This window comes from Miscanthus floridulus, chromosome 7 (genome assembly GCF_019320115.1).
Source record: "Miscanthus floridulus cultivar M001 chromosome 7, ASM1932011v1, whole genome shotgun sequence".
In the NCBI taxonomy this organism is placed as follows: Eukaryota; Viridiplantae; Streptophyta; class Magnoliopsida; order Poales; family Poaceae; genus Miscanthus; species Miscanthus floridulus.
In genome coordinates this window covers 65483299-65555387 of record NC_089586.1, presented here as the reverse complement: position 1 = coordinate 65555387, position 72089 = coordinate 65483299, and the positions used below count along the sequence as shown (strand labels likewise).

Genomic DNA, 72089 nt, shown 5'->3' with positions numbered 1-72089 from the left:
GCTGTTCATAAAAAAAAACCTAAAATTTTAGCACATCACATGATGCTTACTTTCACTATATGATTTATCGTATGTCTCTCTCTATATTAACGGCCGCGTCTCGAACACGCTCCAGCCAGGTATGGAACAACGTAATGCGGTATGCTTTGGTTTTTTTTTTTTGAAACTGTATGCTTTGTTTTCACAATAAAAAGAGGGGGGGGGGGGGGGGGGGCACCGTTTGTTGAAATTCTAAAATAAGTTTGTGCGCATTTTCTTTCATTATTCATAAAAAATTGGGGACCTGAATGTAATTATATATATTCCCTCTATTATCTTTTATAATGCGCACACATATACCAAGATTTAAATTTCAAAATCTTTAACTAATAATTTAACTAACACTTTTATTTATTATAACACAAATTTAATATGATTAGATTTGTAACTAAATCCACGATCCAATTATTATAAAATTATAAGTATAAATAAAATAAATAGATGATCAAAGTATAATTTAGTAGACCGTGTCATGTCATGCTATGACTTATACTCCCTCCATCCTATAATATAGTGCATTCAGATATTTGATATTTGTCCTCAAATATAAGGGACCCGGGAAAAAAAAGATAATATTTACTAAATAAAAAATACTTATTTAGTAATTGCCATATTTTTGTACAAGGAACTGAGAGTCCGCGCTTGAATCATGAGGAATAAAATTAGATTTCAATAGATTAGAAAGTCAAGTGAAGAGTATATACACCTATTACACCATCTTATTTTATCTAAGTAAGAATGACTATGCGTTATATCAGAGCAGAAGGAAACCGAGGGTAACTGAAAACGTGAAACGAAAGGAAGATCAGGGGTGGGAGAGAATATCTCCCGGCTGATTTAAACACCGACCGTTGTCCTCCGCCTCCTCTTCTTTTCCTCTTTTTCGCCGCCTACCCCCAACGCGGACACAATACATACGCCTCCCCTGGTCGCTTCCTTGCGACCTCACCGGCTGGGTGCTGCTGCTGCCTGCCTGGAGTAGGAAGCCCTCCGGGCTAAGCAAACCCAAGAGCACGATCGGATCGATGGCGCCGGCGCCGGCGCCCCGCGCTTCCAGCTTCTTCTCGGTGCTCCTCGTCCTCCTCTTCGCGCTGTCGGTGGAGCGCGCGGCCGCCACCGGCGTCTTCCAGGTGCGCCGCAAGTTCCCGCGCCACGGAGGCGGGGGTGTGGCGGGGCACCTCGCGGCGCTGCGGAGGCACGACGTCGGCCGCCACGGTCGGCTCCTTGGCGCCGTCGACTTGCCCCTCGGCGGCGTCGGGCTCCCCACCGCGACCGGGTAGGTGATCTATCAGCCTCGCCGGCGCGCGTGCGTTTCTGGCTGCAGCTTCCGGCCCCATAGGCCTTTAGTATTCTTTTCTTGGCGTGTCTGACTGGGGGTCTGCGCAGCGCAGCCTGTACTACACGCAGATTGAGATCGGCTCGCCGCCCAAGGGCTACTACGTGCAGGTGGACACAGGCAGCGATATCCTCTGGGTCAACTGCAGTCCGCTGCGACGGCTGCCCCACCAGAAGCGGCCTCGGGGTAATGCTCCATCGCCATGGCCATGCCAGGCTTGCTTGTCCCTTCGATTCCCCCTCCTCCATTTAATTCCTTTGATGATTTTTTTTTTTTTTTTGTGGGGTGGGGGGAGATTGGATTGCTTGTCTGCTTGGTGATGATGATTTTTTTCGTGAAGAATCGTCCTTCCCTGCGTGTCGGTTTGGTTGTAGATAGAACTGACGCAGTACGACCCCGCCGGGAGCGGGACCACGGTGGGGTGCGACCAGGAGTTCTGCGTCGCCAACAGCCCGAGCGGCGTGCCCCTCGACGTCGTCGCCGTGCCAGTTCAGGATCGCCTACGGAGATGGGAGCTCTACCACCGGCTTCTACGTCTCAGATTCCGTGCAGTACAACCAGGTGTCCGGCAACGGCCAGACCACCCCGTCCAACGCCAGCATCACGTTTGGGTGAGCCTTTGCCTGGAGCAAGTGCACCTGGACTGGGGACCACTAATTTGTACTCGTCCGTTGATTCTGCCGCTCTTTTCGTTCTGCAGGTGTGGTGCTCAGCTTGGTGGGGATTTGGGATCCTCGAGCCAGGCCCTTGATGGGATTCTTGGGTTCGGCCAGGCGGATTCGTCGATGCTATCGCAGCTGGCTGCTGCTCGTAAAGTGAGAAAGATCTTTGCTCACTGCTTGGACACTGTGCGTGGTGGTGGCATCTTCGCTATTGGGAATGTGTTACAGCCGAAAGTGAAGACGACGCCGTTGGTGCAAAACGTGTATGTGGTGGTCTCTGCTCTGTTTCCCCTGTTTCCATCGTCATGATATCTATTTTCTCTGTCTCATAATGTTCCTTCAGCTGTTCTCTTGGCAGTCTTGTTAGCTGCTAGTTTGTTTGTTTGATAAATTCAGTGGTCTTCCCTGCCATGGCTTATCAGCCGCAATTCTGCTGCGTCCTGTTCATACTTCTCTATACATGGAAGAGCTGATTCCATCAATTTATTTGTATGGTGATGCGGGTCAAAGTGTGGAGTGTGGAATGGCATTTCTTTCTTTGAAAACAAACAAAAAATGGTCAAGCCTTCAATATTAGCTAGTGGAGTAGGCTCTATTAATCTATCTGATAGTTAAGCGAGTTGACCGACCCAACATCCAAAGCTTTGACAGTATTCCATAGACATAAAAGCTTTGACTGTTTCCTAATCATGATTCGTTGAAATTTGATCTTGAAGCATGGACTGTTTCCAGCCAAAATATATTTTCTTAAAAAAATTGAAAGAAATGTATTGAATATAGAAGCTTTGACAAGTATTTCATAGGCATAAAAGTTTTGACTCTTTTCTTGGCATGATTCATTAAAATTTGATCTTGAAGCATGAATTGTTTGTCTTAAGTTGGTTTACGCTCATTAGTTTCATCTGTTTAATGTAATATTGGCCCTGTTCGGCTTACCTCATATTCGGCTTGTTCGGCTTCTTTTTTAAGCCGGAACAGTGTTTTTCTCTCCAACAATTCAGCCGGAACAGTGTTTTCAGCTAGTTTCAGCCAAGTTTCAGACCAGCGAACGGGGCCATTAAGATATTCCTACATACTAGTATAACTGAGTGTCCCAACTCCCAAGTCCTTGTCTTTACAGCTTTTAATGCCAATGCCTTGGTTTACTCTTTATGTGCGCCCCTTGATTTATACAGTAAAGCTACCGGTCTCTTCAATTACTTCCCCGCATGCATCCATGTTTAGTTCACCCACAATCCAAACTTTGGCACTATATAAAAAGAAGATTCCCCGTCACATCATATTTACGGTATATGCATGGAGTACTAAATGTTGACGAAATCAAAAACTAATTGCATAGTTTGGTTGTACTTTGCGAGACGAACGTTTTAAGCCTAATTAGTCAACGATTGGACAATTATTACCAAATACAAACGAAAACGCTACAGTAACTTTCGCCGGCGCCAATTCGGGCCAACTAAACATGGCCCTGGTTTATAGTAGGACAAACAGGGTCTGACTACAACATACATCGGTTGATATACCCATTCTTATGAATGATGTTCACTGTAATTTCTGGAACCTTATTCTATTGAAATTTACCACAGGACACACTACAATGTCAATCTGCAAGGAATATCTGTAGCTGGTGCTACGCTTCAGCTTCCATCAAGTACTTTTGATTCGGGTGACAGTAAGGCACTATCATTGACAGCGGGACAACACTGGCATATCTTCCGAGGGAAGCTTATAGGACTTTGTTGACTGCGGTATGGGAACTTCTGTAAGAAACGATCTTTGTAGTGAAGAATGTGCCCACCATATGATGCTTTTCTTGACCATTTTTAGGTATTTGATAAGTACCAAGATTTGGCCTTACATAATTATCAAGACTTCGTCTGTTTCCAGTTTTCTGGAAGGTACATTCGATGGTGGTTCTTACACTCTCATGTTTTTGATACATGGATACATTATATTGCTACATGCATTTGTACATTTAGCCGGAACAGTATTTTTCTCTCACAACAATTTAGCCGGAACAGTGTTTTTCAGCCAGTTTCAGCCAAAGTTCAGACCAGCGAACGGAGCCTTATAATCAGGGATCATCTCATGCATGGACTTTTTTTGACAAATTATTGTTTGTGTATATTTCGAACTCCTTCACCCCATTCTTTTTGCAGTATAGATGATGGATTTCCTGTAGTCACCTTTAGTTTTGAGGGAGACCTTACACTGAATGTTTACCCACATGATTACCTTTTCCAGAACGGGGTAAGATATCATCTCTTCTCCCTGCTCTTTCTGAGTAATATAAGCAACAAAGTGTGTCAAGCCAAATGTTTAAGTGACAATAATCTGCTTTTCTATGTTTTGTTTTTCAAAAGCTTAATGAATTCCATCATAGAAGGACATAGAATAAAGAAACATTGTTGTTTATTAAATTTCTTCGTATACTAAAAGGAGCAGAAAAAGAAATTGAAAATATTTGATGCAAGCCGCCTTCTGGTGGAATGGAATCTTGAAAACCACTTAGAAAAACATACTTAGAAGTTTTCAAAACATTCGAAACTTGGTGTGTTCATAGGGCATCCAAAGATTGGACATGCCACAAAAGTTGAGATGCAAATTCCGTTGTGAAAAATTCATAAGCCGGATAGATCCAATCTATTCTTGAAATAGACAACTCGCACACACTCCCTTTCAAAAAAAAATCAATACACCAACCACTACAAGTTAGATTTATTAGATTTGTTGCTAAAATATCGGTATTAAGCCCGAAACTCCCAGCGAATGGCCAGTGAGCTAAAAAAACGAAAGAATGGGTTACATTTTTCATATGCTCTCCTCTTATAGATAGGACGAACAAAGAAGAAAGTTTTTCGATTACTTACTTCGCTCGTCCTTTTTTTGATCGGTTTTTTTCCGAAAAGTCTTTAGTGCTCATTTCGGCCAACTCTCCATTATCTTTCTTTGGTTGAGTGGCATGTACTTCCACAGTGCCCGTTTTTCCAATTATGAAGCATGGCTAAGCGATCCTACTCACATTGGACCCAGTGCTCAGGTAGTTTGGCCAATAGTAGGACAAAAATACAAATTTCAGGTACATGTGCACTAGAAGACAAAATTGCCCATGCTTCACCTAAATTTAGACTGGGGGTGACTTGAAATCATAGTTGTGGATTGCCGTATTGCTCCTATGTCTTAAACCCGAAAAGCCTGGTTTTGGATTTCTATTTATATCTGATCTTTATCTTTGTCATCTAATCTGTAGTAGGTTTGGTATTGACTTGTTCTAGCCCTGCTCATTCTTATGAATCAAATTTTGCCAAGATAAATTTTGACAAAATGGTACTATAGAAGCTAAAAGGCAAGTTTTATAGGACTGACGATTAGACCTGCTATGTTGTATGGTGCAGAATATTGGCCTACGAAAAGACAACATGTTCAACAGATAAGTGTCGCGGAAATACGTATGTTGCGTTGGACTTGCGGTCATACAAGAAGGGATCGAGTTCGGAACAATGATATACGTGATAGATTAGGGGTAGCACCAATTGAAGAAAAGCTTGTCCAACACCGGTTGAGATGATTTGGACATGTCTAACGGAGACCTCCAGAGGCACCGGTGCGTAGTGAAATCCTAAGCCAGGATAGTAACGTGAAGAGAGACAGAGGAAGATCGAAGTTGACTTAGGTAGAGGCAATAAAAGGAGACTTGAAAGGATGGAATATACCCAAAGACTTAGCCTTAGATAGGAGTGCTTGGAAGACAGCTATTCACGTGCCTGAATCTTGATTGCTTCTGCTGTGTTTCAACCGTAGCCTACCCCAACTTGTTTGGGACTTAAAGGCTTTGTTGTTGTTGTTGTATATATTTGTTTTAGTATTTAGTATCTTAAGTGTGGACAACCATTTGTTCAATCATCGTGTGAGACAAGTTACCATTATTATGAGGTTTTATGTTCAATACTCTAAATGTATTATTTTTGTTTTCTAGAATGATTTATACTGTATGGGATTCCTGGATAGTGGAGTACAGACCAAAGATGGGAAAGATATGGTTCTCTTAGGAGGTATGATCAAGCAATTTTATTATTGATCTACTTGTTTCTTCTATATGTTGCTTGACTTGCTTCTAAAGTTCACAAACTCTGTTGCAGATCTGGTCCTCTCAAATAAACTAGTCGTTTATGACTTGGAAAAACAAGTTATTGGATGGACAGACTACAACTGTAAGTTTCAAATTCATCGTAATTGTCCTTTCACCCGCAGAAATCTGAGCTTATAGTATAGTCTAACCTTGTTTGTGTAGTTCATAGTGGGATATTTTTGCAACGGGAATATACTTAAACTCGTTGTGTTCTACACATGTGCTATCTTGGGTTAAATGCCGAACTTGTTTCTTTTGGTTTCAGGCTCCTCGAGCATTAAAATTGAGGATGACAATACTGGCTCAGTGTACACTGTCGACGCACAAAATATCTCGGCTGGGTGGAGATTTCAATGGCACAAGTCCTTGATTCTGTTGTTAGTAACAACAATCTGGAGCTATTTGATGTTGTAGCCTAACCCTGGAATCTAGGACTAAAACATGGAAAAATGTATTATCTGTAACAAAAATAGCTGAGTTCAGAAGTTCAACAAAGAGTGCAAAATATTATACAGACTAGTGGAAGGCATGCGCCCTTGCGCGCGGGTAGCTATAGGGCAGTTTATACATAAAGGATTGCACAATAGCATAGGGTGAAGCCATATTTAATTTCATAAGACACATCAGGCTGACAATGCACTTCGAAGTTGGCATCATAAGAAGCAGTTGTAGGTTTCATGAGCAGCATGTCCTAATTTGCATATAAAATCACGGGCTGTATTAAGCACGGACCAAATGTAAACAAGATGGAACAAGGTGGGCCTGTATGTTTTCAGATCATGGTCATCATCGCGATCAAATGATAGACAAGTAACACGGGGCATGATGGATTAAAGCAATACCTGAGTACCTGAGTAAAAGATCCGTACTTGCATTTACGATACAAATGCAGGTCTCAGGTATTTTCAAAGTTACGTTCCTGTACAACTATTATGTCTTAGAATCATGAATCGAATGAGTTCTTACAGTTTAATCTCACTACAAATCCAACCTATTGGTGCTTGATCAAACACCTTGGACACAATAATGATGAGATCTATGAGCTGGAGATCACACCTGCTGGGCAGCACCTATTCTGGTACGAAACAGAAGCATAGAATGGGGGATTAGAGGAGGAAGTAAATCTCTAGAGTAAATTTGATGCTCTTAAGCATTGTCTCTTGGGTATCTAAAAAGCAGGGAATCTAAGAAACAATCATTCTCTGATAACCTACACCACACTCCCTTCAATAAAACCATTCTTTGGAATTGCACTTTGTAAAAATAATAATAATTTTACAGGCTTCCTCAAGCAGAAATAATACGACAATTGAGAAGAGTGGTAGTAGATCTATGTATAGGAAACTAAACAGCGATGCAAGGTGGACATAATAAGATTGGAAACTAAGTATTTACTCATTTCATCAAACGCCCATAGCTATACCACACTATTGGCATTGACTCACTTATATTGTCATAAATACCACAGCAAAGTGCAGTGCAGTGCTTGGGTTTTTTATGGTGACACCTAATGCCTCCATGTAGACATTTTATTGAACACCTTGAGGGCCGTTCACTAAACATACGACTTGCAGATCAATGCATATCAGTAGGAATGAAATGCATTTAGCGCAGGAGGGGTGAACCACAGATGAAGAATCAATATTGTAATGAGTGGAAATGCGCGCAAATAAGTGTACAAAAAAATATTAAGGATCAATGGTGCAATTCAACTGTAATTGACATATTCAGCATATGAAACAGAGATCAACTCAGAAATTATCTACCTGCATCTGTAATGAGCCAAATCCACCTTCTGAATCTAGAATACTTATCAAACCTTCTTATCCACCCATGATAGACGCAATAAGGGACTCCACATAAGAGATAGAATCTCTGGCAATTTTGTTAACCTACATTAGAGACAAAGATAGATTCACTAATTAATATGGCAAACACGGAAGAGAAGTGCAACTCTATAGACTTCCATATTTCAGGTTTACTGTGGTAAGATGCTGATGATAAAAGTAGAGTTTTTTAAGGCTTCCATGTTTGGAGAGTTGGCTCTCAAGCTCATCCACACATCTGCAGAATATGTTAACTGTAGTCAGATTGAAATGATTCTTAAAGAATTTTGATTCAAATTCAAGTATTTGAGTTCTTGCCAAAAGCACAATAACAGAGAACAAGAGCTACGCAGATGGATGCACGATAAACAACTACTTTAGTTACTCTACTTTATCAACTGTATTTGTAGCAGTGTAAAATATAGGGATAAGGGACATGCAACTAATGGCACGAAGATGGTATGAAACAAGGTGTAGTTTTAGGAGCATCAAATAGGATTATTTATTTATATTGGGCCAATTATGCTAAGCACTAATGAAAAGGAGGAAAGCATAAAAGATTTCATGAGCTTCTGAACAAAAAGCACAAGGACTACTTTAACCTTGACTTCATCATATGCTCCACCTGTAGATGTTATTAGCATAATAATTGCGATTGCTGAAACTACCATGTACCTTTTCATTCGCAATTACAAGGTTGACATTAATTCTGCCATGAAACCCAAACATATATTGTGGCATGTCTAACATGAGGATGCAGTTTGGGGAGATGGAACGGTATCTTGAAAATCCACCAAGATAGCACGTTGAGTAAATATAGGAGTATATAATAGTGAGAATTCATGAGCAAGTGGTAATCCGTAATTTCTGAAATAACAAAATTGAAATAAGTGTACCAAAACAAATAAGCCATCCAGGTGACCTATTGTTTTATCCATCATAATATGATATTTTAATATTTTTTAGATAACTATGCACATATGGTATGAAATTAGCACAATAGTGTAGTACAGCAAAGAAAGGTGTACTGATATATTTTTGTTTTTTCTATGAAATCAACATAACCAACATAACTACCTGAATGTAAATAGGGTGTTTCTCGGTACATCAAAACCTGAAAATTACAAAGAACTTCATACTATTTGTATTTTTTGTATCGATATATAGGGTTGCATGCCCAATAGATCTGTTGGTGCAATAACCTAGTGAACAATGGACAATAACAAAATATACAGTTTGAATCTTTCTCATGGAAAACAGGAAGAGTGCCAGGTTTCTCAAAAGAACTTTTGTGATATAATGTTGGGAGGACTATTATTTTGAACAATAAAATCACTTCTGTGCAACAAAAAATTGTAATGGCCTATCAACACACACTATAGTTTGCAAGAAGTACTTGCAGTTATGAACTGTTTTGTGTGGCTTCATACACTAAACAGAGTAGAAGTTGAAGATTTGTAGAAAAAAGGTTTATTTCCAAACTGTCTGATTCTGAAGTATCTAGCATGAGCACCAGGCAGCATCCTATTCACCACAAGAGAAATAGGAAGGCTGATCTATATAAGAAAGTTTGGGACGAATTAGCAACTCTAGAGCTATGGTTGGCAAGTACATGTAAAGGGTACATAATTGACAAATAATTTTGCTCGATATATTAGCAATTGCAAAAGTAGCCTGTAAGTAATATCTGTGACATTTTGCATGAGGGTTAAAACGGAAATGCACCATCCACTCACTTTTGAATCATGGAAGACAGCATCCACATCATCCAATGGTATGTCATATTTCTGGTCAAACTCCAGGTGCTTGTAGGCCTTTCTGAACCAGCCATCGTCTAGTATTCCAGGGATTGTTATTCTCTGTCACTATTTCAGGGGAAAAAAAGAGCAGCAATCAATTAGGCCTGATGAATCCGACCAAACTATATGCATCGAGCCATTAAAAAAACAAGGCACCCAACGCTATAGTCAACATTAGCCTGAAGAAAGTTAGGGTCCGACGGAAATGAGCAAATAGGTGGCGCCATAAAGTAATCAGCAAAATAGGCCCCGCTCATATCGGTATTCATAAGAGTGTGCTGTTAATTTCTACCCATACTGTGAGTCCATAACTCTATGTATATCTATTATAACACACAAAGCTCATAATCCAAGATAGCAAATAATGAACCAACACTAAATCCATCATCCCTGCAATGTAGGAACTATACCAAATAGCTAGAGCATCAGGCGACGAATCCGACAACACAAATAGGGATAAAGTATCATGAGATACCTGATCGTGAACAACCAATCCCAATAAACAGATCGTGTCGAACAGAGATCGAAAGCATAGGACTTTATCAGAAACATAAGCAGATCATGTCCAATATAACACGTAGCAATTATTAGGCAGGTAAGAACCATCTATACAGCGGCTCTTGCAAAGGTAATGTAACCATCAGTGAGGCAGAAGACTTTAAGTATTGAAGCGAGATACAAAGCAACAGTATGAACAATAGAGACTTTAAGTATAGCAGTGAGATATAAAGCAACACTATCGATAATAGTAAATCCTAGAACGCTAATCATGCAGAACCTAGATCCACACAACAAAGATAGAGAGAGCGAGGGCAGGAGAGAGAGAGAGAGAGAGAGAGAGAGAGAGAGAGAGAGAGAGAGAGGAGATGGGAGTTTACCCCGTCATCGACGCAGTCTCCAGAAGGACATCGACCTGGTGGCCGCCGGTACTGTTGCCGGCGGGAGCGTTAAAAGAGTCAAGGTTGCCATGGCCTGAGCTGTGATGGTTATTTTTTTCTAATGCATGAGTGCCATGTAAAAAAAATATCATTTTCCCTATGGGAATGAGGTAAAAAATTTAAGCAACAAAGTGAAACTCGGTGGCCTGCCATCCAGTCTGAGTTCCATACGATACTTTTTGGAACAGGAGAGGCTCAACCATTAGCTCCAAGCAAGCGATCTTTACATAACTTCTAGGGACAGAGGTACAGCAAAACGAAATAACTAATGTGGTCCACAGGTGGGCTTCATGTATTTGGTGAATATTAATATGTTGGCTGCTCTGTGTAGATGCTTACTTGTAGATGGGAAAATACTACCAAGAAGTGAAAGAAGAGAGAAAGATCTGTGAACACCCATGGCAGGTTTAGAGAGGAGCAAGTATGAGACTGGTCCAACACGCACTAGGACTGTATCATTGCAAAGCTGCATGAGGGGGAAAAAAAAGGTGTGCAGCCATTATTTTTCATAAAAGAAATTAGCGTGCCCCTTCCTTTACATGTTGAAAATCACCAACATATAAGAAAAAAAGAGCACTGCAGGGGATCCTATCATATTGCTATTAAACTTACGCAGTCATAACCAGCATAACTACAAAGAAATGAAAGCAGCATTAGTTGACGGGCAAATAATTTTGCAGGACAGCCAAATTAGCATTAGTATGCACAAAAAAAAATTAACAGCCATGTAACAAAGGTTCTGAACATGCTGAATCGTATCCCAGAAGGATGCATGAATACACGAACCTCTTGTCAACTGGCCATGCTTCTTAGAGCGCACCAAATCAAGAACCTGCAACAAACAAATCGAGGTACATCTAAAAAAATACACAGGCATAAAATCGAAATACAGCCATAGGAGGACCTCAGCTAGCTGCACACGCCACAGTGAGAGAAAGGAGCTAGGGGCGGGTTCGGCGTGCGAGAGAGAGAGAGAGAGAGGAGTCGGGGGCGGGGTTCGGCGCTAGGAGCTCCCGACCTAGGGTTTCCTGTAGCACATGAACGCCCGCGGGCTAGAGGAGGATGCTGCGCCGGGGGGCAGCCACCGGCAGGGCCCGGTCACGTTGCGCCGTGGGCGGAGACAGCCACCGCCGCCGGCGACGCGCGTTGGCGTGGCAGAGGCCGGGGAGCGGCGGCGCGGCCTGGCAACGCGGTGAGCCAGCGGCACTTGCCCGGCCGGCACGCCGTGGGGAGGTGGAGGAGGAGGACGAGGGCGACCGCAGCCGCGCCGCGCTGCTGGCGCCGTTGGCCGTCCTGGCCGCGCGTCGGGAGAGATCGGGAGAGGGAGGGAGCGGACGAGAGAGAGCGAGGAAGGGGGATCGGGAGAGGGAGGGAGCGGACGAGAGAGAGCGAGGAAGGGGAAGGAGAAGCAGAAGTCTTGGGAAGGGAAATCCGAAGCTGGGTATTATATTCGTTTCGCTGGACTTCTGAGAAGAAGCCGTATAAGGTAAATAAGAGTGCGAAGAATTCGAAGAAGCTGGAGAGGACGACGGGAAGCTGCTCCGGAAGAGAATCAGCTTCAATGAGATCTAGGCCATCGATTCGAAAATCCGACGGAGGAAAAAAATTCGAGCGACGTGGCCGGTGTCTCCTTCTTGGAGTCCTTGCGGGCTTGTCTAGGTAAATTGTCCTTTGTGATTTAGACGTAAATTATAGCAACTCATCGAGCTACCAAAATGACTTACGTTGGTTGATGTCAGGTTGTTTTGCACTTTTGCGTTTCATCAGGTGTAACGTGTTATTGTGCAATCTAGAGTCTGTTCGGAAGGGATTTGTATTGCGTAAATGTAGTTGTTCACTCATAAAAACTCAGCTTTGTTTCTTTCAGAATCTTTCGTCTTTTCTAATACAGAAACAAGAAATTAACTTTAAAATAATGTTTGAATGGTGGGTCTACGGCCAGACCACCTAATTCAGTTGGAGTCTTCGGCCAGACCACTCAAGTCAGTTGGAGTCTTCAGCCAGAAAGTAATGTAATTATTTTTCCTTACTTCCGGAAAATGTCTACTTAACCTGCCTAATTATTTAATTATTGGAGATTATCTACTTCACCTCCTCGACTATAAAATCATATATTCTACTATAAAGTACTCAAAATCATCGAAATAACACTCATAAAGCGAACTCGCTAACGTGGAGTCAGCAAACAGTAGTACAAAGTGTATATATATATATCCCTGAGCTGATTATATAACCTCCTCAACTATAAAATCCGATATTGTAGCCCTTAAAGCATCTAATAATATTCAAACAACTCCCGAATGATTTTCTTACCATATTCCTTCACAATCCTGGATGATCTCACTAATGATTTTATTACCATAGCCCTTGAAGCATATGTTATATCTCTCTCCCTACTCTTTTTAGGTTTTTTTAAAAACCTACTCTTTTTAGGCTTACTCACCGTCCGATGCTCCTAGTCCACCTTCGGCACTCCTCAATAGCATTGAGTTCATGCATTGCCCTTGCGCCCTCATCATCGTGCCCCTCCCTCATCCTCCATCCCTCTCGCATTCTCCTCATATGGTTACCTCAAAACTAAAGGACTGAACATGTGACCAGAGGAAGGGTGCTGATGAATGATTATCAACAGAATTGCGCTTTGGCTGGTCCTTGAGAAGAATTTTTATTGGCGCTCATTCAACCCCGTCCCTCTGGATGACGAGGGTGTAGGCACGGTGCATAAGCTCAATGCCTTCGAGGAGTATCGTGAGGTGGAGTAGGAGATAGGACACTACTACATAAGCGATTTCTCCAGGCGGTCAAATTTGGTTTCTAGAGATGGGTAGGGAGCCCGCCTCCTAATTAACGCATGTGTAAATCGATATTTTCGGAGGCGATCAAGTGTCCGCCTCCAAAAATATATTAAAAACAAAGGAAACCTCGTTGAGCCCATCGGCAGGGCCCACCAAGCCCATCGTTGAGGCATCGCCGTCCACCCGCCAGCTCCTCGCACTATGACGGAGGTGCTGGATCCGCCCTGCGTGCGGCCACCATGGTGAAAGGTCCCTAGCTTGGTTTTGGTAATTGTCGGGTTCATAAATCCGGGGTCCCTCGCGAACCGGCTTCCCAACAAAGGCTCGGCCCAAGCAGACAACCCGTAACTCATGGGTCGGCCCAAGTATCTGAACAATAGGCCAGAAGGACGATTCAATCACCGACCAGAAGGTCTGGCCGAGGAGGAGCGGCACCCGTTTTCTGACTCCGGCCCACCTTTTCGACCGGAGGGCTCACTTTGGTCTCCAGCCCACCTCCTGGACTGGACTCTCCGACCAGAAGGCCTGGCCAAAGCACTACTTCCGACTCCGACCCCACGTCTCCGACCGAGGACACACAAAAACCCTGCTCTTCTCCGACTGGCGCAACCAGAGCTGAACTGGGACCAACCGATAGGGGACGCCCACTCAGAAAGGACCAAGGAACGAACGGAGAAAGCAAGGCAAGGCGCACAAGTCAAACCACGATACCAGGAACCGTACTCTGCAACCTTCCCTGACACAAACACTGTTGTAGGCGTCGACATTTTCCCTACAGTATTGTGGGCGCCATTAACTCCCATACGGTAAGGCTCCCCCCACATGCCTCTAGGCATCGACAGTGTTGTGGGCATTGGCATTTACCGTACCGAGTGAACGTGGTGAAACTCCTCACATGCCTCTGGGCATCAACAGTATAGCAGGTACCGACATCTGCCATACTCCGAACACAACGACGTAGCCTCCCACGTGCATCCAACATTCCAACAGTGTTGTGGCCGCCTACCATCATCCTATACCCGCCGGCGTGGGCAACAAGGCTTAGAAGCATACATACTCTCTCTTACTTGTAAGACCATCCTCTTTATCTATAAAAGGGGATGCGCTCTCTCCCAACATTCAAGTAATTCCAGATTCATTAGATCGATCAAGTTCACTAGTTTACAACCACAGAACCGCTTGGCTCGAACCTCAAGCACACGCTTGAACACTTAGCTCATAGCGGGGCTCCTATCACTCTCGGCCCTTCCGACCAGACCTCTTGTACCCCCCATATTTCTCCTTCTCATTTGTAACCCCACTACAAACTTCGAGCACCTGGGCTTAGGAATAAAGTCACCGACCGACTCAAACTGGACGTAGGGCACATTGCCTGAACTAGTATAAACCCTGTGTCATTGAGTGCTAGGCCACCTCCGATCACAACGTATGATAAAACTACAAATATTTACTTGTTGATCACTTTCTGCACCTACAGTTGGCGCCGTCCGTGGGGAAGACGTTGTACGTTCAACAATTTTTGATCATCGGATGACCCACTTTTCCGCCACCTTCGTCATGGCGAGCTCAGGCAATATGACTCGCTTCGGATCACTGGAGTTTCCCTGCACTCCCACCTATTGGGATGGGGGTCCCACCCATCTTTGAGCCATCCCAAGCCTTCCTCTTTGGAAGCCTAGGACTTCGTCGCTGACCGGCTCGGCAGTACTACACCTCCGCGAGGAGGCACTCGTTCCGACGCCTGCCGGAGGGACACCCTCCATCGGCTCTGAGACGCATGACGACTTCAATGATGAGGCACCCTGTGCTTCATTCTGAGCAAACTCTCTGCTCAAACCCTGCTATAAGTAATGCACATGCTATTATTTACTTACTATTTTCTATCTTCCACCGATTATCCGGAGGGACCTTGTTGTCCCCACTGCGAACCGCCTGTACGAACCGGTTCCCCTACGGCCTTGCGTTCTCCCACAGACGCGTATGCCTAGGGGCTCCGAAGGATGCCGGCGCCGCCCCCTCTCACATCCAAATTCATGGGGATGGCGAGCTATGCTCCCACCTATTTCCTCGACCTCATGGATGACGATGTTGAGAGTGACAGCTCTAGAATCGGCGACGTGGTGCCTAGCCACCTCTCATCCTAGGAGTGCGCTATGGCAGACTGCTCCAGGACAGCCATCGGTAGGTAACGGGGTCCTTGCAGACTCACACCCCTCTGAACCCTCGTGCGGAGACCCCAAGCTCACACAAGGAGCACTGGCAAAGAACTACAACAACAGTGGCTACACCAGCCACCGACTATGCCAGTGCGCTCGGCGCACCACACTACGCCCCGTGCACATAAACCAGCGAGTGGTGCCTAGGGTCATGCCCGTCAGGTCTAGCGCAACACTATGGACTGGGGGAACGATCCCCCATAGTTCACTCAGGCCAATTAGAACATCGCCACTGCTGGTAATGCTTCTACGTGGCCTTCCTAGCCGAACGACCCTCAGAAATAGGCAATCCACCGAAACCTCCGGGCACTAGTGGAGACCGCCGCCTGTTCAATTGGCGGAGAGCTCCGTATCACGACACCGACTCACGGCCTCTCTCCCCACCAGGGGAATGGGGACGCAGTAGATGAGTCACTCCACCCGCTCACCGCTACAACCGCCCAGCGCGGCACAGGAGGCCGCACCTGCGCCTCATCTTGACTTGACGATCGCTCTGCACCGATCGCTTGTACGCGAGTGGCTCGGGCCGAACCGAAACGCACGCAGCAGCCGAAGTCCCAGCCCAGATGGCCTGGGACTGCGGACCTTTGTCCAACACCTCTAGCGAGTGCTGCTCCTATCGCGCTCCAACGGAAGCTAAGGCAAAGGCAAGGCCAAGCGCTAGGGTCAGGACAAGGGCCCCTCCACGTAGAGGGGGAAAAGAACAGAAAAGATTGCCACCGACCAGCCAACTCCGCGTCGGTCGCCATGGCTGATCACACGGGCAAGCAGCCCCAGCAGGACCTTCTGGGTCACTTCCACGACCTCATGGAGAGCCCATGCACCAACCACGCCTACATCATCAAACACCTCTACAAGGACTGTGAGCTCCTCAAGCGCCTTCTGCGATAGGCCGGTGGGCCAAAGGCAGAAAAAGGCGAAGAAGCAGTGGCCAAGAAAGGGGGCGTAGCAGACAAGGATCTAGATGACTGAAGGTTGAAGTGATCTGACCTGGATGTCTATCGACTAAAGGACGAAAACAATAACATTCTCACCAAATGCTTGGAACAACTATGTCATTTTTCTTCCCCTAAAATTCAGTCTTACCATTGTTTACTTAGCATTTGCTCCGATAAGAGCACCCTGACCCGAACACTTTTTGGCCTGGGTCGCTCGAGGGCTCCATGAGGGTGCACTAGTACCTCTCTTTTTCATTTATTATCATATGGTGAAACTCCTTCCTACCCGAACAAAAGGGTAGTTCATTCCTTTAATTTGCCTTACATAGCTTTGCTTTAAAACATTCCGACCAATCGCACCCCGCCTTTACCTATAGTTATGAGTAGCTAAGCATCACGGGCCACGCCCCGGGCTCCCAAGGTTGCAGCCTATGGGACAAATGTGTAAGTACAAGAAAGAAAGAATAAAAAACAAAATTATGCTAACAGAAAACTAAGGAACAAAAGGGACAAGCTTCCCCGAACGGAGTGACTCCATCACAAAAATGAAACCGATTGTAGTCATTGAGTACACAAGAAGATTTACATGGGGGCTCCCCCACAAACTTAAACTTTTTACATCTACTAAACTGCTTATACTTTACAAGCTATTGGGGTGGCTCGGCGGCATCTCCTGTCGGTACGACCGACGAAGGCGCGGGCTGCTCACTCCCCGGTGGGACCACATTCGGCTCGGCTAAAGGTGGGACGACGTCCACTTCTGACCCAGGCTCCATGCCATCCACAGGCTGGGCGACGTCCTCCCAACGCACACTTTTGGCCATGTCTTCACGGTGGACATCAATCACCCACTGCATAGAGACTTGCTCTGCCACCAACCTTGCGTGCGACAGCAAGCTCTCCCCGAGCAATTGGATATCCTCCATGCTCAAGCCATCGGCATACCCGCTGTAGATAGTGGCAAAGTCTAGGTTCGGGTGGTATGTCGTCACCAAAGTCAACACCCCCCGACGCTCCGTAAAACAGCCCGCTTCTGATAAGGGCTCGGACCTCATCTGGGACCTCCGCCAGCTGGAGCGTGGACACGCTAGTACTTGGTGTCGACCCAAAGACCTTCGAGACGACTAGCTAGGCTACATTATGGATCTGGTCAAGTTCCCCCTCAAGAGCACATCGCTCTTCAAGGGACTTGGCCAGCTCCTCTGCATTCCGGCCAAAAGTTGCCTTAACCGTCTCTAGGTCCCGCTCCAACGACTTCACCTTTCCGCCCAGCTCTGGTAGAAGGGCGGCCACCTCAAAAATAGGCTAAAGGAAGAAACCAACGCGACAAAAAATAGAAAGGGTACGTACTGAGGCAGAAGTTCTCAAGGGTGGAGAATTCCTTCGCCTACTAGGCCACCTACTCGCACAGCCGGGCACTCACCTCCTCTGTCTCGATCACCTAGCCCTGAAGTGCGAGCACTTCCCGGTCTACCTCCGACCATGCCTTCCGCTCTAACTCCAGGGCCTTTTGCACCAACCCCAGGGCATTTCTCTCTAACACCAAGGTGCTCCGCTCTGACTCAAGGGTCTCCAAGGATTTTTGGAGTGCCATCTCGGTGTCCACCAGGGATTTCTGCAACCCCGCCTCAATCTTCCGCCTCAAGCCCCCGCTTAGTGGCGGTCGCCCGCCTGATCCTAGGACAGTGTTGTGGGCACCAGCATTTACCGTACTGAGTGAACGTGGTGAAACTCCTCACATGCCTCTGGGCATCAATAGTATAGCAGGTACCGACATCTGCAATACCTAAACAAAACGATGTAGCCTCCCATGTGCATCCAACATCCAACAGTGTTATGGGCGCCTACCATCATCCTATACCCGCCGACGTGGGCAACAAGGCTTAGAGGCATACGTACTCTCTCCCTCTCACTTATAAGACCATCCCCTTCATCTATAAAAGGGGATGCACTCTCTCCTGACATTTAAGTAATTCGAAATTCATTAGATCAATCAAGTTCACTAGTTCACAACCACAGAACTGCCTGGCTCAAACCTCAAGCACACACTTGAACACTTAGCTCATAGCAGGGCTCCTGTCACTCTCGGCCCTTCCGACCGGACCTCTTGTACCCCCCATCTTCTCCTTCTCATTTGTAACCGCACTACAAACTTCAAGCACCTAGGCTCAAGAATAAAGTCACCGATTGACTCAAACTAGACGTAGGGCATATTGCCTGAACTAGCATAAACCCTATGTCATTGAGTGCTAGGCCACCTCCAATCACAACGTATGATAAAACTACAAATATTTACTTGTTGGTCACTTTCTGCACCAATAGTAATTGAGTGTGACAACCTTGGTGGACTAATGTATTTAAATGTGAGATACACAGGTGATTAGTCCATAGGTACACTTGTGTGAGCAACTCATGTCATGATGGTGAAGATGGATTTGATTTGTTGCAAGGCTCACACATGTGGTGAAGGAGCTCATTGCATATGAGACATGACATGGAGTCATGTGACTAAGGTGGAGAAGATCAAGACAAGACTTGGCTTGATGGACCGTGAAAGCATCTAGGGCCCCTAGTTGGGTTTCGGTGATTAATGATGACACGAGATTACTATGACTAATGTGTCTTTTGCAGAGGCAATTTGAGTTAGGTCATGGTAATGGCAATTGATTGGACAATCATGGTTGTCATGCCCCTATCGATGGAAATCATTTTGGTTTTTAAAGAATAGACGACAAGGTTAAGGATGGACTAGTTCTAAATGTCGTTTGGTGTTGGAGAGACACTTAGAGTAGTTTAGGATCATGTTTTTCCTTTGGCCATACTATTAAGGGGGATATGGACTAGTAGCTTGACCTAGGTAAGTCTAGTGGGTTAGGTGTGGTGCACATTTGTCAAACCTAGCACTAGGTAGCTCAGGAATAGCCCTAAGATCAATTGGAGTAAACTTCATTCACATAGGATTTCGAGTTGGAAGTGAATGGAGGGTCAAATAACTGACCGGACGCTGGTCTTGTTGCAATCGGATGCTGGAGGGTGAGTCCAGTCAGTTCATTTGATCAGCTGTAGTCGTCTGATACTGACCGGACGTTGAGTGAAAAGTGACCGGAGGCTGGGTACCTAGGTTTGGTCAACTCTAGAGAGGTTTCAGAGAGACTATTTTCTGACTGGACGTGTTTGTTTGGTGCTGACCGGATGCTGGTCAGGATTCGGTAACTGATCGGACGCTGAACAGTGAAGTGACCACACTCTGGGTGCCAACATCTGGTCAACATTAGTAAGGTTCTAAAGAGCATTTTTTTGACCGGACGCATCTGATCAGTGCTGACCAAACGTTGGTCAGAGTCTGGTCAGAACTTAATGACTCTTTTTGACACAGTGGTGGGTATAACTGACTGGAGCGTCTAGTCACACTAACCGAAGCGTCCGGTCACCCCGCAGAACACTGACTTAGCCTCCAAATGTTATGTTTTGAATGAGGGGGTATAAATACTTACTCCACTCGTCCAAAGAAGGTCTTTTGCCCATTTGTTCAGCTGAGAAACACCTTGAGAGTGCAAGGGAGAGCAATAGCCTAGTGAGGTGATTGAGATTTGAGAATCCAAGATTAAGATCCTCATTAGTGCATAGGAGAGTAGCAAGTGTGCATCCACCCTTCTCATTAGGTTTGTCAGTGGTCCTAGTGAGAGTTTGTGCTTGTTACTCTTAGTGATTGTCATCACCTAGATGGCTCGATGGTGATTAGGAGTTTGGTGATCATCTGACGGAGCTTATGGATGACCCAACTCAAGTTGTGAGCGGTTGTGGGCGATTCACCGTGACGGAGTGTCAAAGAATTAGCCCATAGAGAACACTTGATCCTTGCGTGGATCAAGGGGGAGCTACACCCTTGCGCTGGGTGCTCCAACGAGGACTAGTCGGGAGTGGCGACTCTCCAATACCTTGGGAAAACATTGCCGCATTCCTTTCCCTCTCTTTACTAAGCATTTACATTTGTGCAATTCATTTCATGTCTTTACATTTCTAGAATTGACATGCTAGATTAGGATTGGAACCTAGGGTGCAAAACTTTTGTGCGGTAGGAACAATAGAAACACATTCTAGGCACAAGGGGTGAAGTGGGCTAAGTGTAGGGATTAATTATTGTAAGAATTTAAAATTAGCCCAATTCACCCCCCCTCTTGGGCATCTTGATCCTTCCAATTGGTATTAGAGCCTTGTGCTCGCTAAATTAGGCTTAACTGCCTAGAGAAAGATGTTCCATAGGGATAGACCCCCTCCTATCTTTGAGGGAGGTGATTTTCCTTATTGGAAAATTCGTAAGGAGGCTTATCTAGAAGCATTAGATGTTGGAGTTCTTAGAGCCGCCTCACAAGGCTTCCCAAAACCTAAGGATCCCACAAACCTGCTATCACAGAACTGACCAATTTATAAGAGTACAAGTACAATGGTAGCCTGCAAGCAGTCGCACTATCATACTTGAACCCATATAAACCTAGTAGTCCGTCGAGTACCACGACGGGTCTCGATAAACGATTACAACAACTAAGACGTACATGATTCAACATACATGTCACATATTACATAAAGTTCACAGATACATTTCCATCATTAGAGTATGAAACAAAGTTATTACAAACCAAGTTTGATAAACAAAAGCGGAAGCAAATTAAGTTTGAAAGTAGCATTTGCCAACATAGTTTGATACAGTGCCAACATACAATCACAGTCCACAAAAGCATGTAGAGGGATTAATAAAGAAGCCTGCCCAAGGCTTACTCCTCATCCACAGCGGGATAGAAGCAACTCTTGCAATAACCATGATAAACAGTGCTATCTGCAACAATGGGAAAATAAATCCTGAGTACGAGAAGGTACTCAACTAGACTTACCCATCATAAACCAGAAATAAAATGACTCCAAGGATCATGCAAGGCTGTATAAGTGGATATAGCTTAACAATGTTTTGCATAAAAAGCGATTAACTCAGTTATACAATTATAATTCTGTTATCAAGTTAATTATGACTATCCATCTCTAAATTAGCAACTATCCTATGCCAAACATGTGGTATATCATTTTAAGAGCATACAATAGTAACCATAGCAGGTATTGTAATTCCATGTTTATCCGAACCATCATATTCCATAATATAGTTACTACGAGGTTGGAGCTAGCCAAGTTTCTCACTATCCGGGAGAGACGGCGATTCGAATCGATTTTCAACCAGCTAGGAATTTATTTCTAACACAAACCCAGGTCTACCAGCCATGGTAGCCTTAGGTCACCTTTGGTACAACTCAAGTACATATTTCGCGGGTTCACCCAGCGCCGCACAATCAGGGACAACCAAATGCTAGGACGTTCAGGCCCAGCCTGCCCTTGGGCTCAGTCTGGCTCCCCGCACATCCTTACTACTATCCAGAGTGCGCACTCTTACAGAGCAGGGCCTGGCCTGAGTTGAGCTACTCGGCTTCGCGGTCAGAACGAGTCATCCGGCCAGCTAAGTGATAGGCATGCGTTCAATCTTGTCAAAATGTCCAACAACGGTACGGTCCTTAATCGGCACAGACGGAATCACATGAGTCAACCTACCATAGACTCCGTCCAGCCTCAATTTACCTTGCCCCATGGTTCTTTTCCACGATAGCAAATATAGCCAACCGTGCTTCGGTATCCACCTATATCTCGCAGGTGACAGGAAATCACCCGACTTCTACCGGTCTAAGCATGGCTAAGCATATATTTGATCCTGGACCTATACAGGGTTAAAGGTACATTTACTGGACAAGGGATTTATATGCATCAAGTGGTTCCAATCAACTCTTATAACCTAATGCATCAATCATAAGGACTTGAGTAATATTTTGTAAAATACTGGGAGACTTAGAATGCTCCGGGGCTTGCCTTTCAGAAAGGAAGTGGGGTGGTGATCAGGGCACTCCGGAAGCTCTTCTAGGTTCTGCTCCTCGCCTTTGGGAGCTGTGGCTTGAAGAATCTCCTGCTAGTCCCCTTCCTCTCCTTCGTTGAACTCCAGCAACATTATCTCCTCCGTCGATCCTAGATGCATGAGTATGACATGAGATATTGTGAATGCATTCATGTTGACAAGTATAGTATGATGATACATGATGAATGGATTCTTGCAAGCATTCTTAACAACATGGTGTTAAAGTAATAACAAGTGCATCACATTTACTGAGTATGTGCATATCTCTTCTTGATTATTTAATCCACTACTTCGACAATGCATTTACTCTACCGCAAAACAGCAGCTACTTGTTTTACTCATAACTGAAGTTCTACTTATCCAAATGTGGTGACCTTGGACTTTATGGAAAGCTTATAAAATTATCTACAACTTTCCTTCAACACTCTCACTGTGATTCAAGAGTTATATTGGGCAAACAAATCATTCAATCAAATCTGTCCAGAAAGTAAACCTTTCGAACAACAAACTTGTAACAGCTAGAACTCAAAAACCCTAAGTCCTATGGCTGTGAAAATTTAACACAAGGTATATTAGTATGTTATTTACAACTTTGTTATTAACAAGTTTTGCAGTAGAGACCATTATCCATATGAAATCATCCACACAATCAAAACTATACATGCAGTCTTGTATTTGAATGATAAAGCGATAATTAGTTATTTGTATACAATCAATGGCTTCTAAGCCTTACCATTGACATCAACAGTTACTATGCATCATAAGAACCATAGAAAACATCATGCTTAATCACAATCTAATTATTTAAATGACTTTATTAATTTAATTAAATAATTAGGATAAATAATAAACATATACTAAAGGTGCATCATAAATTCTCAAAAATTTACAGTGGCTTACTAGTGCTACCAATAGACTACTATAAAAGTTTTATGCCATTTTACCAAGTAAAATATCCTATGCAAAAATGACACGGCATAAAGGCTTAAAATAACATAAATAGGAAACCCTAGTGAACGGTGTCAAGCAACAGATTATATATTTTTTTCATAAATACTACACTTCCTAAGGAACACTACAAAATTTGGTTCACAATATTTGGATCTTTACAGCTCAACTTATAAAATTTCAAAGTTGCACACAAAAACAGGAAATAAATGAACTATCCTAAAGCTCCACAGTCAGTGACAACTGGGACCCGCTGTCAGTTTGCCCCACACGTCCGTGAAACAAAACAGGGCAGCGGCGCGGAACAACCGAAGTTCACCGATGGTGACCCTCTCTGGCGATGGCAGAGCAGGACGACGGCGCTACACCGGCGGTGACTGTTACGACTGGATCTAATGAGTCTACGAGCTGCCGTACATGACGGCGGTTCTAGAGTACCAACCACTATGGTGAAAGGCGGTCGGAGGCGGTGCAGCCACGACAACTTACCGGACGCGGTTAGTAAGCAAATGTGGGTGCGGTGAGACTCTGGGATGACGGTGGAGTGGCTGCGGTGCTCGATGGAGTTGGCGTGGTGCTTGATAGAGTTGGCGCGGTGCTTGGCGGAGTTGGCGCGGTGCTCGGCAGAGGTGGCACGGTGCTCGGCGGAGTTGGCGCGGTGCTCGGCAGAGGTGGCGTGGTGCTCGGTGGAGGTGGCACGGTGCTCGATGGAGGTGGCGCGGTGCTCGGCAGAGGTGGTGCGGTGCTCGGCGGAGTTGGCGCGAGGTTTGGCAGAGTTGGCGCAGTGCTGCGGTGGAGTTGCAACGGCACTGCTACGGTGGCGGAGGAGCGACGTGACGCGGCGCAAGGCGAGCGGGGTGGCCGGCAATGGTGACTGCAGCGCTGTCCGCTGCTGCGGCTGCTGTGGGTGGGTGAAGGAAGAGGCAGAGAGCAAAATGAGAGCGCGGGGATGGAGTGGGCGAGTGCTGGGGATGATGAAGGCGCTCTGGCCTGACATGGACACGCTGTGGCTCAATGTGGCCTAGCTGCTCAGAGTGGTGGTGATGTGCGGCTTCGTTCCCTCCACATGGCGGCCATGCTCTGTTGCCAGTCAGCCACTGAAGACCGAATGAGTTGGCCATCAGAGCCCTGAACCGAGCCTGACGACGTGATTTCACGGCGATCAAACAGATAATCCACAGCTCCATCGTGCAAACAACCTAAATGGGAATTGCAGACCTATGTACCAGCTCCAATTTCTATTTAGAACTCATGCCCTAATTCTCAACCAAACTTGAGTTATTTCATCCAAAGTGAGCTTGTCAGCACTGTCAGTGGAGAAAGACTTAGCGGAATTTGCTAAGTGTTGAAAGCAGTGGATTGATGACTTTTGTGAGCCTAATTCAAGCATGTTAGGAGCTAAACCAGTCTATGACCCAAAAATAAAAGTTGTTCCTCTTGTCAAGTACTACAACTTTACTTTAGTGACCACCTCCATGCAAGGTCTCTATCATATGGTTCAAACTTGGTCAAACCTGCTACATTCAAATGATGGTATACACTTAAACTTTGGCTTAGTGACCAAATTACCCCTAACCATGAATACCAAAGTTGTTCATAATGATCTTCTAAACATGTTTAAGCTATTTGTAAGGTCACACAACCATTTCATGTGTTGGTTACACATAGAGCTTCCCAGTTCAACACACATAGCATCACTTAAGTACTTGATTAGACAAAATAATCTTCATGAACATTGTTCCACTAGTCATCATAAGTGTAGCTAATATGCTTTAGTGACTCACATCCATTATTTACATGTATTAACTCATGATCATATGCATATATACAGGGAAACATAAAATAACAAGCAATGTTGCATATGTTTCAATCACATGTTTCAATTATAAAAGCTCAAATATGAATGCTTAATGCTCATGCTCATGCAATGCAAGTCAATTTATGCAAGGCTAACACCTAGGGTGTTACACCTTCAAGGCGATGAGGTTAACTATGAGAAATGGAAAGCAAAGGCTAGAAACTCCCTCTTTAGAGGCCTTTGTAAAGATGTTTTTAACCGTGTGTGGAACCACAAAGACGCACATGCACTATGGTCAGACATTTGTGTGCTCTATGAGGGAACAAAGAGTGAGCGTGAGGAACGCTATCACCTTGTTTTGAAAAAGCTTAATTCATTTGAGATGCTTCCTAGAGAAAGTGCTAATGAGATGTATTCATGCTTGAATGTTCTTGTAGAGGAAGTCAATGGGTTTGGACTCACACAAATGCAACCCTCCGATGTTGTAAGAAAGATCTTGAGTGTCCTCTCCATTGACAAGTATGGGCATATTGTGATGGTGCTTCATCAAGGTGATCTTTCCACCACTACACCAACTCAAATATTAGGAAAGATCAATGCACATGAGATGTACATGCACATCACACCACAAGATGGCTCTTCTTCCACTAAGAAGAAAGACTTGGTATTCAAGGCTAGCCAATATAAAAAGGGCAAAGCAAGAGTTGACCATGATAGTTTAAGTGATGATGAAATTGATGATGCAAGTCTTGCTCTCATAGTGAGAAAAACTATCAAGATGCTCAACAAGCTCAACAAGAATGGTGTCAAGTTTGATGGCAAGAAGAATAAATTCTTCACTAACAATAGAAGGAAGCCCATCTCTGAGATGGATTGCTATAATTGTGGAGAACTTGGTCATCTAGCTCATCAATGCCCCAAACCCAAGAAAGACAAATATAAGAAGAAGTACAAGGGCAAGAAAGATGACTCAAGTGATGAAGATGACAATGAGAAGAAGAAGAGCAAGACATACAAGAAGAAGGATGGCAAGGAGTATCACAAGAAGAAGAAGAATGGCAAGGCATACATTGTTGGTGGTTGGCTCATGGATGTTGATTCATCAAGTGGCTCATCTGATGATGAAAGTGAGAATGAGAACGAGAAGGTGGCCACTATTGTAATTGATTCTTCACTATCTTCACCAACACCATCGCCGTCATCCTCTACACACCTATGCCTTATGGCCAAGGGTGAACGAAAGGTACAAAATGATGATGATAGTAGTAGTGATGATAATGCTAGCAATGATGATAGTGATAGTGATGAAGAATTTGAATCACCTTCTTATGATGATCTTGTCAAGTTGCTAAATCAATACACTAAGATCATTAGAAAGACCAGAGCTAAAAATGAAAAGCTAGAACTTGGGAATGACTCACTCTTAGCAAAATATGACATAGCCATAAAAGCTAGTGTTGAGCTTAGAGAAGAAAATAAAACTATGTCATCCAAACTCAAGGAGCTCAAATCCTCTAAAAAGGAGCTTAAAGAAAAACATGATAAACTTGAGGGGATACATAATGAGCTCACCACTAGCTACAATTTGCTAAAAGAAGAGTACACCAATCTTAAGGTTAATCATAATAATCTTGTTGTTTCTCATGAGCTATTATCCAATGAGCCACATGATGCTACTAACAATGTTGTTAAGATTGATATAGCTACATCATGTGATGACTTGATTGATGAGAGCATTGAGCAAGGTTCTAGTAGCAAAGGCAAGAAAGTGGTTGAGTCCGACAACTTTGATGAGTATGTCAAGCTCAAGAATGAGAATGAAAAGCTCAAGAAAGATCTTGAAAAGCTATCAACCACCAACATAATTGTGATAGAGAATCTTGACCATGATTATGACATAGCTCTTGAGAATGAGAAGCTTAAAGAAGAGAATAAGAGACTCAAGATAGAGAAAAATCATGATGAACATAAAGAAGAGAACAAGAAGCTCAAGTTGGAAAAAGAACATCTCAAGACCGGTTTGAGCAAGTTCACAAGAGGCCAATATCTCCAAAGTGAGTTTCTCATGAACACCGTGATGAAGATGGATAGAAGTGGTATTGGGTACTTGGCAAATCAAGAGAAGAAGGCTCAAGCTCAACATCAACAACAATACAAGTCAAAGCCTAAGCCAAAGAGATGTGTTGAGTGTGGACAAGAAGGTCACTTTGCCCATGAGTGTCAAGCTCCACCACCACAACCCTTGCCCAAGCATGCTAGACCCTTTGCCTTCATTGTTCATTACATGCTTAGAAAGGATTCTAGTAAAAAAATAAAAGTCATGTTCTTAGGTCCACCCAACAAGAATAGGCCTAAGATAATTTGGATTGCAAAGTCACTAATTGAGAAAGTCAAGGGCCCTCATCAAGTTTGGATCCCTAAACAACATGCTTGATCTCTTGTGTGTAGGTGAACTACAAGACCGATGGAAGTCATTGGGTTATTGATAGTGGTTGCACTCAACATATGACCGGTGATCCTCGTATGTTCACCTTACTAGATGAAGAAGTAGATGGTCAAGAAAGGATAACATTTGTTGATAATTCAAAGAGCAAAGTTCAAGGATTGGGCAAAGTAGCAATATCAAATGATCATTCAATATCAAATGTGCTATATGTTGCTTCATTGAGTTTTAACTTGCTATCCGTTGGTCAATTGTGTGATCTTGGCTTTCAATGCTTGTTCACCGAGAAGGAAGTGGTTGTGTCTAAAAAAGATGATGATCAAGTAATATTCAAGGGTTTTAGATACAACAACCTATATCTAGTTGATTTCACCTCCGAAGATGCAAACTTGAAAACATGCCTATTCACCAAAACATCACTTGGGTGGCTATGGCATAGAAAACTTGCACATGTTGGGCTGAGCTCACTCAAGAAGCTAATGAAGAATGAATTGGCGAGAGGCTTGAAGGATGTGAAGTTTGAGAAGGACAAGCTTTGTAGTGCATGTCAAGCTGGCAAGCAAGTTGCAAACACACATCCAACCAAAGCTTACATGTCAACAACAAGAGTACTAGAGCTCCTTCATATGGATCTATTTGGACCAACAACTTATAAGAGTTTGGGAGGAAATCTCTATTGTCTTGTGATTGTTGATGACTACTCTAGATATACTTGGGTGTTCTTCCTTCATGACAAGACTGAAGTGGCTTCATGTTTCAAGAAGTTTGCTAAGAGAGCACAAAATGAATTTGAAGTGAAGCTCAAGAAGATAAGAAGTGACAATGGAAAAAGAATTTGACAAAACAAACATTGAAGCATATTGTGATGAAGTTGGAATCAAGCATCAGGTCTCCGCAATATATACTCCTCAACAAAATAGTGTAGTAGAGAGAAAGAATAGGACACTTATCACACTTATAAGAACAATACTTGATGAGTACAACACACCCAAAGCTTTATGGGCGGAAGCTATCAACAACACATGTTATGCATCCAACCGCCTATTCCTTCAAAAGTTTCTTGGCAACACCCCTTATGAGTTGCTCAATGGGAAGAAGCTGGACGTCTCATTCTTTCGGGTGTTTGGTTGCAAATGCTACATCTACAAAAAGTGGCAACACCTAGGGAAGTTCCAAAGACATTATGATATTGGTTTTCTTATTGGTTACTCATCAAAGTCCAAAGCATATCGAGTATTTAATCATGCCACTGGCTTGGTTGAAGAAACATATGTTGTGGAATTTGATGAATCTAACGGCTCCCAAGGAGCACATGAGAATCTTGATGATGTTGGTGATGAACCATTGAGGGAGGTCATGAAGAACATTCCGGTTGGAAACATCAAGCCTAAAGATAATGAAGATGATGTATAAGTGATTGATCCACCTTCTTCATCAAATGTGCCACAAGATGATGATAAAGATGGGAGAGTAGAAAATGAAGATACTCATGTCTCTCATGATCAAATGGTGGCACAAGCTCAAGATGTTGATGCGCCACAACCTCCCCCTCAAGTGGTTGATAGAAGAAATTCATCTCTACTACAAGCACATCCATAAGATCTCATCATAGGGAGTCCTTCAAAGGGTGTAATGACTCGCTCTCAAAAACTTGCTTCATTTATTGAACATCACTCGTTTGTTTCTTGCATTGAGCCTACAAATATAGAAGAAGCTCTTCAAGTTATGGATTGGATAAATGCCATGCATGAAGAGTTGAACAACTTCACCCGCAATAAAGTTTGGACTCTTAAAGAGCGACCACAAGGTGCAAGAGTCATTAGAACAAAGTGGGTGTTCCGCAACAAGCAAGATGATCAAGGCATTATTGTGAGGAAAAGCAAGACTGGTTGCAAAGGGGTTCTCTCAAGTTGAAGGGTTAGATTTTGGAGAGACCTTTGCACCAGTTGCAAGACTTGAAGCCATTCTATCCTCCTTGCATATGCATCGCATCATGAAATGAAATTATATCAAATGGATGCTAAAAGTGCATTTTTAAATAGCTTCATAAATGAACTAGTCTATGTTGATCACCCTCCTAGGTTTGAAGACCCTAGATATCCTAATCATGTTTATAGGTTATCCAAGGTGCTATATGGGCTTAAGCAAGCCCCAAGAGCTTGGTATGAACGCCTTGGGGATTTCCTCATTGAGAAGGGTTTCACCATTGGAAAGGTCGATACCACACTATTCACCAAGAAGCTTGATAGACAGATCTTCATTTGTCAAGTATATGTTGATGATATCATATTTAGATCATCAAATGAAGATTATTGCAAAGAGTTTGGTGAATTGATGTCAAAGGAATTTGAGATGTCAATGATTGGAGAGCTTACATTCTTTCTTGGTTTCAAATCAAGCAAATGAGAGAAGGGATTTTTATCTCTCAAGAAAAGTATACCAAGGACCTTCTCAAGAGGTTCAAAATGAATGAATGTAAGTCAATCAAGAGACCTATGCCATCAAATGGACATCTCAACCTAGATGGAGGTAAAATGGTTGATCAAACTCTCTACCGCTTTATGATTGTTAGCTTGTTATATTTGACCGCATCTAGGCCTGACATCATGTTTAGTGTGTGTATGTATGCTAGATTTCAAGCTAATCCTAAGGAAGCTCATTTGGTTGCCGTTAAAAGAATCCTTAGGTACCTTAAGCACACACCAAGCATTGGTCTTTGGTATCCCAAAGGAGTTAGATTTCAACTAGTTGGCTATTCCGATTCGGATTATGCCGGTTGCAAAATTGATAGAAAAAGCACATCCTGAGGGTGCCATTTGCTTGGTAGATCACTAGTGCCTTGGTCCTCTAAGAAGCAAAATAGTGTGGCTTTGTCCACCGCCGAAGCGGAATACATTGCCGCTGCTCCTTGTTGTGCACAAATTCTTTACATGAAGCAAACTTTGCTACACTATGGTGTAGTTCTAGAAATGGTGCCTCTTTTGTGTGACAATGAGAGTGAGGTAAAGCTTGCTAATAATCTGGTTCAATACTCTCGTACCAAGCACAAAGATATCCACCATCACTTTCTTAGAGATCATGTTGCTAAAAATGATATATCACTAGAAGATGTAAGGACCGATGATCAATTGGCGGATATCTTCACTAAACCGCTAGATGAGGCTACATTTTGTTAGTTGAGGAATGAGCTCAATGTGCTTGATTTCAGTAACTTCACTAAAAATGAGCTTGTGTTGTCCCTTGCATTGCATTTTAATATAAAACATGTTTAATTTTTGGCAATGCACTTAGGGCTTGTCTAACATGGTTAAGATAACCGCCGAAAAGTGTGTGAAGAAGCTTAACCTTGGATCAAACTTGACAAGCAACTAGACTTACTTTCAAGTATTGCATTGCATGTGCATGTGTGTTGCTTTGTCGTTTCTTTTCGGTTATCTTTTGAGCACCCGTTGTGTTTGTCCACAAATAGGGAGAGCATTTGAAGCTCCTATTGGTCATAAAACCCTTTTGTGTGGTCACATGTTGCTCCTCGCCCCTTTTATTGCATATTTTCTTAAAAATAATTATAGCCTAAGGCAAAACACTTTGAAAATTTTGAGGGTTTGAGAGAGGTCTCTCACATCAGTCCCAATTGATGTTTATTTATGTCTTATTGAAGTTGGGATTTCATTGGGAAAAGGCAGCACAAAGGAATATTGAAGATCTGCTGAAAAATGGCGACTGGACGCTGCACCAGACTCTACTTCCAGTGTCCAGTCAGTTCACAGGAGGTGAACCCATGCAACACAGGAGTGACCGGATGCTGCACAGTGTTCTTCCAGTATTCGGTGTGAAGGTGATCCTACGTTCGGTCAAACAAAGAAGAAGCTATCAGGATCGACTGGACTCTGTCCTACGTCTAGTCAAGGGTGATCGAACGCGTTCGGTCATGACTTGAGGGGTCTTGGACCTCTCTGTTGTCAACCAGACTCTGGGTGGTAGCGTCCGGTTGTTGCCACCGGTGCGTCCGGTTAGTTGAATCTGATGGATCTAAACTCCTTATCTTCTTAGTCATGCGGGGGCCACCTGGTATTTCTTTCTTTTCATCTCGCCCGCACCTAGGTCTCACGCACCGCCTATCTCACGCCGCTAGGCCATCGTCGTGCCGCTCTCGTGCTTGCTTCACTACGTCCACGCCTGATCTAGCAGCGCTCGTGTCGGTGCCGCCACACCATTGCGCCTGCTCACGCCTATGCCTCCACCATCGTGCCCCAGCGCTATCGTGCCACCGACATCTCTGCCGTGCCTGCATCTTCATAGCTACGCCATACCTATGCCTCCACAATGCCATCGTGCCCCATGTCGTGCACCAGCGCCATCACCTGCCTCGCTATCGCCCGTGCCCATGCCAACATTGCACCGCCGTGCCTTCTCGGCCGTCATACGGCTTTGCGCCAAACCCTAATCCTAGGCATAGCTTTGTCAATCCCAATGGTGCCCCATGGTCCTTTCCTTTGCTGGTTGGTCGCCGAATCATCGGATTTCATTAGGTAGCAAGCCATCGATTTCAATTCCTTATCTACTGCTTGCTTCTTAGGGTTTTGCACCTCTAGATGAATATAGTGGTTATTTATATTTCCTATCTATTCCATCGTGCAGCGAGTCGGTGCTCTTATGGTTGATTTTGCAGTGGTCAGTAAACTCGGGGATAAGCCCACGAGTACGGATTGAGGCCAAGCCTCACGAGTGTTAGTCAGCTATTGTTTCCTATCAGTGGCAGTAATTCTCGTCAGCTTTAGTAATGGCACGTTGCAAGAATGTCAGAGGTGGTCTTGGAGATGAGGATCCAAGGCCTCCACCTCGCTTGACTGCTTAGGAAAAAGGAAAGGCGAAGAAGACCACAACGAAGAAGCGGAAGTTGGCTAATGTGGAGATAGAGAGAGCAGCAATAGTGGCAGCCACTGTAGAGCAAGCTAAGAGAGGTGGATCTTGGGGTGGCGTTCATATAGGTGATTAGTTGTCACCAGCACAGAGGGCCACCATTGAGAGAGTTGAGACTCGTCATGGTAGTCCACATGTGACTGTCATGCTAGGAGGATGGCATGTCTCTTTGGAGGAGATTCAGCCTCAGGGGGAGACTGAGCAGCAGACTCAGTTGGCAGAGCGAACATAGGGTACTCAATAGGCAGAGCAGGTTGAGTAGACGAAGCAGACAGCACAACCATAGCTTCGATGCTCTGGTCGCACACGTACTCAGGTGTCACTAAGGCCTGAGACATAGAGGAGGGGCTCTCGTCCACCTCCCAAACCACAAGGTCCGCCTCTAGTGGTTCACCTTGACTTGAGGGTAGCTACAGCTAGACAGGTGCAGTAGCTCCGCTTTGTGCAGTTTGAGGACTGATTTCTACTGAGGCGGGATGAGCGTGCATCAGAGAACTTCTATACTATGTTATAGGAGGATTTTTATAATGCTTATCTTAATAGTGGTGTTGTCTTCAGATCTCAGAGAGTCTGCTCCATAGAGTCACTAGTTGTAGCTGCAGGCGAGCAGATCCATTCTCACCTTTCCTATTTGCCAGGCTTGATAGATCTTCTTGGACGGACTGGCCGCTATGTTCCATCATGGGTCCGTGAGTTCAACTCTTCTACCCGAGGCATAGATTCATTCACTTTGCATTCAGAGGCCATGACTATAGGCTCTAGAGCTCGAGAGTCAGAGAGATACTGAGGATTCTAGAGTCTCCTATTCGTCTTCATGAGGTGTGCTATGGTCAGACAGAGCCTCCGAGATGCCGTCACAGGGGACTTGTGCCACCTATAGATATTATCACACCTTGCTTCACAGAGCCATTTGGTGAGGGGTCGAGCAGGACACCACATGACCTTACTCCTACAGCTCGGCTTCTTGATGCTATTATGAGGAGGACTTTGCTTCTGAGGATGGGCTACCATGAGGGCCTGACTCGTACTCAGTTGTGGCTAGTGTATCACCTGGTGTCCTAGTCTGTCTTTGATATTTGGGATGTGATACTTTCATAGATGGATGATACACTAGCAAAGGGCTTCAGAGGTCACCATCAGCTGCCTTATGCTTATTGGATCACTTTCCTAATCCAAAAGGTAGTTACACAGAAAGTCTCCTAAGATAATGGCAGAGTACATAGGTGCTACTACTGAATTTCCATCATATGACATGACCTAGATGCTATGCCACAGTCGTGTGAGGACACCTCGCCAGCCGAGCCATCGCCTAGAGGTATCAGAGACAGCAGCCTAGCAGGATGAGATCATTAGAGGCATTGCAGCGATAGAGGAGGAGCAGCTTGATGCTCAGTAGTAGGATGTGGTCGAGAGCGACCCGAGTGATAGCTCTGATGATGACTATCAGCCGATTCCATAGATGGCTCCTCGACCACACGACAAAGAGGCTAGTGGCTCCAACTCTGCTCCACCACAGCCACCGCAGACAGACCCAGCTCTTCTAGCTGTACTTGAGTGGATGAGGCGGGACTAGGCACACCAGACATAGGAGATCGCAGTTGCACTTGCTCAGGTTCAGGCTTGATAGGATGAGTTTCAGAGGCAGCAGCAGTAGCTTGTGATTCAGCAGCAGTTACTTGGCTTCATGTAGCATGTATTCACTGCTATTGGAGTTGCTCCTCAGTAGTATACACCTCAGATAGGCTAGCCTACCACCACCACTTTAGTGTCTCCAGCTATACAACCCAGTGGGCTTCAGAGTCAAGGACCACCAGCTACTCAGTTTACTTCACCTACAGAGCAGGTGTCTTAGTGGTTTGCTTCACCAGTGACAGCTCAGGGTCCTCACTTTACTCCTATTATTATGGGCTTCACTCTGCCTTAGAGCTCTTCAGTGTTAGTGACAGACACCCCAGTCTCCAGGAGTCTCGGTGCTACCTTCAGTGAGCTTATAGGGCATCCTACACCTCTAGAGTTATGAGTCCTTGTCCCTACCATAGTTGCTCCAGTTACCGGGACTACTGAGATGATCCCATCGTCTGTTGCATCATCTGAGCCACCTCAGACAGTCACTCCTATATTTGAGGTTTCAGCGACAATGACATAGGCAGATGTGGCTCCACTTCCTTTAGTGATACTTCTAGAGTCACAGGCTATGCCAATTACTGAGCAGACCCAGACCGCTTCACCTCCACTTCCAGCGATAGAGGGTTAGACCGCTCAGAGTTTAGGGTCAGAGGATGATGCTGCTCAGTTCTAGATCTCTCACTGCACCTCAACACCTGACTCGCCTGCTCCTGTCCCACCGTTTGACCCTTAGATTTTGGTGCTTGACACCAAAGGGGGAGAGTGAGCGAGTATGTTAGATCTAGGGGAGCATGTGATTCATTTCTTTTGTGTGAGACTTCATGCATTCACATTTACTTTCATGCATTGTCTTATTTACATGTGATGGTGACACTTATGTGACATGTGTACTCTCTATATTGATTTATATATATGTCATGTCACTTGGTTATGCTCATTTGCTTTGCTTCCATGTTTTACTCCGATTCAAATGAGCTTTACTTCATGTACTCATGCTTAATTCATATCTTTTGAGTACACCATGTTGGCTTGGGTCATATAAGCATGTCTAACCCCTTTGCTCTTATTGTCAAAAGCTTATATGAACCAAGCATGTTGAAAACCTCACTCATATTTTCTACATACTCGAGGTTGTGTTGTCATCAATCACCAAAAAGGGAGAGATTGAAAGCATCTAGGCCCCTAGTTGGGTTTCGGTGATTAATGACGACACGAGATTACTATGACTAACGTGTGTTTTGTAGAGGCAATTTGAGTTAGGTCATGGTAATGGCAATTAATTGGGCAATCATGGTTGTCATGCCCTTGTCGATGGAAATCATTTCGGTTTTCAAAGGATGAACAACAAGATTAAGGACAGACTAGTTCTAAGTGTTGTTTGGTGTTGGAGAGACACTTAGAGTAGTTTATGACCTTGTTTTTCCTTTGGCCATACTATTAAGGGGGGTATGGACTAGTAGCTTGACCTAGGTAAGTCTAGTGGGTTAGGTGTGGTGCACACTTATCAAACCTAGCACTAGGTAGCTCAGGAATAGCCGTAAGATCAATTGGAGTAAACTTCATTCACATAGGATTTTGAGTTAGAAGTGAATGGAGAGTCAAATAACTGACCGGACGCTGGAGGGTGAGTCTGATCAGTTCATTTAATCAACTACAGTCGTTTGATACTGACTGAACGCTGAGTGAAAAGTGATCGGACGCTGGGTACCTACGTCTGGTCAAGTCCAGAGAGGTTCCAGAGAGACTATTTTTTGACCGGACACGTCCAGTTGGTGCTGATCGGACGCTGGTCAGGATCCGGTAACTGACCAGACGCTAAATAGTGAAGTGACCGGACTCTGGGTGCCAGCATCCAGTCAATATCAGTAAGGTTCTAAAGAGCATTTTTCTTGACCGGACACGTCCGGTCAGCACTGATCGGACGCTGGTCAGAGTCCAGTCAGAACTTAACGGCTCTTTCTAACACAGTGGCGGGTATAACTGACCGGAGCGTCCGGTCACACTGACCGGAGCATCCAGTCACCCCGCAGAATGCTGACTCAGCCTCTAAACGTTATGTTTTGAATGAGGGGTTATAAATACTTACTCCACTCATCCAAGAGAGGTCTCTTTCCCATTTGTCTAGCTGAGAAACACCTTGAGAGTGCAAGAGAGAGCAAGAGCCTAGTGAGGTGATTGAGATTTGAGAATCCAAGATTAAGATCCTCATTAGTGCAAGGAGAGTAGCAAGTGTGCATCCACCCTTCTCATTAGGCTTGTCATGGTCAAGTGAGAGTTTGTGCTTGTTACTCTTGGTAATCGCCATCAGCTAGATGGCTCGGTGGTGATTCAGAGTTTGGTGATCATTTGGCGGAGCTTGTGGATGACCCAACTGAAGTTATGAGCGGTTGTGGGTGATTCACCACGACAGAGTGTCAAAGAATCAGCCCGTAGAGAGCACTTGACCCTTGCGCGGATCAAGGGGGAGCTACACCCTTACGCGGGTGCTCCAATAAGGACTAGTGGGGAGTGACGACTCTCCGATACCTCGGGAAAACATCGCCGCGTTCCTTTCTCTCTCTTTACTTTGAGCATTTACATTTGTGCAATTCATTTCATGTCTTTACATTCCTAGAATTATCATGCTAGAGTAGGATTGGAACCTAGGGTGCAAAACTTTTATGCGGTAGAATAATAGAAACACATTCTAGGCACAAGGAGTGAAGTGGGCTAAGTGTAGGGATTAATTATTGAAAGAATTTAAAATTAGCCCAATTCACTCCCCCCTCTTGGGCATCTTGATCCTTTCAGATCGGTTGCAAGCGTGAAGGGCAAGTTGGAGGCTTTAGAGCGATGGACCGCGTGGTGATGAAGTTTGAGTAAGACTTGGCACCGATGGACGAAGACAATGGTGAAAATCAAGTGAGATCAAGATCGATGAACCAACAAGGTCATGTGATCATATGAAGTGGATCATATCATTTGTGATATGTTTGGTGCATGTGTTGCATCAACATCGGAGGAGATGGAATGGATGCACAAGGCAAATGTATATTTATAGGGCATTTCATTTCACCGGTCATAGGTGTGTAGAGAAGTTTATAACCAGGTTTATGATAGATGGTCGTACTATCAAGAGGGGCAAACTTGTTTGCATATCGGTCATCAAGTGCCACTCGAGTGATCTAACTTTGCACCATTGCTAAGATCGAGTGGCATGGTGAAAACAGAGCTAATCCTTTGCTAAAATGTTTTTGAAAAGCTAACGTACATGCACATGATGTTGTATATTTGGTTGTGTTGGCACATTTGCAAAGGAGAAGTTGTTGGAGTTGATTTGGATCAACTTGGAGAAGAAAAGGAGAAGAAAAGAGCAAGTTTGGGTTGTCCGAGGGTCGGAAAACACAACCAAACTTGTGGCCAATGCACAGCCCAGCATGGAGGGTGGCACCGCCCTTTCCGGTGTGCACCGCCACCCCCAGCAACATGCCCAAATCAGCACTACCACCCCTTCGTATTTTGGATATAACTCTTAGCTCCGAACTCTGATTTCGATGATCTAGGACTTTTTGGAAAGATAATGAAATGCTATACAAGATTGAAGTGGTGGTATTTGGTTTTGTGCTAAAGAGGCATCGCCATGATCACCGGACTGTCAAGTGCCTTACACCACCATATTTTTCCAGAGAGCACTGGGTTTGGGTTTTGGCCGGCAAGTGGCACCGCTACCCATAGGGCGGTGCATCACCTCCTATGTCTGGTGCCCACTTGTCCTACAGCTAGTTTGAAATAGCCATTGCAATTCGATCATTGGGGCACCGCCACCCCGTGTTTGGTGCCCACACATTGCTGTTCGATGATCGCGCAGAAATGTGTTCCAAGGCTCCAACGACTCTATTTGGCTTAGTGCTATAAATAGAGGTGGAGCTCAGCCTTAGGCTGGTTGCTGAGAACTCTTAATCCTTGGTGGCTTGTCTAGGTGAGCTTGGGATCCCTCTAACTCATATATGCTTGATAGTGATTATCCGATTGAGTGTGAGTGCGATTCTAGTGTGATTGCATTGTGAGAGTGCATCCAGTGGTACTAGGTGATCGAGTTACAAGCCTGTGGTGCCTGTTACTCTTGGAGGTTGCCACCTCCTAGATGGCTTGGTGGTGGTCTCCGTTGAAGCACGCAAAGAAGATTGTGCGGTGCTCCAGAGAAATGATTGTGAGGGGTATTATGCTCACTCCGCGGGAGCCACGAAGAGCAACTCTAGTTGAGCGTGACATTGAGTTACCCTCACTTGGTTCATGGGGTTCTTGCGGTGCCCAATTGTTGGGCTAGGCTTGTGAAACGCCTATTAGCACGCTGAACCATCAAGTGAACGGTTGATACAACGGGGACTAGTGTGTTGGCAAGCACTAAACCTCGAGATAAAAATCACCATGTCATCCTTATCTTCCCGTTGGTTTGCATCCTTGTTACACAAGCTTATACTTACTTTTCATATATTGTGCTTGTGTAGTTGCTCTTGTAATTAGTTAGCTTGTGTAGCTTGCTAGTTACCTTCTTGCTTGTGTAGCATAGAAGTAGCTCCCTTGCGTGACTAATTGGCTTGTGTAGCCTTGTTAGTCACATTGCTTAGTTTGTGTAGCTAAGTAATTTGCGCTCTCTAATTTGGCTTGAGTAGCCTTGTTAGTGAGCATTGCTAGTGAGCTTAGGAGCTTTGTGCTTTTACTTACTAGTTTGAGTAGAAGCTCCCCGGTTGGCTAAAGTACTAGTTGCATAGGTTTGTCTGACCTTGCTACTAGAATTGATTATGTGAGCTCTAGCTAGCCCTGCACCTTTGTTGCTTAATTAGGATCCTTTAAGGTGCTTGAGAACTTAGATAGAGGGGTGTAGTCTTGGTTAGACCGATAGTTTTAATACCGTATTTGTTTTGGTTAGCTGGCGCAATTAATTTTAGAAAGGACTATTCACCCCCCTCTAGTCCGTCATCTCGACCCTATACATGGGTGGTGGATCCTCCTGGCTCCCCATCACCGTGGGTGTTGGGTCTGCCCTGCACGCCGCCATGGGTGCTATATCCACCCTGCACTTGGCTGTCAAGGCTGCTAGTTCCACCCCACGCGTGGCCGTCGTGGATGTTGGAGCCTCCCCGCGCGCTGCCACCGGTGTAACACCCTAGGTGTTAAGCTTGCATTAGCACCTACATTCCATAAGCATAAAGCAACATTTATTCATTCATGATCATAAGCATATGATAATGTTTTTGATTTAGTCTACAATGGTTCTATGTGATGCTTTGCTTTTAATGAGTGATTTTATTTGTTCATGTTGATAACTAAAGTGCTTGATGTTTGATCACCTAAGTAACTTAGATCAACATAAGATCACAAATGAGTTAGGGTTTGCCTTTATCATTTAGCCAAAATATGCTTCTAAGTGTTTAAATTAGGTTTTAAGCTCTTTTCATGATGCTGTTTTGACAAAAATATAATTATAATTTATGTACCCTTTCTGAGGTTTGACCCTAAATAAAAGTTGAAGTGTTGGTTGTTTACTACAAACTTTGTTCAAGGATCAAGGACCAAATCCACTTCTAACAAGTCCAAACAGTAGCCACAAGTTTCAATCTAGTGCTGTTTTGAATCTCTAAGTGCACTTTCTAAGTCTGAGATTAGCAGTTAGCAAATTCAATGTTTGGGAATTTATCTAAGTGCAACTTTGCTTCTATGAATTGGTGTGATGTTTGCACTTTGATATTGAGCTATTGGTTGGATTGTTTGATCAATGTTTAGCTATTAAATAAATTGCCCAAAGTAGCAAATCAATTCATTTGTAGCCATGTTAACTGAATGCAGTTTTTCAGTTTCAAGGTTAGATTTTCAAAATTCAAAATCTTCCAAACTATCAAGTTTCTGTGGATACTCATTTAAGAAATGTTGGAGATCTCTTTTAGCTCTACAATTTTTAGTAATGAAGTTTTAGCTAAGGATGAACGGATCAAGAGAAATAGAGGGAAGAAGAAGCGTCGTCAGTCGGTGAAAAGTAGAGCACGGCAGCAGCCTACTCTGCTGCTACACCGCCATCGGCAGTGTCCTTGGTGCTTAGCCGTTGGGACACGCAGCCACCATGAACAGGGTCGCCCGCGCCCATTCAATGCCCAACACCGGCCAACTCCTTTTCCTCCCCTTGCTGTGCCACCCGCCGTCTCTGCACACCGGCCATTTTCGCAGCCACCGCTCAATCTCCATTTGATTCATCGTGTCCATAGTTTTGCCATGCACTGCTCTCCCATCCCGACCTAGCTGCGTAGTGCTTCATCTCTAGGTGAGGGCCCTTGGGCCAAGCCGCCGCCATGGGCGCCGAGCTCGCGCTCGTCGTGGCCAGCGCGTCCCCGTCTCCCTCTTCTGCCCTTTATTCTTGTTTTAGCATCACCTTAGAACATAGAAGCTAGCTCCGAAGCCAATTTTAGCTCTACCGTTGTTCCCTCACGCGGAACACGGCTTGCCGCCGCACCGCCATGCGTGCGGCCACGCCTCGCTGTAGCCCCGCCAGGCCCAAATTCCGTAGCCCTAGAGCCATTCCGAGTCCCTGAAGCTGTCTCGGTGCCGCGTCGACCGCCTTCTCACCAAAGCCGGCAAGCACGCCACCATGCAGCGCCACCATGCCGCCATGGCCATTGCCACCATAGTTAGGGACCGGCACCGAGTCAACCATCTACCCCAAACGATGTGTAAGGTTGAGGTGAACCATGGGTGCTCTCCCCTTCGCCGGAAACCTCATCGCCGGCGAGCTAGCACCGGTCAAAGCGCTGCCCTGTTTTATGTGTCTAACCGGTGGGGTCGGTTGACCCTGGGCCCCCCGCATCAGTTGCTCTGGGTGCACTGAGCCGGGTGCACTTAGCTGAGTTAGGGTGGTTTTTGTTTGTTTTTCTGTTTTTCTTTTTCAGAATTTGAATCAAACTTTGAAAATTCATAACTTGAGCTAGGAAAGTCCAAAAATGGTGAACCAAATTTTGTTAGCTTTGTCTTTCTGTGCTCTACATGTTAGTGTCAGAAAATTTGCTGTTTGACAACTTTTTATATACTGTTTTTATTTATCTAAGTTAATACTTATTTAGCTTCTAAAAATGATATCTAGAGCTACATCTATCCAAAAATTATGAAACCAAGTTTGTTGACTTTGTTTTGCTGTGCTCCAGCTAAGGAAAATATAAAACCTACTGTTTGGCCAACTTCCATGTGCAGCATTGTTTTTCATAGGAAAATACCTATTTAAATTGTATTCCTTGTATCTTGTGTATATATATCCACTTGGTATGAAAATTTACATAGCACACTAGTATATTATGTATGTATTGTTATACTTCTCTGAATACCAAATTTGTACATTGTTGGTTATATATATATATATATATATATATATATATATATATATATACAAAGATGAATATGCTAATAATAGAAAAGGAATGCAATTTTAAACTTGTCTATGCATGCTACTTGTTGCTTGCTCAACTTTTACCCTTTTTGATAAATAATTGATCATCATGCTATATTGTTTTATGAAACACTGTTGATGTGCTAAATATACCAAAAACTAATGTGCTAGGTGAGTTAAAATATTTGCCTTCTCTACCGGAGAAGAGATATACACCTGCTCAGTAAAAGATTTGATTATAAGCAACACCTTGTCACCTTTATGTTGTTAATACAACCCTGTTTCCTATGTTATTAGGGCTACATGAATGCATCCTTATTTCATATCATTACATCATTACCTTGCATCTTTTATGCATTCTCTTTATTTATGCACCGCCTACATACATATAAGATCGGAGGAGGACATTCCGGTAGAGTACATGATCGTCGAAGAGGAGAACCCTCAGGAGTTGCCACCCGAAGGCGAAGGACAAGTCTCTGAACCACTTCCAGAGTGCCCGAACCACAGACCCTCCACTTTTCACCGAGGCAAGCCCTGGACATTTCACTTTCCCTACTATCTCTGTTTTAAATTACACTTGAGTAATGTTAGACAATATTGTGCATTAAGTTGTTAGGTGTTGATTGGTAACCGTTGCTGCATCTCGTACCTTGACCAGAAAAATTTATCATCCTTTTCTAACTAGATATAGACCCTTCTATGCTTAGTTATGCTTAAACCGATAGAAGTCGGGTGATTCTTGTCACCTGTGAGATATAGGTGGTCACTTGTCCAATTGAGAAACCATGGAATCATACGGAAGTTAATAATTGGCGACCGAACAGGATTCTCAGTTGTTGTTGTTAATGACTCAGGCTTGACCTATGTTTTGACCCTGTCTATGTCAATTAAGGACTGCTTCGTTGTTGGACCTTGGTTGAGATTGAACGTACCTTCTCATAACGGCTGGATAACTTGTTCCGACTGTAAAACCGAATAGCTCGTTCGAGATGAGTCATTGGACCATTAGCATTTCTGGGAGGGGAGTCTGAAGGAAGGGGACTGGTCCAAGACCATGTTTGCTACGGGCTACGGGCTGCGGGCAATTCATGTTAGGATGCAGGATCATGAGTTTTGCGAAACGGTCCAAACTCACCACCGAATGGAGTGAACGGTGACTCACGCGAGTGTTGCTAGCTCGTGGGGGTGTGTGATACGGGCTTTACCCAGCTATTGTAATCGATTCGAATCGTCGTCTCTCCCGGATAGTGAGAAACTCATACCTTGCTCCAGCAGTCGTAGTAAATACTTGGCATATGATTTTAGCAATTGAATCATGATTGGTTACTATTCTCTATAAATGGGCACTATTCTTTATAATTGATTACTATTCTCTATAATTCAATTATATGGTGTAAGATAGTGTAATGTAGTTCTACATAGCTCAAAACTAAATCTTGGGACTAAAATTTGAAAGTAAGAATTACTTTAGTAAGCTCTTTTGCAAAGTATTGCTATCCAACTTACAATACCAAATATAGCCTTACATATCCTTGGAGTCTTTTATTTTGTTCTCTGTCGGGTAAGTCTTGCTGAGTACAATTGAGTACTCAGAGTTTTATTCCCTCCGTTGCTGGTGACACTTTGTATGAAGGTTATTGTATCACTTGCTTTAGTCCTGCGATGGACACCGATGAATAAAGGCCAACTGGCATGGCCGTATTCTATACTACTTTACTTTGCTTTTGTTGGAGGTGTTTGATAAACTGGCAATGTATTTGGACTTATGACAATAATGTAGTTTCAAAACTATGTTGCTTTCTTGTATCATATTTGAACTCGGTATTGTAATAAGTATTGTGAACTCAGTTTGTATCTTAAACTTCCGTCGTGAACTCTATGTATTACGATGCATGTTGTTTCCCTTAAACATGTATGATCTTGGTTATGAAGTTAATTTATTGAGGCCATTCGTGGTACTCAACGGACTACCGGGTTTATATAAGTGACGGTATGCGCGTGTCAATGTGTTTAACGAGGACAATCATACTTAATCTTGTATAAATTGGGCGGTTCTGTCACAACTGGGAGAGGTGCATCCGCCCTGCACATTGCTGTCGGGGGAGGTGCATCCACCCCGCATGTCGCCGCCTTAGGTGGTGGATTCGCCCCATATGCCACCGTTGAAAGGATCTAGATGACTAGAGGGGTGAATAGCCTATAAAAATTTTCGTACAAACTTCACAAACACTAGTGCAAAGGGATTAGTAAAATAGGAAATCACAATAGCGTCTACTTACACTAGCTCTACTTTTACCTAGGCAAGTCTTCTACTCAGTTATGGTAGCTTTGTCTTCTAATTCTAATCATAAGCACCACAAAAGATTACAACTAACAAGAACTACTAAAGCTTAAAAAAAACAAGTAACTAAACTAGTTACACTACAACAACTACGGCCCCGTTCGCTTCGCTGAAAAAATAAGTTGAAATACTGTTCCGGCTGATTTGTTGTGAGAGAAAAATACTGTTCCGACTGAAAAGTAAAGATTATAAGAGAAACGAACATGGCCTGCTACAAGCTCTAGCTAGTTACCACTACAAGCAATTGCCACATAAGCAAGATATGAATGTAAATGGGAGAGTGTGAGTAGTAGGCAAACCAAACGCAGGGCCAGAGATGGCACGAGATCTGAGTTTGGGTTGCTCGCCGGCAACCTATGGCCTCGTTGGGATGAGTTCTTATTTGCTGCAAACTCACTTTAAAAAATTCATATGAGAATGATGATTTTTTTAAAAGTAAGTTTGCATCTTAACTTTTGTAGTGAGTACATATTTACATATAATTATGGATGTGTTAAATTTTAGATTTTTTAACAACCGAAATACTCTCTCCGTTCTAAATCATAAGTTGCTTTGACTTTTTTGGTACATCCATTTTACTATGTACTTTCTCTGTTCTAAATTATAAGTCGTTTTAATATTATATTAAGATATATAGTAAAATAAATATAAAAAAATAAAATAACTTATAATTTAAAACAAAGGAGTATCTAATTTGAAACGAGGGAGTACATTATCTAAATTAGTTTCTATGTTTTCTCGTAGCAGATGGTTTACGCTACATATTTTTACATATTTTGCCCTGTAACAGTCCCATCCGCTCCAGCCTAGCAAAACGCCACCACTTCCAGGCTCCCAGCCGGCCAGCCCCACCCCACCGCACCCACACTCCCGTAGAACATGCCGCCGCCTCAGCCGCTGCTCGGCGGCGCCGCGCCCGCTCCGGCGCGAGCGGCCCCATCCTTGCTCCACCTCCTTCTCGACACGCGCCACCGCGTCACCACCGCACGTGCCGCTGCCGCCTCCTCCGTGCCCGCATCTCACTCCTCGCACGCGAACGACGCCCTCCTCCTCCGCCGTGCCGCCGACGTGGCCGACCGCTCCGCGGGACTCACCTCCCCGCACCCCAACTTCGGGTGCGTCATCGCGCGGCCCCAGCTCAATATCGACAGTGCCGATTCCTGGGTGGTCGGCGAGGGGTTTCTCTACGCGCAGGGGACGCCCTGCGCCGAGCTCCTCGCCGCACAGGAGGCCGGTGAGCACGCGCGTGGCGGCACGGCATACCTCAACCTCGAGCCTGGGGACTGTTTTGGGGACAACACAGCCGTCGGATCCCTCGTCCAGGTGCTCTACGGAATTGCCTTTCCTATATTCGCTCCCATATGTTTCTCCGAGTTTGATATTTAAAATGCACTTCAGACTCCCTCAGTTTTCAGATGTCATGAAACCAATTGGGCTAATCTTGTAACACCTGGGTCAGGGTCCTATACATAGTGAGACTTTCGGGGGTTTAAACCATTTTGTTAATCATTAATCATCAGGAGATGAATGGACAATCAACGATGTATGCTCTTGTCCCAGCACCTAATCAACAATCTGTCTTGTGGAGTATCTCTGTCACCAAACATGGTTGTGAGGTTTTATTTGGTCCTTGTGCATTTGTCCATATGAACCCTGTTGCAATGCACTTAATCTAACACACTGGCATTGACTTGACGAGTTGTCCTCAATGTATATAAGCAGTTTGCTAATAATTTTAGTAGGTAGGAATTACAAGAGTTGTGGTGGGTCTTAGACATCCCTTGAAGCACTTGAGAGGGAAGGCAATTCAGGCGTTACGAAGCGAAGGCATTCAAGTTGATGTTGTGGGGGAGGATCTGCAGAGTAAACTGTTTGAGGTGACTCTTTGCTTATACTTTTTTTTAATGTTTGATTTCTATTAGTGTACATTGTTGGTACCCTTTTGCATCTTTGCAACTGTGCATTTTTTTAATCATGCCTGACACCTAGGGATGAAAACGGATCGGATACGGACGGATATCACCGATATTACATTTGTTTTCATATTTCTGTCCGGATTCGGATTCGAATACGGATAGTGTCAACTATGTCGGATAGGATACGATTAGATATCGACATCATAAATATGCGATTTGAGTATTCGGATACGGATACGGATACGGTATCGGATGTTGGATATTCGGACTCGGATACGGACAGATCTCAACCCCTCTAAACGGATTCGGTTTCGAATACGGTCGGAAAATATCCGTGCCGTTTTCATCCCTACTGTCACCTGACTTCCTGAACTCAGAGTTATGATCTTGTAAATTTGGCACTAGCGGAATGACATGAAAAAATGAAGTCTGTAGGTTTACTATGGCACGAGAACAAAATAATGAAAACATCTATTGATTTTGTCATATTTTAGTTTAGAAGTTCAAGTTCAATGAAGACATGATCATTGGATTTATTTGCTCTAGGTATTGAGTAATTTGGATGTGACATATATCATTAATATAACAAGGAAAAAAAACAACATGACTATTTTACATGCTGAACTAAGAGTATAACTATTGGCAACTATAATAGGTTTTTTTTTTTAAGAACACCAGTTTTTTCTTGTGTGGTTTGTGTGGTACTCTAATAAGTAGGTTGGAAGAATATATGTACTATTTGCCTGTTTGCTTCCTACCCTCCCAAGTAGATGGATTCCCAGGCGACTGAAATTGGATGCCTGGGGATGCACAGTGAGCCAGGCAATCTTGCCTGGGCTTGAAACAAACACGCCATATGTCCTTGAATTTTACCAGTTTGTTAACTTTTTAAGTTGTTGACTGTAGGAAGCTCTGAAGTCATGCCTCACTGTAAATGCTCCATTGCTTTACAGAGCTGCCTTTCATGTCCCTTTCTCCATCCTGAAGTATGCTATGACTGCAGATGGTGAGATATATGTTATTCCGTTTGTTAATATTAGTTGGGGGTAATTATTAATATACACACATGATTTATAACCTTCAAAGGATTTTGACTTTCAATAATTTGCAGGAAAAATAGCAGCAAGTAGTGGACATGCTTCTTGGGTAAGTGGCAAAGCATCGAGAGGGCGTGTATCTGAATTGCGTGGCAGAAGTGACGCTGTTATTGTTGGTGGAAATACAGTGCGTTTTGACGGTGCGACAACATAATGCAATATTCTATTAACTGTAGCTAATGGTGTTTGTTCAAAACTAATATCTTTTGGTTGTATTATAGATCCTCGATTAACTGCAAGGCATGTTAAGGGGCATGTCCCAGTGCGTATAGTGATGTCACAGTCTCTTAACCTTCCAGAGGAAGCAAATTTATGGAATGTTAACGATGCCTATACAATTGTTGCAACTCAGAGAGGTGCTCGGCGAGATTTTCAAAAGAAGCTTGCTATGAAGGGTGTTGAAGTAGTAGAGTTTGACATGCTGAATCCAAGAAATGTTATGTCATATTGTTATGATCGTGGTTATCTTGCTGTATTATGGGAATGTGGTGGGACACTAGCTGCTTCTGCTATATCTGCGAGTGTTATCCATAAGGTGAACCTTTTTTGCAAGATCGTCTATGACATCTTTTGTGTTCATTTGCTGCATTTAAGTTAGCTGTATCCTGGTTTTAATTTTCTTTATAGTTCATAAGTAGCAACTTAGTGGAATGAACATAATACTAGACAAGCAATATATGTTTGGATGGATAGAATATATAGCTTCCTTTTCGTTTACATCTCATGGCATCTACATTTTTTTCTCGAACACGTAGGAGAGCTGCGTATCATTATATTAAGAAGAGTAAAGGAGTGGGTTTAGAAATCCTATACAGCCACACCATACACACACCCTTTTACATCAAATGGTGTATCTCTCTCCCACTTGTCAAACTTGACCCAAGACCACTAGAGAGCAACTCATGCATTGGCTGGCTCTAGAGCAAGGAGATTGGATATTTCCCTGAGCTCTGGCCAAACTCCACAAGAGACTCATCTTTGACCGAAATCAGAATCCTATTTATCACATGTGAATGTCAGAGGAGTCATGAACATCATTCAGTTCACTTTTATTATTTATTGGTTGTCTTACTTTTTTTTTTTTGAGATCCTCCATGTCATCATGTGCTTGTTATGTAGTAGAATTCTATATGAACTCATAACTTACAATCACTATTAGAGATGCGTAGAACACATGTATATCATGTTACTTGTACTCCAAGTTGTACTTGACTATATATATGAAAGGCACCCCCCCTAATTGGTTGTGAGGTGTTCCCTAATTCTCTTGCATCATTTGACAGGTCTGTGCATTCTGGGCTCTGAAAATAATTGGGGGATCAAATGCACCAACACCAGTTGGTGAACTAGGGATGAATCAAATGACTCAGGCGATAAATTTAATTGATGTCTCGTACGAGCAGGTCAACCATTTTTCAACTTCAGATACACCCTATATGCATATCAACGAAACTAAAATAATTGATACATTGAAATCTTGCTAATAGGCATTTCATTTTGCTATGTTCCTTTGTATCTATGTTTTGTATCAGTGTCCCATGTTTTTCTTAATACAATTTAACAACCTTCATGTTCCTGTCCAGTTTAGTAACCTCTTCTACAGTTCTACTGCTGTTTCCTTCAAGTTATATTGTGCAATGCTGTGGGCATATTTATGCTTTTTTTCCCACTAGTTCATAACTGTTACATATTTTTTCTCCCTATAAATGTGCAGACCTTTTTGACTGAAAACTGTGGGGTATAAATGTGCAGATTGACAGGGACATGCTCATGAGTGGATTCATCGAAACCATTCCTGATCTTTCACCTATTATACCATCCGTGGAAGAAATACCTTCCGTTGATCCAGAAGTATCTCCATATGAAGCAAATATTATTTCCTTTTACAAGACATGGGATATTTTTGGGGCTTTCTCAAACTTTTCTCCTCATCCAATTCACATGCCTGATGAAAATGGAGATTATTTCACATGGCCAACAGTGGAACACTATTACCAGGTTTGTCTTCTGTTCATGGCTGCTACATTTGTGAAATTCAGCGTTGCTATGGATAGGGATTCTATCATAATGTGCCAACATGTGTTCCATTTTCTTTATAACCGTGTAACATCATTAATCAGACTGTCGATAAGCTCATAACTCTTTTTCTTTCAGGCTCATAAGTTTGTTGGTGTTGACAATCCTCAAGCAAGAGACATTGTTCAAGAAATAAAGCTAGCAAAGAGTCCTGAAGAGGCTGCTAGAATAGGAAGGACCCGACAAAAAGGGTTCCCTGAACTGGTATGCCTGATTATTGTATTTCGGCCTGTTCAATGGCAGTTTAGTACAGGTTTGGGCAGTTTCCTAAACCAAACCGTATGCATATGGGTTAGATGTGTTGGTTTGCCGGTGTATGCGGTTTGAAACGGAGAGAGGAGGCTGTCCCTGGCGCTAGCGAGGTGCTCCCTGTCCCTGGCACCAGCAAATCCCTGTGCAACCATGTAGATAGCTGGCCACTGGGGATGACGATGACCCCACGGCCACTCACAGTGTGTCCAAGAACCCGCCGACCACACGGAGATCCTTGCCGTGCTGCCCTACATCACGCGTGCCTCACCGCCGTCGCGTGGAGCCTCAGCAAGTGCTGTGGCCTGGTCCCCGGACGCTGTCGCGTGGTGGCCTAGTCCCCAGATGCCGCACACCAGGTCATGAAGACCCACGACCTTGTTTTCGCATCGCGGCCTGTCGTGCTTAAAGATGGTAATGGGCTCCAATACCTGATACCCGACGGGTATTTGATCCATTAGGGGATGGGGATGGGATCATATCTTTATCCGCGGGCATCTAAATAGGCAAGAATCTATTCCCGATGGGTATAACGGGTACGGGAACGTTCTCTGTTTACCCGTCCCCGTTATCCGTTGGGGAACCCGACTATTTGAGCTGTCATGCGAGTATTAGGCCTAAAGAAGCTCAACATAGGTATTTTGACCCAAATCTGAACAATCATATATATAGTTTGTGTGTTCTAAGAACCCTAGTTCAATTTTTCCTCATCATCTCCGCCAGCGGCACGAGCACGCCTGCCTCACGAGCGCTCGTGCCCCTTGCTTCCTCAGTTCGGTCTCTCTGCCACCTTTGCTTGTCCTCCTCGCAACCTCGTTTCTTCTCCTCGGCATCTCCGAGACTCCGACACTTATACTCGGGTGAAGAAGAAACGTCTCCGATTGCAAAGCCGCGACCCCAAGTGTCCTTGTTTATCGGGTATGCAGTACCTGTTGGGTATCTGTTACCCGACCAATGCCCGATGGGTACGGGGATGGGCAAGAATCTATACCCGAGACAGTTAACGGGGACGGGGACGGGATGAATTCTCTGTAGCGGGGAAGAGAACGTTTCGGCGATACCCGATAGGTACATCCCCGTTGCCATCCTTAGTCGTGCTGATGCTGCAGTTCCAGGGCGCGGACAGGGTCTGCGCCCTCGATCACTTCAGCGCCCACTGCGTCCACTCCTGCTCCATGCACGATGACGAGCTCGTCCGTCGCCTCCGTGCTGTCATGGCCGCGGGGGCGCCAGTGAACCTGAATCCGCTGTCGGGGAGGTGGCCAGCAGCCAGTGCCGGCCCTAGGGATAGGGCACGAGGTGCGACTGTCGAGGGCCCAAGCGGACGAGGGGCCCAAGCCCAGGTATACAAACTCCCAGGTCCTATCGTACATTAGGCATTAGCAAACTAATAAGAAGAAAGACATAGAACTGGTCAGGCGACCCAAAAGGACAACATCGACATTTCTTTCCTAGTTTCCTTTCCCCACGACCCTTGGGTAGAGAAGAGGCGAGGAGTCACGCGGCACACATCACACTCTGATCGTGAGTTCACGACGTGCGCCTTACACACACGGAGCTGGCGAGCCGCGCCGCCGCGAAGAGCTAGACTACTGGAGACACGGACACGGCGCATGAGGACGGCAACCAGGCAGGGCTACGCGACGACGACATCTTGATTCTTGGCTTCTTACGAATTGCGATCACTGATCAGTTGTTTAGGTTCAATGTATTTTTTTATTTTTATTTTTAATCCAAATTAATTTTTTGTATAGTATTCTAGACTTCTAGTACTTTGTACCCATATAGTCGTATTTTTCTTTTAATTTAGGTGTTGGAATTTTAGAATGTTACCTAAGAAACATTTGTCATGGGTGAGAAAAGAAAACGAATATATTGCTTTTTTAATCTACATTGTTCCTCGATAATTATCATACATCTACAAATATATTGCTTAATCTATATTGTTCCTTGATAATTATCAGATATGTTAAATTAAAAATATGTTATTCAATTTTCTTTCGTTTTGCAGGTAAAATTAATGCCTATATATTACATGGTCAAGAGGAGCCGTTGCGACGAGATCGTCAGAGGGCCGTTAAAATCATAGGACCGGCACTGCCAGCAGCAGGCCCAGCGAGACAAGGGGCGCTGCCACGGCATCGGTTGTCGATGATGGATCTGCTAACTGTTTGGCTGGTTCAAACCATGGTTTTGCTCAACCCGTACGGAAGCCACGGACCCGGTTTCAACGGGCTAGTTTCACGTGTTGCACGGGTTCGCACCAGACCGTGAACAGCCATAATTGTATTTCTATTTTAACTGATTGTAGTGGGAAGTGATGAAGGGACCTTGCTTACTGGTACCTAACAAAATATGCCATCACCCTTCTGATGAAAGATATTCTAGAAGAGGAACCTATGTATCTAGTATCATTTTCGGCACTCCACTTATCATTTAGTATTTGCAAGAATTTTCAAGTCCTATAGCATAAATACATGCTTGAAAGCTACAATGCATCCGACAAGTCCATTATAGTTCCACCAAAATTTACTTATAATATTAATTAATGACTGTAGAAGGGCGGGCCTGGTGCAAGCAGTAGAGTCTTACCACCTGTGACTGGAAGGTCCCGGGTTCGAGTCGTAATCTCCTCGTATTGCACAGGCGAGGGTAAGGCTTGCCACTGACACCCTTCCCCAGACCTCGCACAGAGCGGGAGCTCTCTGCACATTAATTAATGACTGTAGCATACTTTCTATTTTCCTCCCTCTCCTCTGGTTAACTCAGACACAGCAACAACTGAACTGCAACCACTTGGTAGCGTAAGTGCAAAATCATAAGCCTGGGACTTCCCTGTTACATACTTTCCACTGTTCAAAGTTCATGGTACTATGGATTGCCTGTTGCCAAACATCTACGTGCTTTCTATTTACCTCTTTAAAATGACGGGTGGTGTAGGGTCTTTAACTCAATATATGGCTACAATTACCTCTTTAAAATGATATGACCCATCAATTAATGGTAATTAGTACACTATATCAATAACAATTATATCTACTCCATATGTTTTTGAACGCAATGGCAGGAGCTCTGCCTTTCAATTAAGATAGAGAAATAGAGTTTATGTACAAGAAGGAAGACACTCCGAAAAGGGTATTAAGGACCCCTGTTGCAGGAAAATACCACGAAAACACTATCCTCGCGGTTAGAAAAAAGAGAGACGGCTAAGCGTAAGCGAAAGCCCTCTTCCTTTGCTCTATGTCCTCCTTGATTCTTGTGGCCACTTGTGGCACCGTCTCTGTGGTATTGTTGAAAATTCTCCTGTTTCTCTCTTTTGAAATATTCTAAAATGTGTAGATCACTACCCCATTGAGCCGTCTGCGTTCAGTGGTTGGCACTTTTTTTCCTGCTTCTTCCCAACATGCTCTGATCTCGACGAGTCCCCCTGAGGCTGTGACTGCAGCACGGTGAAGTTCTCTCAAGAGAGGATTTGGTCCTAGACCGCCTTTGCAAATGGGCAGCACAAACAAAGGTGTAGGCTGGTGTGGGGGGTATGACCCCGGATACCTACGGCAGACTACATGGGCTGCGCCCTCAGAGTTGGCCTAGCCCACAAGACGAAGCCTTGCGGGGCACGACTCTGGTCGGCGCCTTCCGCAAGACATCTGGAAGATATCCCAAAGATACTACGAGATCTGTTAGGATGTGTATGATCCCAAGATTCCTATAATCAGTTATTACTTTTCGGTTATCTCTCAGATCTAACCGACTTGTAACCTTGCTCCCCGGACTATATAAGGCGGGCAGGGACCCCTCCAAAGACACACAATATCATACGATAGCTAATACAAACCAACAGACCACAGGAGTAGGGTATTACGTCATACTGACGGCCTGAACCTGTCTAACTCGTGTGTCTCTATTGCCTTCTTGTTCTTGATCTTACGCTCCTCTGCCGATCAATCTACCTTCGTGGGATACCCCTCGGAGGACTGCCGACGATATTCTATCGACAATTGGCATGCCAGGTAGGGGTTGTGCGTGCTGTTTCCTTGTCGAACAAGATGGCTTTTTCGCAGGCTCTTCGTCCCTTCCGCAGCCCGGCCAGATCTTCACGGTCGGATCCATCTCGTGGGTCATCAACGCTGACGGAGTCGGAGAGCTCCTCGAGCCGGTGCAGATCATTTCTACGCCGACCACCCCCACACCTGCAACTACAGATCCGATCTTAGAACCACTTCCGAGGTCGCCTTCATCAACGATCCGCCCGCTTCCTCGCTACCAGAGGAGGCGGATCAGCAATGACGATCTGATCGAATCCATCGATCGGGTCGGCCTGAAGCTCGCCGATTGCCTCTCCATCATCGAATCGGCCCTGGATACTTTGGTTCAGCACCGACCTCCCTCCGACGTCGTCGTTACTTACCAAGACGCCCTAAGGGGGAAATTCACCGACCAGGTGGAAGATGTCCATCCACTGGCCGACCAGCTCGCCGTTCATCCTTCGCCAGCCGTCAACATGCTACACATAGGTCGGTGCCCCGGAGCGCCCCTCCAGACCATCCCGGAGGAAAATCCAGGCTCCGAGTCTCAGGGCTCTACGGAGACCCTCGCCGAAACCTTCAATGAGCAGCTCCTTTTCCCACCTTCTGGGGTGGCGCGATCTTCAACGTCAACGTCAACAGCCCTCCTCAGAACGGTGAAACTGAGGAGGAACGCGTTGCTCGTGAGAATCGAAACGTCAACCACGCACAGCGCCGAGAAAACAAGGCAGCTATCGCACGGGCCGAGGCTGCTCGAAATAATTGGCTCGACTCACAAGGAAGACCACTTCCACTCCACCGCGACCTCGACGAAGAATTTCTCCGTGTTGACGGCCATGACGTCTTCAAGACTCACAATGCCAATCTGGCAGTGGCCGCCAACGAGCTCACCCGCCTCCCGCAGACGCTCGAGCTCGCCAAGGTCGCCGCCATGCTTAAAGCGGCACACTGTCAGGTTAATGACATTCACAAGGATCAGAGACCTTCATGCTCCACGAGCATGATTCACCGATCAGCTGTGCCGAGATCCAATCGCCGCCCTAGTCAAAGCCATTTCGCCGACCAGTCACTGCCTCTCCAGGGAGGAGCCGGGGGCCACCGCGTCGAACACCATCGCCAACACGACCAGGAGGTCGAGTAGGACGCTCGAGTGCACCTCAGCAACCTCCGGGATGCATGATGGCGTATCGAGCAACGTCACTTCGGTCGCCATGAAGACGAAGTACGCCACCGCCAGGAGTACAAATAGGAGTACGGAAATTCGGACTCAGCTCTCATGCAAATCGACGCCGGCAACGCTGCAGCCGACGTCGATCACAACCCCGAAGAGCCCCCAGCGTTTATGAGGGCGCTCCGAACACTCCAATGGCCTCGTGGTTTCAAAATCACTTGGGTCGAGCCCTATGAGGGAAGGATGAATCCAACACAGTGGCTACAGGCTTACGCCACCGCTGTCTACGCCGCCGGAGGAGACACTAGTGTCATGGCGAACTATCTCCCCGTAATGCTCACGCCACCCACCATGAGCTGGTTTACTAGCCTTGCCTCGGACTCCATCGGGTCCTGGGAAGAGCTAAAAAAGTCTTCACCGACAATTATATGGCTACTTGTACTCGGCCAAGCACCAAGCATGATCTCAACCGCATCAACCAGAAGCCACCCGAGCTCCTTTGCAGCTACATTCGATGCTTTTCCGAGATGAGGAATTCTATTCCCAACATCACGAAAGCTGAGGTCATCACCGCCTTCACCCGAGGATTCCACCATCGCGAGCTTCGTTCCAAGTTCAACTGCAAGCCACCCACAAGCATTGGCGGGATGATCACAACCGCCAACCAGTACACCGACACTGAGGAAGCCAAGGTGCATTTCAACGAGGATGCAGGCACCCATCGCCAACCTCGTCGCTTCGACGACCGCCCCGACGACCGATGCCACAACGACCGTCGCTTTGATGACCGCAGTTACCATCATGACAGCGGCCGTGATCGAATAGAAGGACCCAAGCCTAGCCAAAATCATCGCTGCCAGCCAGAACACATTGTTGCCACCGTCAATCAACCTCGCGCCAAGCGCAACTACGACGAGCAGTACCAAAAGATCATCGATGGCCTGTGCCCTCTTCACAAGAACGCTAAACACAAGATAAAGAACTGCCTCGGCTTGGCTAAGGAATTTTAGGACAAAAAGCTGGAAGACGACGCCAACAACGGAGCTAAAGACCGCCGACCACCTAGGGGTAACAACAATGCCTTCTATAACCACGACAAGGTGGTTGCCACCATCTTTAGGGGCCTCGCCACCACCGAAAGCAGAAGAGAATGGAAGCTCGCCGCACGATGGGTGCTCTCCGTCACTATGGAAGACGACACCGCCAACCTCAGCTATCGCCCATGGTCTGAGGTACCCATCACCTTCAGCAGGGCCGACCAGTGGGCGGACATCCCCTACACAGGGCATTTCCCTCTCGTCCTCGACGCAACCGTCCAGAAGGTGCTTTTCAGAAAAGTGCTCGTGGACGATGGGAGCGCCCTGAATCTCCTCTTCGCCGGAGCCCTAAAGGAGCTGGGCCTTGGGTTATCAGATCTCACACCCTCCGACTCCTCCTTTTGGGGTGTGGTACCTGGCAGGGCCTCCAAACCACTGGGGGAGATCACCCTACCAGTACAGTTTGGCACGTCAAGCAACTATCGCGTCGAACACATCAACTTCTACATCACCGACTTCAACACCGCCTACCACGCCATACTTGGTCGTCCAGCTCTGACCAAGTTCATGGCTGTACCGCACTACGCTTATCTAGTGCTGAAGATGCCTTCGCCTATAGGAGTTCTGGCCCAATGGGCCAACCTCTCCATCGCCTATGCCTGCGAGACAGAGAGTCTCGCTCTCGTCGAAGCCACCGACCTCTTGAAAGGGTCGAGATGGCGACTAGAGGGGGGTGAATAGTCCTTTTTGAAAATTTAATCACGTTGGCTAACCGAAACAAGTGCAGAGTTAAAACTATCGGTCTAGCCAAGACTACACCCTTCTATCTATGTTCACAAGCACCTTGCAAAGATACTAATCAAGCAACAAAGGTGTCGAGCTAGCTAGAGCTCACCTAACCAATTCTAGGAGCAAGGTCACACAAACCTATGCCACTAGTACTTTAAGCAACAAGGGAGCTCCTACACATGCTAGTAAGCAAAAGCACAAAGCCAACTAAGCTCACTAGCAATGCTCAATAACAAGGCAACCAATGCCAAATTAGAGAGCGCAAATACTTAGCTACACAAACTAAGTAATGTGACTAACAAGGTTACACAAACCAAATTAGCCACGCAAGGGAGCTACTTCTATGCTACACAAGCAAAAAGGTAATTAGCAAGCTACACAAGCTATCTAATTACAAGAGCAACTACACAAGCTTAATATGTGTAAAAGTAATTGCAAGCTTGTGTAATAGGGATGCAAACCAATGGGAAGAACACGGTTGACACGATGATTTTTCTCCCGAGGTTCACGTGTTTGCCAACACGCTAGTCCCCGTTGTGTCGACCGCTCACTTGGTGGTTCGGTGGCTAATTAGCATCACCCGCTAAGCCCGCACGTCGGGCGCCGCAAGGACCTACCCCTTGAGTGAGGGTAGCTCAATGACACGCTTTACTAAAGTTGCTCTTCGTGACTCCCGCAGGGCGAGCACAATGCCCCTCACAAAGCACTTCTCCGGAGCGCCGCACAAGCTTCTTGCGGGCTTCGACAGAGACCACCACTAAGCTGTCTAGGAGGTGGCAACCTCCAAGAGTAACAAGCACCACCGGCTTGCAACTCGATCACCTAGTTGAAGGGTCGAGATGGCAGACTAGAGGGGGGTGAATAGTCTTTTCTAAAATTAATTGCGTCGGCTAACCGATACAAATGCGGAATTAAAACTAACGGTCTAGCCAAGACTATACCCCACTATATATGTTCACTAGCACCTTGCAAAGATAACAATTATGCAACAAAGGTGCTGGGCTAGTTAGAGCTCTCCTAAACAATTCTAAAAGCAAGGTTACACAAACCTATGCCACTAGTATTTTAAGCAACAAGAGAGCTCCTACACATGCTAGTAAGCAAAAGCACAAAGCTAACGATGCTCACTAGCAATGCTCAATAACAAGGCAACCAATGCCTAATTAGAGAGCGCAAATACTTAGCTACACAAACTAAGCAATGTGACTAACAAGGTTACTAAAACCAAATTAGCCACGCAAGGGAGCTACTTCTATGCTACACAAGTAAGAAGGTAATTAGCAAGCTACACACGCTATCTAATTACAAGAGCAACTACACAAGCTTAATATGTATATAAGTAATTGCAAGCTTGTGTAATGGGGATGCAAACCAACGGGAAGAACAAGGTTGACACGATGATTTTTGTCCCGAGGTTCACGTGTTTGCCAACACGCTAATCCCCGTTGTGTCGACCGCTCACTTGGTGGTTCGGCGGCTAATTAGCATCACCCGCTAAGCCCGCACGTCGGGCGCCACAAGAACCTACCCCGGAAGTGAGGGTAGCTCAATGACATGCTTTACTAGAGTTGCTCTTCGCGACTCCCATGGGGCGAGCACAAGTGCCCCTCACAAGCACTTCTCTAGAGCGCCGCACAAGCTTCTTGCGCGCTTCGACGGAGACCACCACCAAGCCGTCTAGGAGGTGGCAACCTCCAAGAGTAACAAGCACCACCGGCTTGCAACTCGATCACCTAGTGCCACTCGATGCAACCTCACGATGCAATCGTACTAGAATCGCTCACTCACACAATCGAATGATCACTATCAAGTATGTGTGAGATGGAGGGCTCCCAAGCACTCTCAAGCATGGACACAAAATCCCCTTAGGTGCTCTCTCCCAGCCATGGCCGAAGGCCACTTCTATTTATAGCCCCTAGGGCTAAACTAGTCGTTACCCCTTCACTGGGCAAAAATCGGGCCGACCAGACGCTCCGATCGTGTTGACCGGACGCTGGACCTCAGCGTCCGGTCACTCGCAGACGACCACGTGTCCCGATTCTAACGGTCACTTGACCTGACCGGACGTAGCAGCTTCAACTAACCGGACGTTGAACCCCCATCGTCTGGTCGTTTCCAGTAAGGTACCGACCTCGACCGGACACGTTCGATCACACTTGATCGGACACAGCCAGCGTCCGGTCACACTCCAGCTTCTGCGTCATCGTACGTTAACCTGACCGGACGCAGCCTGCCAGCGTCCGGTGCATTCAGATCCAGCGTTCGGTCAGTTGACCGACGCCAGCATCTTCGCGATCAACTCGTTTTCACTTCTAACTTCTTCACCCTTGCTCCAATGTGCTAACCACCAAGAATTTGCATCCGGTGCAATAGAAAATAGGCATTCCATTTTCCCGAAAGCGCCGAATCCCGCCGAGCAAGCTCGGTGGGAGGGAGAGAGGGACCCAAACCCATCTCACCCCTACAAACACCACCTCCTTTGTAAATGTGCCAACACCACCAAGTGTACACCACCATGTGTATGTGTGTTAGCATTTTCACAATCATTTCCCAAAGGATGTTAGCCACTCAACTTGCCACGCCACTCGATCCTAGCGATAATGCAAAGTTAGATCACTCGAGTGGCACTAGATGACCGATATGCAAACAAGTTTGCCCCTCTTGATAGTACGGCCATCTATCCTAAACCCGGTCATAAACTTCTCTACACACCTATGACCGGTGAAATGAAATGCCCTAGGTTATACCTTTGCCTTGCGCATTCCATTCCATCTCCTTCAATGTCGATGCAACACATGCACCAACACGATCAACAATGATATGATTCACTTCATATCATCACATGATCATATTGGTTCATCGATCTTGACTCTACTTGCTCTTCACCGTTGCCATCGTCCATCGGTGCCAAGTCTTGCTCAAGCTTCACCGCCACGTGGTCCATCACTCCAAAGCCTTCGACTTGCCCTTCATGCTTGCAACCGGTCCATCAAGCCAAGTCTTGTCTTGATCTTCTCCACCTTGATCACATGACTCAATGTCATGTCTCATGTGCATTTAAGCTCCTTCATCATCACATGTGTGAGCTTTGCAACATTTCCAAGCCATTTTCACCTTCATGGCATATGTTGCTCACACACATGTACCTGTGGACTAATCACCTGTGTATCTCACATAAACACAATTAGTCCACCTAAGTTGTCACTCAATTACCAAAACCAAACAAGGACCTTTCACTAGTGCCACTCGATGCAACCTCATGATGCAATCGCACTAGAATCGCTCACTCACACAATCGAATGATCACTATCAAGTATGTGTGAGATGGAGGGCTCCTAAGCACTCTCAAGCATGGACATAAAGTCCCCCGAGGTGCTCAGCACCAGCCATGGCCGAAGGCTGTAACACCTCTAGTGTTTTGACCTAGCACTAAAACTTGACATGTCATCATATGCATTGCAAAGCATTCATGAAGTAGAAAATTTTGAATGCATACACTAAATAATATTTATTTCATAAGTTGTTATTTTATGTGTGATGTGATTCAAAACCCTAAATAAAGATCATGACCACAAGGGTCAAATTTCATGTGATCATGTGAGACCATGTGTCATTTGACTCAAATAACCCTAATGGGCCATGTTACTGGTCAAAAATCAAAGTTAAAGTAAAAAGGTAAACAAATCAAATTTGAATTCAAATTCAAATCATAAAGGTCCTTTTTGCCCCTTTTGACTAATTCAAAATCCATTTGGAATTTGGGGTTGTGGCAAAAAGCAAAGTTGAAGATTATTTTATAAGGATCAACTTTGGTATTCAAAGTTTTTCAAGTTTACATATAAAATTTGGAGTAATTTTGAAATGATTCAAATGCTCAAATGCACCCCAAATTCAAATTTCAAAATGGAGGCAGAATTTGAAAATGTTCCTTGAAGCAAAGTTGTAGAGTTTGAAAAGTTGTGCAACTTTCATTTTTGGAGATTTTCAACTTCTTTAGAAAATTTGAGAGTAATTTGAAAAATGGACTCAGTGGCAGTTCTGTAAATATTTCAAAAATCAAAATCGACATCGCCTGTTTACCACCGGCGACACGCAGCTGTTTGCCGCCGACCTTCTTCACCGCTTTCTTGCACGGTGACACGCAGCCGACACCGTGGCGAGCTTGCTCATGCGCAGTCGACGCCGGACGTCTCCTTCCCGTCTATAAATAGCAGCAACTGCCGTCGTCGTCCTCCGTTTTTCCTCTTTGCTCTGCTCCGCCACCGATCAACTCCGCCGCTCGCCGTAGCCGCCGTTGACCCCTTCCAGTTGTGCCTAGCTACACCAGCATGATCGTCGTGACCTAGCGCTCCTCGTAGGCTTGCTCGCGTCGTTTGGGTTGGCCGGAATCGCCCAGCGCAGCGCGTCTTCCCCGTGACCGGCCGGAGCTCCGCCACGACCGACCTCACCGTGGTCAGGCTGCTCCTGACCGTCTCCGCCTTCACCAAGCACACCGACATGATCATGGTGAGCTCCTAAGCGTGTTGCTCGCTTCATTTTAATCTCTACTGCACCGTGGTCATGGTTGTGCCGTGCGCCGTCGAGCTGAGCCACCATGGCCGGCGTGGAGCTTTCTCCTGTGCGCCTGCTGCGGTTCTGAGGGCTGGGATAGTTTCACGAAGTTGTGTAGATGGTTTTGGTGCTATCCATCTCGTCGGAGACTCGCCATCGGTGCATTTTGGGTCGGCCAGTGATGGCAGCGCCGCTGTGTCCTGTTATGTGTCACTGACGAGTGGGGTCGGGTTGTCAGTGAGAAAGAAAGAGAAGAACAGTAAGGTTTTGATATTTTCTGAATTTTGAAAAGTGCTGAATCTTTGGGAATTTGTAGGAAAATAATCATAGCTCCAAAAATTCTGAAAATTTGTGTGTAGCTTCTATACATGCTCTAGTATGGTTTAAAAATATAAAACTTGAAATTTGAATAAATTTTTAATGTTCAAATATTCAGTCCATTAATTGATAAATGCAATTTCCATGATTTTTGTAGGCCACTGTATAATTCCAAAAAATTATGAAATTGGTTTTGGTTAATTTGTCATGAGGAAGCTTACATAAAATTTTGAGGTCATTTGGAACAAGTTTATTTTTGGGCTTATTTCCAAATTAATTCAAAAATAAATAAAAGCAAACCCTAAGTGTTTGATTAGTGTTTGATCTTGTTTTGGTCATGTTTTGTGACTAGTAGGGTTTCAAGATCAGTTTGGTCAAGTCACATGTATGGTTCTTGACGGTAGAATTGCAAGTTGGTTTTGTTGGCTTGCAACTGTACCGTGAAAAACAATTGTATTAGGGGTGTTGTTATATTTCATGTACCATGACAGCATCATGTTTACATTATCATCATGTTAAAGCATATGTTATCATTTCATGTAGAATCTGAGAGTGAAACGATTCTAGTTGAGCAAGTTCTGGAAGAATCCCCGGTTGTCACGGGATTCGATAATTATGGTACTGATCCGGAACCTGAGATCGTCAACGAAGGCAAGCCCCGGTTTATGCATTAAACCCTTACCTTGTTTACTTTGAAAAGTTTATCACCTATGTTACTTATTGCATTAAGTTGATTAATTCAAATGTTACCTACTTGATGCATTGCCTACCTTGCTAATTGTTTACCATCCTTGAAGATGTTTTCATTTACAAAGATGTAGAATGCTTAGTATGCTTTATGGTAGGATTTCAAAGTAAAAGTTTCGATACAATCAAAGATGGCATACTGGCCAAAGAAAGAAAGAAGGTAGAATGAACTAGAGACTAGTTGGGTGACTTATCTTGAATTTTGGGTAATGTTGCCGACTATGTCGCTTAAAGGCCACTCATTGTGGATCTTCTGAATGAGACACTTTGTAGTACTGGTCACATACTCTGGTAAGCCTACTTCGGCTAATCCGATACTAAGACGAACGCCCACGCACTGGGAGTGGAGAGATGGCGGGAGTAGCGTGTACCCTCGTGGCTGGAATGTGGTCGGATTTGAGGTGTGCTATGCTCTCGGGTGGCGTGGAGACGGCTTAGTATAGGAGGATTCGGTAGTGAGGTTGATATATGCAAGATTAAGTTCTACATATGTCGTGTGATAAGGAATCCCCAGCTGGGACTTGAATCAATTCGAATTGCCGGTGCTCTGCGGATATGGAGACTCGATTCATTACAGAAGCAATACATGACTGGTGAATTACTAAAATATGAGAAAAGAATGGAATGAGAAGAATTGGAATATGAGAAATGTACATTTAGTTTGAGATAATGAACTAAAAGGACATAGGGGTAAAACTTGAAAATAGGATGAAGAATAGTAAGCTTTTGGTAAAGAACTTTTGAATCTTGCTACATCCTTACCTTGTCCCGACACCTGCATCTTTAAAGTCTTTCACCCCCTGTTACGTCGGGTTAGTCTTGTTGAGTACTTTTGTACTCAGGGTTTATTAACCCTTGTTGCAGGTGAGTCGCATGCGCATGCTTGTTTTGGTACCTGCTGCATGTCTGTGTTTGAAGTCAATGACGATGAGGAGTGATGAATGGCCTTTGGACAAGGCACTAGTTTGTATGATAAATAAAGTTAATGTAATATTATCCCACTACTATGGTTGTATGACACTTATGATACTGTAAGTTTGAAAACAACTGGTTTGTAAACTATGTTATCTTAAGACTTCTGCTATCTTTTACTCTGATGTATATAGTTGAATAAACTGTTGTAATCTGCAATGTCTGTGATTGGGATCCTGTTAGAAAAGAGAATCGTGGATGATTTGGGTTTCCCAAGGACACCCGACAGACCTATTGAGTTGTTGGGAACTCGTGTACGCTATCTGAGGTCTGTTAAGACAACGATAGGTACACGTGGGCCCGATTTCTTAGGAGGTTCTGCCATAAAGGCCACTTCTATTTATAGCCCCAAGGGCTAAACTAGCCGTTACCCCTTCACTGGGCAACCGTCGGGTCGACCAGACGCTCCGGTCGTGTTGACCGGACGCTGGACCTCAGCGTTCGGTCGCCCGATGACAGCCACGTGTCACCTGCGTTCAACGACATTCTTCCGATCTCAACGGTCATCTTCTGACCGGACACAACAGCTTCAACTGACCGAACGCTGGACCCTCAGCGTCCGGTCATTTACAGTAAGGTACCGACCCCGACCGGACGCGTTCGGTCAGACGTGATCGGACGCAGCCCCAGCGTCCGGTCACTCTCCAGTGACACTGCTTCGTCTGACAACAGGACCGGACACTACCTCTAGCGTTCGGTCACTTTCAGAGCCAGCGTCCGGTCGACAGACCGACGCTGCACGCTGACTGCCACTACTGATCGGACGCTGAGCCTCAGCGTCCGGTCACTATGTGACCAGAGTCCGGTCCACTCTGTGGGACCTTTCTCATCTCCGTTTCTTTACCGAGTTGATCCACATCAACTCCAACTTCATCTCCTTTGTAAATGTGCCAACACTACCAAGTGTACACCACCATGTGTATGTGTGTTAGCTTTTCACAATCATTTCCCAAAGGATGTTAGCCACTCAACTTGCCACGCCACTCGATCCTAGCGACGATGCAAAGCTAGATCACTCGAGTGGCACTAGATGACCGATATGCAAACAAGTTTGCCCCTTTTGATAGTACGGCCATCTATCCTAAACCCGGTCATAAACTTCTCTACACACCTATGACCGGTGAAATGAAATGCCCTAGGTTATACCTTTGCCTTGCGCATTTCATTCCATCTCCTCCAATGTTGATGCAACACATGCACCAACACGATCAACAATAATATGATTCACTTCATATCATCACGTGATTATATTGGTTCATCGATCTTGACTTTACTTGCTCTTCACCGTTGCCATCGTTCATCGGCACCAAGTCTTGCTCAAGCTTCACCGCCATGCGGTCCATCACTCCAAAGCCTTCGACTTGCCCTTCACACTTGCAACCGTCCATCAAGCCAAGTCTTGTCTTGATCTTCTCCACCTTGATCACATGACTCAATGTCATGTCTCATGTGCATTTAAGCTCCTTCATCATCACATGTGTGAGCTTTGCAACATCTTCAAGCCATTTTCACCTTCATGGCATATGTTGCTCACACACATGTACCTGTGGACTAATCACCTGTGTATCTCACATAAACACAATTAGTCCACCTAAATTGTCACTCAATTACCAAAACCAAACAAGGACCTTTCAATCTTCCCCTTTTTGGTAATTGATGACAACTCTACAAAGATATGGAAATTAAGCTCTTTTGGATTTATGTTGCTTGCCCAAGCAATTTTACCATGTGAAAATGATTTTGAACAAGTACCACAAACCTTGAAATGGTAGTATTAGCTCACCCTACATATGTGCTAGAGTATTTAATTTGAAGCTTGCACATATGCATAGATTGAAATTGTGGGAGAGTAATTACTACCGAATGATGCTAAGGTATATAGAATAAATCTTTGAAGTGTGATACCAATCAGAGTTGCACCTTTAACTTCATCCTTAGCACCATGGTTAGCTAGATGTCACTTGGAAATAAAATCACTAGATACCTCGTGAGATCAACATTAAAAACAAGGTACTAGCATTACTTGTAAAACATACCAAGTGTCTAGCTATCATCCTATGTGTGCTAGTTATCAAATCACCGTTCAAGTTCTACAACTAGCATACACCACACAAGCATGCATATTTGAATTTGAAAACTTATGCAATGCAAGCAAGCACATGAATATGCACATATCAAATGCAATCAATCAAAGTTCATGAGCTTGCTCCCCCTACTTGTGTGCTTCTCTTGTCCAAGAATTTTGATCCATCTCTTTTCTCCAATGTTGCTCCCTCTTTGCCCATGTTCATGTTCAACCTCTATTTCTTTTATATCTCATCTCTCCCATTGTACAATCTCTCCCCCATTCAATCAAGCTTTCATATCTTTGTATAATCTCTCCCCCTTTGTCATCAATTTCCATAAAAAGTAAGCTTCTTATTGATGCAAAGGTATGCATTTGGGGTAGATGGTTGAGGCTTAAATCTTGCATTTTTGATGGACATCACTTGATTGTTGGAATGACACCACTTGTAACTTATACCACTTGTATCTTGTGTAGGGCTTCTTGAGATACCACACATAAGATTTTTGATCTTGATATCAATTTGTGGGACACCTCCCCCTATGTGATAGCATGGGTCATCCATTTGATACACTTGAGCTCTTGTAGGTGAGGGATGCATTCTTCATTTGATGATCACTTAAAGTTGAGGATCACTTGTGGAACCATCATCTTGCATGAATACCACTTGAAGGAAGTGAATACCATTTGAAAGAATCTTCTAGTATGGAACCACTTGTTTGATTTATCAATAAAGACCATTTCTTGAACATTTGCTATCTTCATGAGTACCACTTATAGGATATCACTTGTGAGTTGATCTAGACATTATTTGTAGATTCTTGATAAAATACTTGAGTCTAGATACTATTTGAAATAAACTAGATATCCATTTGCATTGTTGTCTTATGCTTGTACTCTTATCACTATCATGAGCTTCTATGATTGACTTGAACTAAAATGATTTGCCTAAGCTTCCAAGTTCGGTTTGAACCAATAACAAGCTTTTTCACACCTCTTGCAAGGGTTATCTTGCCAATGTTGTACTTGTCACTTGTTACCAATCCAAATTAAGTCAAGTACTTGGGTTCACTAGCTCATGAACAAATTCATGTACTAACCACTAGATCAAGTAATCATTCAAGCAATAGTAGTAGGCTATGAATTTTAAACATTTCATTTGTAATGCATGATCCTATGAAGCATGTACTATATGCACTAACCGCATACTAGTAAGGGATGAAATGATAATGCACATTACAATGATACCTTTGCTATGTTGGAGTAGAGGATAGTCACAAAGATTCCGATTCATTACTCCAATAGCAATGTGAAGTCCAATTTGAAGCTTGGTGAAGACCAATAGATACCAATTTGAATCTCATTCTTCACCCATATGACATGAATACCACTTATGATCAAGTGCACTTTCTTGTTGTGGTTGACTTGCTTTGTCTTTTGATCTTTGCTTGCATGAGAGTATCAATTTGAGAATACCACTTGAAATATCATGATTAGCTCTCTTTTGGGTGTTGCTTGCTTTTCTTGATCAACCCTTTTGATTGCTTAAACTAAGCATCTTAAATGTTCCTCGGATCACCACTTCCATGTTAGCCTTCCAAGTACCACACTTGGTTTACCTACACATAGGCGACAAGCCCCTACACTAGGGAGAAGTGACCTCTTTCCAAGAACCATTCTTGACACTCACTTGAAATAACTTGATTGATTGATCCAAGTGATGGACTTAACTTGATGAGTAAACTTGATTCCTTTTTTAAGTCCTTTTCTTTCTTCTTGTTTAAGTTCTTTTCTTTCTACCAAATGATTTCCAATAGTCACTAGAACTTAACCTTCAACTTTATCTTGAGTTTGATCTTGATCTTCCAATTTGAGTACCAAATATGTGTAAAATACATTCCACAATCAAATGGCCTTGTACTCTTTGCTTGTCATGCTTCTAGATCATCTCAAAACCAAACTTAGGTACCTCAAACACTTGTAAACATGTTTCTAACTTGAGGACCTTTCAATCAAAGTGACTCTTGATTAATCCAACATTTGTCACTTTTTTGACAGATTTTGTACCCTTCAAAGAAATAAGCATATCTCCCAAAGTACAAATCCAAATACCACAAAATTTGGTGGAGATGTTCTTTATTAAGTTATCTAGCAGCTGTAAAAATTTGAGCTTCATTTGACTTCTAGATTGCTGACATATTTCAATTCTTCCACTACTGCTACATGCTGAAAACTGCTGCACTATAGCTGACAAGATCCACTCCAAAACTGAAGTATTTCTTATCCAATTCTTATAAAAACTTTACAGCATCTTATACCATAAGTCTAGAGCATGTACACCAATTTTCATGCCAATCCAATAAGTTTTAATTTCTCAAACATGGCTAAGATCACAGTTAGCTCAGATTTTGCAATATAGGACAGATTTCAACAATTGAGCTATTCTTCATCAAATATGAATCAAACTTGATACTAACTTGTTTGAATACTTCCATAAGACAAATATCCATTCAAACCACTTACTAAAAGTCATCTTATGAACTTATCCAACACAAATCAATCCAAACTTGACTACTAATCAATTTATCCATTCAATCATCTCATAGCAAGCAACATTGCATATTTATCCAATTCAATCAACTCATATGCACCCAAATGAAATGATCAACAAGAGATATACCTTGGTTAGCTCATGATCATCCAACTAGCAAGCTTCAACTCAATTATTTGCAAGTCATCAAATATATCCAATAAATTACCAACAACTTGAATTATAGTACTTGTATGTTGATAGCACTTGGACTTTACTTAATTTGTCATGGCATTGGGACAATGATCATCACTTAGCAATACTTGGATCAACTACATAATCAACAAGATGAATATCATTTGAACCAAGCCTCCAATGCCGATGGTACCTACAATCAATCATCCACTTTTGATGGTACCCAAACAAGTTTGGGTCCTCTCAAGTTAGGAGCAACATACTTAGGCAATGCCTTAGTATGAATAGCGGGATGTTTTACAATAGCAACCATGGAGGTACCATTACCATCCTTTCTAAGCATATTATTATCAATAATTAAAGTATGCTTAGAAATATCACATAGGGGACATAAATGTGCCATGTGTCCCCTTTCCCGGCATGAGTAGCACTTTCTCTTTATTGAGCTTTCTCTTCCTTGCTCATGTGGTGCTTCTCATTGCCTTGCCTCTCATGAATTGCTTGAGCCTTCTTCTCAAGCTTGGTAGGACACTTAGAGGCAAAGTGTCCCACACTTCCACACTTGAAGCACTTGATGTGAGCATGATCTTTCTTCTCATCTTCATTCTTGCTCATCATCTTGGCATCTTGAGTTAGCATTGGATGCCTTGCCTTTTCACCCCTTCTTGTTTTCTTCTTCTTTATCATCAAATTACCACCATCTTCATGGTTGATCTTGATTTGAACTTGGGGTGTCTTCTCTTGCTCAACTTGTGGCTTTGGTTGAGGCTTCACTTGTTGCTTCACCAATTGCTTGGTTGGGCACATTGAGGTAAGATGACCCCAAGTGCGGCACTTGAAGCACTTGACATGCTTTAGCCTCTCTTCTTCTTTTATACTCTTGAGCTTCTCAATGTTAGGGCAACCATTTGCAAGGTGTCCCGCTTCATAACACCGGTAGCACATGGTATGAGAGAGCTTTCTTTGTTGTAGCTTCTTCATCATTCTTTCTCTCTTTCTTTCACCCTTTGTCATCTTCTTCTTGAAGCCAAGGCCACACTTGTCACTATAGTTTCTTTGAGTCTTCAACATGTGCTCAAAGGTGACTTTTGAGTTGTAGCACCTCTCTAACTTCTTGCTTAATTTCTTCACTTCTCTTTTAAGCTCATTGTTGTCCTTCAAAAGGTTAGTCTCACAAGACATAGAAGTAGAACAAGCATCTAATTGTGAAGAGCATGGCATATCTAATAAATCATCACAAGAGGTGGATACATGCTTCTTGCCTACATCACAAGGGTTAGCAACATTTTGCAATTTATCATTTGATCCATGTGATGAGCTCTCATTATTTTTAAGTTTCTTTGTAAACACTTTAATGAGAGAAGCATGTTGTTCTAATAATTCATCATGAGATGCAAGTAGTGTCTCATGATTCAATTTAAGCTCATCATGTGAAGATTTATAAGCATCAAGTAGGTCTTTATGTTCTTCACAAGATTTCTTTAGAAATGAGTTTTCATTTTCTAATTTCAATGTTTTAGTTTTCTTATTTTCTAAAGACATGGTCATGCTAGCAAGTCTACTAACAAGCTCATCATATGAATCAACATGATCAACCACATTATCATTTGTTACCTTGGTGTCACCTTGTGACATGAGACAATGTGGTGTGGTTGGAGAGCATGTAGTAGCATCTTTATCATGGCTTGAGCATGAACCATCATTACCATCAAGTGTGCATAGGGTAGCATCATCACTTGCAACACTTGTGGCATCATCAACCTTGTCAAGTGAACTTGTAGTAGATCGATCATCATCATCATCACTTGACCATGAGGTGGAGCAATCTTCCACAATCACCAAATTGTGGTTATGCTCAACACACTCATGCACCATCTTCTTGGGCTCATCCTCCTTGAATTTGCCATCATCCCATGTGGAGGAATCACCAAAGGTTTCCTTGATGGACTCCCATATCTCACGAGCGGTTCCCTTGATGTTTACTTGTTTCATCAAATCAAAGCTTAAAGCATCCATTAGAAAACAACAAGCATGTGCATCAAATTCATAGAGAACTCTTTGAGCTTTGGTGAGATTTCTATGGTCCAAGACATGGGTGAGACCACTTATGACAACCCACCAAAATTTAGGTCCCTTTGCACGAAAATGTTCAAGCATGTGATTTTTCCAAAGTGTAAAGTTTGTGCCATCAAAAATGTGTACCTCACAAACATCTAGCCCATTAGACGCCATCCTCTCGGGTCGGTGAAGATCACAAATGAGAGACCGGGCTCTGATACCAATTGAAAGGGTCGAGATGGCAACTAGAGGAGGGTGAATAGTCCTTTTTGAAATTTAATCATGTTGGCTAACCGAAATAAGTGCGGAATTAAAACTATCGGTCTAGCCAAGACTACACCCCTCTATCTATGTTCATAAGCACCTTGCAAAGATACTAATCAAGCAACAAAGGTGCCGGGCTAGCTAGAGCTCACCTAACCAATTCTAGGAGCAAGGTCACACAAACCTATGCCACTAGTACTTTAAGCAACAAGGGAGCTCCTACACATGCTAGTAAGCAAAAGCACAAAGCCAACTAAGCTCACTAGCAATGCTCAATAACAAGGCAACCAATGCCAAATTAGAGAGCGCAAATACTTAGCTACACAAACTAAGTAATGTGACTAACAAGGTTACACAAACCAAATTAGCCACGCAAGGGAGCTACTTCTATGCTACATAAGCAAGAAGGTAATTAGCAAGCTACACAAGCTATCTAATTACAAGAGCAACTACACAAGCTTAATATGTGTAAAAGTAATTCCAAAGTTATGTAATAGGGATGCAAACCAACGGGAAGAACAAGGTTGACACGATGATTTTTCTCCCGAGGTTCACGTGTTTGCCAACACGCTAGTCCCTGTTGTGTCGACCGCTCACTTGGTGGTTCGGCAGCTAATTAGCATCACCCGCTAAACCCGCACGTCGGGCGCCGCAAGAACCTACCCCTTGAGTGAGGGTAGCTTAATGACACGCTTTACTAAAGTTTCTCTTCACGACTCCCGCGGGGCGAGCACAATGCCCCTCACAAAGTACTTCTCCAGAGCGCCGCACAAGCTTCTTGCGGGTTTCGACGGAGACCACCACCAAGCCATCTAGGAGGTGGCAACCTCCAAGAGTAACAAGCACCACCGGCTTGCAACTCGACCACCTAGTGCCACTCGATGCAACCTCACGATACAATCGCACTAGAATCGCTCACTCACACAATTGAATGATCACTATCAAGTATGTGTGAGATGGAGGGCTCCTAAGCACTGTCAAGCATGGACACAAAGTCCCCCGAGGTGCTCAGCACCAGCCATGGCTGAAGGCCACTTGTATTTATAGCCCCAAGGGCTAAACTAGCCGTTATCCCTTCACTGGGCAACTGTCAGGTCGACCGGACGCTCCGGTCATGTTGACCGGACGCTGGACCTCAGCGTCCGGTCGCCCGATGACAGCCACGTGTCACCTGCGTTCAACGGCATTCTTCTGATCTCAACGGTCATCTTCTAACCGGACGCAGCAGCTTCAACTGACCGGACGCTGAACCCTCAGCGTTCGGTCGTTTAAAGTAAGGTACCGACCCTGACCGGACGCGTCCGGTCGGACGTGATCGGACGCAGCCCCAGCGTCCGGTCACTCTCTAGTGACATTGCTTCGTCCGACAATAGGACCGAACATTGCCTCTAGTGTTCGGTCACTTTTAGAGCCAGCGTCCGATCGATAGACCGACGCTGCACGCTGACTGCCACTACTGCTCGGACGCTGAGCCTCAGCGTCCGGTCACTACGTGACCAGAGTCCGGTCCACTCTGTGGGATCTTTCTCATCTTCGTTTCTTTACTGAGTTGATCCACATCAACTCCAACTTCATCTCCTTTGTAAATGTGCCAACACTACCAAGTGTACACCACCATGTGTATGTGTGTTAGCTTTTCACAATCATTTCCTAAAGGATGTTAGCCACTCAACTTGCCACACCACTCGATCCTAGCGACGATGCAAAGTTAGATCACTCGAGTGGCACTAAATGACCAATATGCAAACAAGTTTGCCCCTCTTGATAGTACGGCCATCTATCCTAAACCCGGTCATAAACTTCTCTACACACCTATGACCGGTGAAATGAAATGCCCTAGGTTATACCTTTGCCTTGCGTATTCCATTCCATCTCCTCCAATGTTGATGCAACACATGCACCAACACGATCAACAAT

At 44.4% G+C, this 72089-nt stretch overlaps 2 protein-coding genes, 1 long non-coding RNA gene and 1 pseudogene across 4 annotated transcripts; 2 read left to right on the top strand and 2 right to left on the bottom strand.

Moving 5' to 3' along the window:
• The first annotated feature begins 941 nt into the window (after window positions 1-941).
• LOC136467041 (aspartic proteinase 36-like) lies at window positions 942-6850 on the top strand (annotated as a pseudogene).
• Window positions 6851-7137: 287 nt separating this feature from the next.
• LOC136467042 (uncharacterized) lies at window positions 7138-9541 on the bottom strand. Its single transcript, XR_010761529.1, has 4 exons — window positions 9070-9541; window positions 8149-8230; window positions 7933-8058; window positions 7138-7241 (listed from the first exon to the last, which is right to left on the bottom strand). It is a non-coding gene; the product is annotated as an uncharacterized lncRNA (long non-coding RNA).
• An 8265-nt stretch (window positions 9542-17806) lies between these two features.
• Window positions 17807-24570, bottom strand: LOC136465590 (uncharacterized). The gene is made up of 3 exons (XM_066464263.1): window positions 24063-24570; window positions 18578-18636; window positions 17807-17983 (listed from the first exon to the last, which is right to left on the bottom strand). The coding sequence occupies exons 1-3, from the start codon at window positions 24568-24570 to the stop codon at window positions 17807-17809; spliced, it is 744 nt and encodes a 247-aa protein (XP_066320360.1).
• A 20358-nt stretch (window positions 24571-44928) lies between these two features.
• On the top strand, window positions 44929-51792 carry LOC136463333 (riboflavin biosynthesis protein PYRR, chloroplastic-like). 2 transcript variants are annotated; one of them, XM_066462334.1, is made up of 9 exons: window positions 44929-45435; window positions 45855-45989; window positions 46935-47034; window positions 47140-47265; window positions 47347-47660; window positions 48409-48528; window positions 48878-49123; window positions 49280-49405; window positions 51462-51792. In XM_066462334.1, the coding sequence occupies exons 1-9, from the start codon at window positions 44992-44994 to the stop codon at window positions 51537-51539; spliced, it is 1689 nt and encodes a 562-aa protein (XP_066318431.1). In that variant the 5' UTR covers window positions 44929-44991; the 3' UTR covers window positions 51540-51792. The 2 variants fall into 2 exon arrangements, with proteins under 2 accessions (XP_066318431.1, XP_066318430.1); XM_066462333.1 differs by lacking the exon at window positions 51462-51792 and having other exon boundaries at window positions 49280-49542.
• Window positions 51793-72089: the final 20297 nt, after the last annotated feature.

Bases quoted from the DNA above. Each gene is read 5' to 3' on its own strand.
- LOC136465590 (XM_066464263.1), bottom strand. From the start codon at position 24,570: ATGTCAGGCCAGAGCGCCTTCATCATCCCCAGCACTCGCCCACTCCAT. The intron at 18,637-24,062 runs GTAAGTTGTCGT...CTTAAATGTCAG, and splicing joins TTGCTTACTAACCGCGTCCG to GAGAGAGTGCATCCCCTTTT. The intron at 17,984-18,577 runs GTACGTATGCCT...TTCTTCCTTTAG, and splicing joins TTATAAGTGAGAGGGAGAGA to CCTATTTTTGAGGTGGCCGC.
- LOC136463333 (XM_066462333.1), top strand. From the start codon at position 44,992: ATGCCGCCGCCTCAGCCGCTGCTCGGCGGCGCCGCGCCCGCTCCGGCG. The intron at 47,035-47,139 runs GTGAGATATATG...AATAATTTGCAG, and splicing joins GTATGCTATGACTGCAGATG to GAAAAATAGCAGCAAGTAGT. The intron at 47,661-48,408 runs GTGAACCTTTTT...ATCATTTGACAG, and splicing joins CTGCGAGTGTTATCCATAAG to GTCTGTGCATTCTGGGCTCT.